At 44.7% G+C, this 68,850-nt stretch overlaps 7 protein-coding genes across 9 annotated transcripts; 3 read left to right on the top strand and 4 right to left on the bottom strand.

The window, feature by feature from the left end:
* Positions 1-9,135: 9,135 nt before the first annotated feature.
* Positions 9,136-13,362, bottom strand: LOC118795978 (cell adhesion molecule 3-like). Its single transcript, XM_036554800.1, has 5 exons — positions 13,071-13,362; positions 11,450-11,719; positions 10,810-11,145; positions 10,260-10,487; positions 9,136-9,856 (listed from the first exon to the last, which is right to left on the bottom strand). Exons 1-5 carry the CDS (start codon positions 13,117-13,119, stop codon positions 9,753-9,755), a joined length of 987 nt encoding a protein of 328 aa, XP_036410693.1. The 5' UTR covers positions 13,120-13,362; the 3' UTR covers positions 9,136-9,752.
* A 7,034-nt stretch (positions 13,363-20,396) lies between these two features.
* Positions 20,397-21,674, top strand: ccl20a.4 (chemokine (C-C motif) ligand 20a, duplicate 4). The gene is made up of 4 exons (XM_036553743.1): positions 20,397-20,522; positions 20,733-20,841; positions 21,253-21,330; positions 21,542-21,674. The coding sequence occupies exons 1-4, from the start codon at positions 20,450-20,452 to the stop codon at positions 21,558-21,560; spliced, it is 279 nt and encodes a 92-aa protein (XP_036409636.1). The 5' UTR covers positions 20,397-20,449; the 3' UTR covers positions 21,561-21,674.
* Positions 21,675-23,849: 2,175 nt separating this feature from the next.
* On the top strand, positions 23,850-33,276 carry capn10 (calpain 10). Of its 2 annotated transcripts, none has more exons than XM_036554481.1 (13): positions 23,850-23,927; positions 24,825-25,046; positions 25,195-25,326; positions 25,907-26,103; positions 26,575-26,795; positions 28,138-28,279; positions 28,746-28,912; positions 29,003-29,271; positions 29,574-29,776; positions 30,165-30,411; positions 30,722-30,915; positions 31,628-31,673; positions 32,888-33,276. In XM_036554481.1, exons 2-13 carry the CDS (start codon positions 24,906-24,908, stop codon positions 32,915-32,917), a joined length of 1,989 nt encoding a protein of 662 aa, XP_036410374.1. In that variant the 5' UTR covers positions 23,850-23,927; positions 24,825-24,905; the 3' UTR covers positions 32,918-33,276. The 2 variants fall into 2 exon arrangements, with proteins under 2 accessions (XP_036410374.1, XP_036410375.1); XM_036554482.1 differs by lacking the exon at positions 23,850-23,927 and adding an exon at positions 24,142-24,174.
* Positions 33,277-34,571: 1,295 nt separating this feature from the next.
* eif4e2 (eukaryotic translation initiation factor 4E family member 2) lies at positions 34,572-40,575 on the top strand. 2 transcript variants are annotated; one of them, XM_036554414.1, is made up of 8 exons: positions 34,572-34,674; positions 36,281-36,398; positions 36,599-36,733; positions 37,178-37,282; positions 37,807-37,959; positions 38,451-38,587; positions 38,842-38,901; positions 39,061-40,575. In XM_036554414.1, the coding sequence occupies exons 1-7, from the start codon at positions 34,655-34,657 to the stop codon at positions 38,888-38,890; spliced, it is 717 nt and encodes a 238-aa protein (XP_036410307.1). In that variant the 5' UTR covers positions 34,572-34,654; the 3' UTR covers positions 38,891-38,901; positions 39,061-40,575. The 2 variants fall into 2 exon arrangements, with proteins under 2 accessions (XP_036410307.1, XP_036410306.1); XM_036554413.1 differs by having other exon boundaries at positions 38,842-38,907.
* An 838-nt stretch (positions 40,576-41,413) lies between these two features.
* LOC118796088 (phospholipid scramblase family member 5) lies at positions 41,414-45,036 on the bottom strand. Its single transcript, XM_036554919.1, has 7 exons — positions 44,670-45,036; positions 44,177-44,251; positions 43,579-43,771; positions 42,887-42,998; positions 42,369-42,468; positions 42,224-42,282; positions 41,414-41,960 (listed from the first exon to the last, which is right to left on the bottom strand). The coding sequence occupies exons 1-7, from the start codon at positions 45,034-45,036 to the stop codon at positions 41,934-41,936; spliced, it is 933 nt and encodes a 310-aa protein (XP_036410812.1). The 3' UTR covers positions 41,414-41,933.
* Positions 45,037-48,848: 3,812 nt separating this feature from the next.
* Positions 48,849-55,590, bottom strand: chrng (cholinergic receptor, nicotinic, gamma). Its single transcript, XM_036554918.1, has 12 exons — positions 55,524-55,590; positions 54,109-54,254; positions 53,711-53,755; positions 53,249-53,361; positions 52,265-52,420; positions 52,055-52,152; positions 51,326-51,526; positions 50,522-50,636; positions 50,117-50,231; positions 49,610-49,826; positions 49,129-49,262; positions 48,849-49,016 (listed from the first exon to the last, which is right to left on the bottom strand). The coding sequence occupies exons 1-12, from the start codon at positions 55,588-55,590 to the stop codon at positions 48,849-48,851; spliced, it is 1,575 nt and encodes a 524-aa protein (XP_036410811.1).
* Positions 55,591-60,096: 4,506 nt separating this feature from the next.
* On the bottom strand, positions 60,097-67,789 carry LOC118795690 (acetylcholine receptor subunit delta-like). Its single transcript, XM_036554368.1, has 12 exons — positions 67,658-67,789; positions 66,929-67,074; positions 66,723-66,767; positions 66,032-66,141; positions 65,182-65,337; positions 64,742-64,857; positions 64,190-64,390; positions 63,820-63,931; positions 63,521-63,635; positions 62,859-63,075; positions 62,316-62,434; positions 60,097-61,059 (listed from the first exon to the last, which is right to left on the bottom strand). Exons 1-12 carry the CDS (start codon positions 67,713-67,715, stop codon positions 60,871-60,873), a joined length of 1,584 nt encoding a protein of 527 aa, XP_036410261.1. The 5' UTR covers positions 67,716-67,789; the 3' UTR covers positions 60,097-60,870.
* Between the last annotated feature and the right edge of the window lie 1,061 nt (positions 67,790-68,850).

Here is a 68,850-nt window from a genome sequence, read left to right as displayed (position 1 = left end):
TCCCAGTTAATAAATGCGCACCTGTGTGCGGTCTCTTTCTTGCCCCGTTTCTTGCTGTTTGTTGAGTCGCTACCTATTCTAACCATAAATCAACATTAATTTCTGATGTAACCAACGCCTGTTCGAACTTGTATTCTTGTTGTTCTCCCAAACGGATGCCAACCAAGACACTACACTGAAATGACGTTGAAGGCCTGCCAGGTAAACATTACAACTGAAGACTACACGTGTGCCCTACACTTAGATACACCGTGGCAATGTATCTGACTAGTCTACATTATTGCGAATGCTTACATTTAATGAACCAACCAAATTAATAAAACCAGGCCAGCTGGTTGAGACCAAAACCATACAAACCCAGTCCTGCGGGCAGTGTGTTTTGCGCCTGTTACAAAAGCGTTCTCTGCCTTGTTCCCGCTGAGTTATTTGGCCGTACCTCTATTGTCGGATCAGGAGAGATGCTAAAAACAGTTTTGGTTGCGTTGTGCAGCACGCAGCCCACGCTCACAGACGCAGCATTCCAAGCCGCCCACACCGCGGGGTTCGGAGGCGCTGCTGTTTTCCCAGCAAACTCAGACGCGAGGCCCGTCGCTCTCTCTCCATCAGCGGCGTGGGTGTTGGAAAGTGGAGCGCAGCAGCTGCCATTGAGAAAACATAATCTGCAAGCCCGTTTCGGGAGGTGCGAGCGAGGATGAAGTTGGCTGAGAGGTGGCTGTGGGAGATGAAGGCAGGCGGTTATTCTTTTTCGAGGTGTGCTTATGTACTGTGGAATTTTTTTTGCTCACTACACACAGACACACACGTCCATATGAAGTGACAAAAGTCTGCACAACACTCATTCTAACAGTATAGTCCTGTGATGATACACGTTCTGACAGATATTTTCTTTTATTTTGTAGTTCAAATATCTTTAAATTACTAATATCTAAGAATGGCTTTATTTATACTGGCATTTATTTTTGATACATTTAAAAGGTTTTTCTTGTCATGCAACCTATAAGCATACACGTATGATTGACAATTAACACTTAGAGAGTCTCATGATTATGAGCAAGTGACATGAAACTCATTGGATTGGGTTGTTGGTGACACAGGGCACTTTAGAGTTGTCCTGTAGGTAAAACAATCTCTTCCATTGTTTTTGTGGAATTAAATGACTGTTTATGCTATGACGCAAAGTGTATGTGACTGCCAATAATCTCATGTAGGCAATGCACAACAGCATATTAAATTACACTTTGAAGTTACCATTTTATGGGGAAAAGGCAAATGTACTGTCTTTCTACCCTTATGTTTAAGTACTGTGATAGCTCATACTGAATAGTATCTGTGGACAATGGATATTGTATTCAATTATGATCTCAGATTTGCAAATACAGTATGTTCATATGCTGCTTTTGCTGTTTGCAGTATAGCCAGACCATTAAAATGTAAAATTATCTTCACATCTGTTTCTGTGTGAATTTGTGGCTTGAAGAGAGAATTTTTTTGGCCTGTACCAGGCTTTGACAGTGTGAATTGCCAGAGAGACGAATAAAAGTGTGAAACAACACTGCATTTGTTGAAGGTGCAAGAGACACTTTTTTGTTTTATTTTGGTCTCTGGGGCGGCCATCTTGCTGCTTTGTGGGAGTATATTTGCCCCAACTGAACCATGTCACCCGCCACAATGACCCCCGATGTGGCATCTGGCGATTTGGGGTGGGGGATCTTCAAAACCGATTGTCCGTCGAACTGGTGGGACGAACAGCGGCCTCACAAAGCGACCAATTACCAGCCAAGGTGGGGGGGGGCGGGGTAGGTTCATCCAGCTGGGCCAATGGGAGCACAGAGCTGGATCGCAGCGGCGTCTTGGGCGCTGGCACCAGTGGGCGGTGATGCTGACATTGATGCTCGTTGTTTTTAGGCCTTTTGTGTCATGGCTGTTTTCTCTTTTTTTTTTTGATTGATGACCCTCGGGATCGTTTTCTGTTTGCTCACCAGGATTCAGAGCTACTCAGCTTCCCCTCAATGGCACCTGCTCCCATGGAATGTTTTTTTTTTTAAGAAATCCCAGATGGCATCTTCCTACACTTCTGTATTGTGGGACACTAACACAAGAGACCAGTGCCGTGTGACTGCTGAGATGTCCCATCCCCCTTGGGCCGTGGGCAGCCTTTAATTGCCAGCTTGTCCCCTCCCTCTATTCCTTACCCCGCAGGCCCTTCCCCCACCACCTCCAACCTCTCTGCTCGTTCTGGAACTCTCTGTCCTCAACATATCATTACATTACATCGCATTGCATTAAGTTTATTTAACAGACGCTCTTATCCAGAACGACTTCCAGCACAAAAGAGCATGAGAAAGCATGACAAAGAAGGATGACCATCACCAGACAATGAAAGACACTCATCTAATGTTAATGCCCGAAATAATGTCCAGGCCAAAGTTGAACCGCAACAGCTCACTTACCACAGCTGCAATTCTTCCACTCTGTGTCTGTCCCTGAACTGCATAACGTAAGTGAGTTCAGGGCCAGGCTCAGGGCTTGGCCCCGTAACATCTGAATGGATTTCTACCCAAGCAGGGTGCAAGTCAGTCAAGTGGCTTGGCAAGAATGAAACCAGGCTGGCTAGGAATGTAGCAAGGATGAAGTCATGGAACAGCATCAGGGACGACGTGGAAAACACCACTGACCACGCTGGAACGCCCACCTATAATCGCCCGCTGGCGCGGAAGTCCTGTTACCAATGCTGAAACTCTGTAGGCCCATCGTGAGAATGTTAAGTGTAGAATGAGCCTGAAACAGTAGAGCGAGACAATGCTGACGGAGACGTGTGACAGCAGGAGCCCCAGGGAGCCGGCGTGTGGGTGCTGGAAATGGAAGACTGAGGGGAGGGGGAAGCAGTTTGCTGCTGGTGGCCGATCTAATGTCACCTCTCCGCTCTGCGTAGTACCATGCGAACAGCTGGTGGTGTGTGCTTGAATTAGGAAAGAGAGCAGAGTCACGGTACGGTTAGAGTCGGTCAGGAGGCCACAGTGCCACCATCTGGGGAGCACGCTGCTCTCTCCAGCGCCCAGCCGATCCCACAAACCTGTTTCATTCAGAGTCATCCCTCCCATCAAACAGTTTTTTATTTCATCCACTAAAAAAAAAGTTGGTCACAATCAGCAAAATTCTGGCATTTAGCAGGTAAATCTTCCTGATTTTACTACTACGGATAGCTGGAGTCCTGGAGAAAACCCAGGAAGAGAGAGAGAAAAGGAATGTAATGGTTCCAGTGAGGATCTCATCCAAATCCATGATTGCCGTGGTAAGATATACAGGATATACGAGATATACAGCAACAGCTTCTCTAATGATTTAATGTTTCACTGCTGACCTTTGACCTTTGCGTACATGATCATGATTTGTTGAGGTGGAAAGTGAAGGATCGGGTTATGAATGACCCTGATCAAGGCTCCATCTGGTACCATTGTATAAATTGAATCAAATGGCTGCAATTTATTCTCCAGATTTCTTACTTTAAAGCTATTGCCCCTATTTAATGGTATTTTCATATGAGGCACACCCTGAAAAAACAGGATAAGTGTTGTTTTCTTTGGTGGAACATCATGGCAGTCATATTGCTCCACATATTACCCACACAGTTCCCTGTTGTCCTGTGTATCCACTGAGCCAAATACCTGTGGAAACACTGTTCTGGACTCCAAAATGCCTTCGCTTACATCGAGAGCCCATATTGATTTAAAACACACAGACTCCAAAGGCAGCAAATGGTGCCAATCCAACGTTAAGTGATTTCATCAACCAATCCCATCCTGTTGAGTCCGTCCAGCAGACACACAAGGGTCTCGCGAGTCTCCCACAGCTCGGTACAAAAGCTCTCCTGTTGCCTCAGTGGCATGGTAATGCTGTGAGAACATTAGCAGGGTGGTGCTTAATGCCATAACTGTAACATTTCAAAACATTTTGGCCGCAGAACAGAGGGAGAGGAGAATACTCCACTGTTCCCGTTTACGTGACCACATACGCGGCAGCTCCACATATGTGGAGGGCTGGCTTTCCTCATCCTCTCCTTTACATCTTAAATAAACGAGAGGTCTGAGCTGAGCGCCTGCCCCCAGCAGGTGTAAGGGTTAATGATGTGGCCAGAGCAAGTGAGGGGACAGCAGGTGTGTGATCCTGCAACATTAAACGGGAGTGAGGCAATCCAAGCATTGTGGAACGGCAGCGCATCCGACACCTTCCATACCCTGCCCTCAAACACACGCACCAATTCTTATTGCCACTGATCCCTGCTCGTTCTGCTGTTTTGGAGTGGCAGGATCAGCTGCCTCTAATATCCTACAAGCAGTGATAGCTGGCCCTCGATAAGCTAAAAGTGGAACCTGCGTGTGAATCTGCATAAATTTAGCGACAGCGCCGCTGTGAGACGGACACCTCCCCTCCCACTCTAACCTCTGCAGTCTTTCCCTCCTGAACCTCCAGGGGAAGGAATGCACTTTGAAGAGCACATGCGTAGAATTGCATGTGCCTGTGACTCTAGTCTAGGTCTAAGTAGCCCAAACATACTGCCTGTTAATTATGAGTGTTGCACGGTCTTTAGGATGGGGGGAGGGAGAGGATTTAGGGCCACTCTTATCAGCATCAATGTGTGCGGGGGTCACAGATTAGCCCGGAGGGATTTGTTTTGACATGTCCTTTTCCATTATACAACCCCCACCCTCCCAATCAGCCCTGACCCTTTCTTTGCTGCTGTGAGGGGCAGCAGTGACCGTCTCCACCCAATTCTCTTCCCCCAGGCCAGCAGTGGTTTGTATACCAGGGGAGTAGGTTTGCAAGCCCCTTATGTGCTGAAGGTGGCAGGGCAGAGGAGATGACTACCAGCTTTTAATGCATAAACTACAACGATCTGAACCCCTCAGACCCTCTCCCAGAACAGGGCAGGGGTGTGCTTAAAAACAGCTTTCCTGCTGCAGTTTGTCATGCTCTTCATTACAGTGAGAGAGAACTTGAAGCTGAGTCAGAGAACGCTCTGTGATTTTCCTTGCCTTTCAGCCGTAACGTGTTCTGTTCATATTTATCCCTTCAAATTGCATTTGCAGCCTAAAAGGCACAAATCCAACCTCTGGTGCACTTTTTCTGTATTTGGCTGTCACATGCCGGTGCTCGTCTGCCTCTGTATAAAATCGGTTGTGATACCAGCAGCCCAGCTCAGATGCTGTGTGTGATTACACCTTATTCCCTCTCGCTAGCAATTTATAACTGGCCAATGATCTTTTCTGTCACTTATTCATGGGCCGTGAGGAAAGTGATAATTGGAGGGGTAGTTCACAAGTTCTGATTACAGAACTTTATGATGAATAACTCTGTCTCTAGTGGCTGAATCAGACCAGCTCTATCTCTCTCTCTGACACACACAAACACACTTGCTCCCTCTCTCTCTCATACACACAGACACACACACACACTCACTCACTCACTCTGTGACACACGCACACACACACAAACACACACACACACACACACACACACACACACACACACACACACACACACACACACACACACACACACACACTCTCTCTCTCTCCCTCTCTCTCTCACACACATACACACACACACACTCTCGCTTGCTCCCTCTCTCATACACACAGACACACACACATACACACACACAAACACACACACATATACTCTCCCTCTTTCTCAAACATACACACACAAACACCCACCGCCCATGAGTGTTGTCTTTCCCTGTTCTTCTGCTCTGCCTTCATGCTGAACATGGCAGCTCTGGCTCCGCACTGACACCTCAGGGTGGAACTCGCAAGTCACAGTATGTAATACTATTAAGTTATGACCATGTCGAAATCCCTTTGAGATGCTCCCACTGTCTCTCTGTTTTAAGGATTTTTCTGCCACACCTCTGTGCCAGTAAAGTGAGGTGTGGGCGGGGAGCCTGCAGGGCCTCTCCCTCTGTAATTAATGCAGCAATTCAGGAGAGGACTCCGGTGTATAGGGCTCCAGCTGGGGGAGAGCCAGCTCCTTAAATTAGAGTGGATATAACCTTTCTGTGCCGCGTGCTGCCCAAACCACGCTCACCCCGGAGGTGGGAATTGGCGAAGAGCAGCGGGACATATGCAGGCCTGGGGCAGAGGGGGAGGGCAAAGCAACCGCACATCCTGCTGGCTTCGTAGTTTATTATGCAAAGTAGCTGTAGCTCTGTTCACAGCTCGGCCCCCTTTAAAGCCAATATCTTTAACCAAGCTGAGGGTGTGGCTACATTGTGATGTTTCTTGGCAGTAGTTTTGACACTATAGCTTTATAGCTTGGGCTCTTATAATGCCAGATTAATCACTCGAGTGATTAGCCATGACAGTTCCTGTTTTTAAGTGATCCACGAAAGGTGTCTTACCCACTTTGGCTTGGTTCATAATCAGATGGAGAAGAACAAGAGGAATGGGGGGGGACACTCGCAAGGCCAGTCTCATATACTGGCACTGGCTCATATTACCTCTGCTTGTGGTGCCACAGAAACGCAATGACCAAAGGACCTTTCAGAGTAATTCTGTGCAGGCCCTGGGGACATTCTCAGCTACACAATGATTAAATGACAGGAAGAGAGTTTTCAGGAACTTTGGACCGGAACAGAACTCTCAGGATCTTAAGAGCAACTCTTAAGACCATCATATCAGCTTCTTAAGCATGCCAGTTGTCTGCCTACTGTGAAGGAAAACTTAACCTATTCATTAGAGAGCAATATCTCTACAACAATAATGCTATTTCTGAAGTGGTCTTGTGGGATTTTATAATTGTCACAAGTGACCTAATTTCACAGGCAAGAGCACAGAATTCATATATGTAGACAGATGAAATAAAATGCACAGATGGCTTAGCGATAGTGGTGCTGAATGTAAAACTCCAGGAAAAGTATTATAAAACATTGCTTAAAGGCACGGGTGTTTCTGAATAAAAATTAGACATGTGAAGAAAGTATGTTTTATTTATGAGACTGCGAAATGTGTGAAATATCGCCCTGATGCAAAGAAGCAGGGTAATTTGGCAAAGTACAGAGACATGAAGCAGTGAAACGACAGATTTGTCCCTCCATACAGTAACCCTCCACCCGTCGTACCTCGTCATCTCAGTTAATTAAAAACACATCCTGTATGTTGGATTATTGTAAGAACACAACAAATTAGCCGGGTTTAGATTATAAAGCAGACCTGCTCTTATGAGTTTGGTATGCTGACTTACTTTGCTAAATCTAATTTTTCCTCATGAAGTCATGTTGATGGTACAGAGTACTTTTGCCTGTTATTTTCAGTGTTAACAACTAATTTCTTTTGTATACCTCAGACAGAGAAACTGACTGAAATATTTTAATTGCATACATAATTATTGGTGAACTTTTGAGGGCCTTTGAAAACAGATCCTGTCCTTTGTGAGATGATGCTTCTTCTTTAACTTCTTTAACGTTCAACAATATTCCATGTAATTTGTTCTAGCCTGCATGTGAATTATGTGCACTGACTCCCAGCAAACACATATGGTCTGTACTGTGCATTCTCCATGAGGGGCTTTTATTCTGTGCTTTTATGCTTTAATCAGATTCTAATCCAATGAATGGTAATGGCAGTCAGAGCATAAGAAGTGACTAAGAGCACCATCACCTGACTGTACTGGTCATGCGCAGTATGGCCTTTTAATTAAGCCTGTGAGCCATGCAATTGTGTAATTATCACCCTAAAAGAAAAGGGCACCGTGCTCCCTGTGGACAGGGGCACAGTGTTTCCTTCAGAACTCAGCCTCTCATCGGCCACTCTGGCCGAGCCGAAGCCACCTCATTAAGCCCAGCTCAGGACCTGGGAGCAGCCGTGACACGAGGTGAGGAATTTTGGGTAGAACGGTCTGTGATACCGCGCGGGAGAGATTAGCAGGTTTCCTTCGGTATCGTGCCAGTGTTGCGGCGACAGTGTCCTCGCGGCCTCCAAGCCCTTTTAGATCTGACAGTCGGAGATCGATTCAGTCGTTTCGCCCCGGCTTCAGCGGCGGTTATGAGTCATGATGTGCCATTCATGTTCCGTAGACAAGGTGGATTTGAACAAGGCTTTCATTCAGGATGGACCTTGCTGTCTGGGGGCCAGACGTTTCCTGACAATGCATCAATCAATCAAGCTCATTACCAGCTGGCTGTGCATTATAAGGAGCAGGTGGAAAGGTCAGATAAGGTATCAAGGTGCCTTTTTGTCTCACTTATCTTTCTCTCCTTTTGGGGGGGGGAGGAGGGGGTGTGTGGTGCAGGGAGATGATGTTTCCCTCTGACTCCTTGTGCACAGCCAAGGTCAGACCTAATCCATTCTCTGATTATCACAGAGTGATATTTGGGCCCAGCCATCAGGATTAGGGGTTGAAGTAACATATGCGTGAACACCAGAGATATTGGGATATTGGGAGATTGGCTCCAGGGGTTAATGAATGCCCCCTGTGGTGCTGTACCTTATCCCAGCTTTGAACTGCACACACACACATACACACACACACACACACACACACATACACACTCACACAACACACTCTCTCACACATACACACTCACACACATGCACTCTCACACACACACTCACACACACACACACACACGCACACACACGCACACGCACACACACACACACACACACACACACACACACACACACACACACACACACACACACACACACACACACACACACACAGGGCTAGTCAGCCCAGGGCCCCAGGGAATGAGGCCTTGAGTGGCACTTTGGAATAAACCTTCAGATCATCACCAACATAGTGCTACTGCCCTGAGCAAACCAGCAAATAGCACGCTAGAATTGTAGTTTTAGAGATGCTGGCCTGAGCACGTTTGAATTCAAAGAAATGTGTAGTACTTCCTCGTTAAGCATGAGCTTGTAAAGTGCTGATTTGTATGACACTCTCACTGTGGAGCGGGGTTCATTTTATTTACATTTACATTTATTCATGACAGGTTTAGACGCTTAAATGAATTTTGGCTGCTCACTCCTTGGGACCTTAAATAGTATTAGAACCAAGGAAAGTCCAAATCTGAGCTATAGTTTTAGTTTTAATCTCACTTAATCAATTAATGTTGGCAAAGGTGGGGAAGGGAAAATATTTAGGGGGTGATGTCTTGGGAAGATATTTTGTTACAGAAGCAGCTGAACTGCAGAAGCTGACATCAAACTCAGTGGTTCCAAAGGAGTGCACCAGCCTCCCCTTTTAAACTCAGTTGTGTGCTCGTTCATAATTTATTTTTAATAAAGCGCATCCCAGGTTACATACTGAACATTGTTTAAAATCAGGTGCAAGAAAGCTCTAAAGGGTGTGTACCACAGGCATGGAAAAACTAAAAATCTCAAAAACGATAAACTATGCATGGTTCTTCTTACTAAAGGGCATTTTTACTGCCTCTTTCAGCTACCATTCACAGGGGAGCAGAAGCAGGCTGTGTGCTGTTGGATGAAGCTGTGTGCTGTTGAATGAAGCTCTTGATATTACAACATTAGCATTTTAAGTCTATCTGCGGGTAAGTCCTCACAGCTCAGTAACATTCCTGAACAAAGCTCCCATTACTGGCCACATTCAGTCCTCATTCCAGCAGCTGGCTCCACCCACTCCGGTCATGGCTGCAGTGATCGGGCTTCAGGAGAACCTCCGCATTGCTCTAGGTGCCAGGGTGTGTCCTGTTGCTGATGAGGGGCGTCAGTGGGATTTGATTGGGATCAATTTTTACGCCACATATATAGGCCTATAATACAAAGGAATGATACAACCACCAGCAGGAACACCACTACCGATATGGTGATGACATTAACCTCACGAGACGCTGCAGGAGACAGGAGGACATCAATCAGCAAAATCCTCAAAGGGCACTATTCACCCCACACTGACATAGGCTGCATTTAGTGATGTCACAGATAGTGTGGTATGATGTCACAGGCTATTCACAGACTGCCATGGAGGGGGAAGTGGGGGGGGGGGGAATAGTGAGGGGGGTGCCACACCAGGTGCCACAGTGAGGGAATAACCTGCTGCGTTCCAAAGGGACAGGGGGATCTCACTGATAAACCTCCCTCTCAGTGCCCTGCAGTTCACATATGCTCCACCTTAGAGCCGGCAGTCAGAAATGGGAAGTTTTAGGGTTACTATGTTTATGGGGTGCAAGGTGAAAGATATGAGAAGTGATACCGGAGTATCACGGAGTATACAGTAAGAGATTATTTACTCACAGACAACTTTAATCTCCAGCGTGTGGTTGACTGTTCCATAGGTGTTGGTAGCTATGAGGGTGTACAGCCCTGCATCCTTCTTGCTCAGGTGTGGTGGGAGCTCCACCTTCTTCCCCTGCTTCATCCAGGTAACCTCAGGTACAGGGTGCCCCACAACTGTGCAGTTGAGGGTGTAATTCTGCTTCTCTGTCACCTCATAGCTGTAATCGCAAGTAAACTCAGGGGCATCTATAGAAACACAGAGGGTCTTGTGATTACAGGTAAACTTACAGCAATATACACAGCAAGGGTAGTGAGAGAGCTGCAGAATGGCAAAATCTCCCGAAAAGCCTCACAACGAAGGTCAAAGGTGGAGGTGTGATGAAATGCACACCCTACTATGAGGCTTTGTGATTGAGGGTTTATCTGCAAACATCTCAGTAAGGGGGCGCTACAGAAACTCAGAACTGTTACAGACAGTACTGATAGACTCACAGCGATGTTGGTGGTATAGACAGTACTGATAGACTCACAGTGATGGCGATGGTATAGACAGTACTGATCGACTCACAGTGCACAGTGATTTTGAGGGGCTCAGATGTCACTTCAGTGGGGGTTTGTGGTCCTTCAGGTCCCAGTTCCAGCTTTGCCACACAGCTGTACTGCACTCCATTGTCAGTTCTGCTGGGCGTGATTGTGAGGGTAGAGGCCACATTCGCAGGTGTCTTAGTGATGCTATCAAAGGACCTTTCACCCTTTGTACTCCCTTTCTCCCCTTGGTACCACTTCACAGTGACGTTCTGAACAGGAGCGATGTTCTGGACCTCACACCGGAGCTGGTACTGCCTCCCCTCCACCATCGGGCCGGTGTGGTCCACAGAGCTGATGGACACACTGTCTGGAGTCTCTGTGGAGGACACATGAATTATTTCCTTTGAATATCATTTATGATTAGACTTCTGTTTTTTATAATCAGGCCTGATGTCTGAGGTGTTGTTTGATGTTAGAGAAACTCAAGCTTTCCAAGCTTTTCCAGTGAGTTCTGTTTCTTCAGCAACATCAAAGACCACATCAGTCTTCACCATGACATCATACAGCTGGCGCAGCTGAGACCAAACACAGGACAGAGGCTGAAACCTCTTCAGTTTCCTGTTACAAAGAGAAGTGATGGAACCCTAGTTTAACTCCATCAGGAGGAAAGCAAAACTTACTGTAGAGAGTGACCTGGAGCGCTTCCACACACTGTTGATATTCTGCACCCTTCATGAAGTTCACAAAACAGTTTGGTTCAATATGCCAGTCTCTCAGGTTTTCCACTTTCCAGGTGACAAACTGGACATCTTGTACCATGTTTACAGATCCTTCTGAAGCCTCCCAGCCAATCCCCAGGTGACCTTCAGACACGGTGCAGTTTGCTGATGCTGAATCTCCATATCTCACCACCAGTGAAGAAGGGTGAAGCTGGACTGGGCATTCTCCATCTGAAACACAGAGACATCAGAAACCTCCAGTTAATATTCAATCTCCAAGGAAACACATGAAGTCCCAATTGTCAGAGGACACAAAGAGGAAATCACCACTCAGGGAGGGGTCAGACAGAGAGCGAGAATCTTCCCTCAGGGTGGGTGGGTGGGGGGGGGGGAGAGAGGTCATAAACATTCAGAAAGTATGGCCTATAGTTGGTCCTATAATAAAGAAAACCATATACCTATGGGAACCACAAAATATTGTATGGAGAATATGTTAATGAATGCATCAGAGCATTCACTCACAGCAGGTGTTAGAATCTGTTGTCACCTGTGTCCTGTCCCTGTTACTGAATGCAGTGCCATGGAGAGATAACTCAGACTGGCACTTTCAGGTTGCTGCAAGCAGGACGTACTGCATGAGTTAAAACAACATTTAACTCCACTGCTGGCTTCACAGACTTCACAGGCACTGACAATCTTTGCTCCTATCCTCCACCAACCCACATCACTCAAGGAATATGAGTACGGAAGCCAAGAGCAGACTCCGTGTGTGCAGCTGCAGCCGGTGTGAAACGTCATGGGGAGATGCCTCTTCATGTTTCTCTGTCAGGCAGCTGCTCATGTGCTCTTGCTGTATTCTGAGCAAAACCTGTTCACCTTCCTCAGGTTGGTCTCATGTCAAACAACACAGCAGATTATTGGCTAGCTTTGGCAGTTGGTATTTATGCTTTAGTACCAGGTAAAACAACCAGGTTAGTGATCTAGAACTGCATAAGTATACATGCTTTTATCTAGAAAAAGCAGTCCGGTGAGTCGCAGTGAAAGTTCATCTCCAGAGTGTATGAGGAATGTGTGGTTGTTCTTCTCTCTTGGTTCCTTTTCCTCTCCACAGAGCTTGTTACCATGCTGACTGTGACAGAGCCGCGGTGCTTTTAAAGGTCCTTTCCACCCACTCAAATACAGCCTGATCAGGCGCTAATATTTACACCCCCTGAAACCTCACAGCCCACCCCACCCAGAAATACAGGCCTTCCACACAAGAGCAGCTGAAGCTCAAGTTCATAAAAACCATCAACAGGAAAATGCACTCTACTCTAATAGAGGGTAGCAGGTTAAATGGTTTGACCATGTAGCAAGAGGTTTTGGCTTTTTATGAACTTTGAAGGAGCCTGAGCCTGAAGGACAAACAGCTTCCTGATTGTTTCTCCATCAACACATGACCTCATAGACGCCAATGCTGTACACAAACTCACTGACACAGTGATACTTTTCATACACTCAGAGACACAGTGATACTGTACATAAACTCACAGTGATACTGTAGGTAAACTCACAGACGCAGTGATACTGTAGGTAAACTCACAGACAGCGTGCAGCAGTTGCAGGAGGCAGAGCAGTTTCTCAGATCTCATCTCGTCTTTCTGGCCCCTGGCTGTGGAGGATTCTGGGAGGAGAGTGGAAATGTTGCAGCCGCTCCACTGGTCCAGTCCAAGGCTCAGTTCTGGGATACGCTGGGCTTCTGTTCAGCTGCTCACCTCTCCAGGTTGTGCTCTGCTGTCCGGGTTCAGACCTGTGGGCTGAGTCTCTGTGCTCTGTTCTGAGGAAGTTTTTGAGATATTTCCTGAAAGTTGACTCAGAAGAAAGGTCCAGAAGAAGGCTGATTGTGCAGTCGCTGTAGAGGAAGTCACAGAGCAGCAGAAGCTCAGATCAACTCACACTCAACAGTGTTCTCATCAAAATAATCAGTCCCACTTCCTGTTCTCACATATGTGTATAACTGTAAAAAAGCTCAGTCAGTGTCACGTCTCACCCAGTGCTATGAGAAATGCTGAAGTCTTGCATGCAAACTTTGCTAAAAAGCTTTTGGTGCACTGACCATGAGGACCATGAATCCAAGCTGGTCTCTTTGTTTCCGGTTGCTTATTTGTCTGGTTACTGTTAAGCTTACTAGCCTATTTGCTGACCAGCAAATGAAAGCGAAACTAAATTCTTAGTTCCACATTCCACATTCCAGAATGTGTAGCCCATGATGGTTTGTAGTGTTTGGTTAACAGTGTGATCTGCCCCTAAAAGGCTCACAGGAAAATGCACTCTACTCAACACAGGGTAGCAGGTTACATGTAACAAGAGGTTTTAGCTTTTTATGAACTTTCATCTGAGCCTGAATGACAAACAGTTTTGTTCCTCCATCAAGAAATGAGCTCACAGACACGCCAATGCTGTACATAAACTCACAGACACAATGATACTGTAGGTAAACTCACAGACACAGTGATACTTTTCATACACTCACAGACACAGTGATACTGTACATAAACTCACAGACACGCCAATGCTGTACATAAACTCACAGACACAGTGATACTTTTCATACACTCATAGACACAGTGATACTGTACATAAACTCACAGACACAGTGATACTGTACATAAACTCAAAGACGCAGTGATACTTTTCATACACTCACAGACACAGTATACGTCACCCAAAAGTGACTCGTGCTGCCATAACTATAGCAAATGCTCTCTCCCAGCAAGACTATTTTGTCACTCAAAATACAATGGACGAAAAAACAGAAACAACTTGAAGCATTGCAAAATGCATACATTATGTGTTGCCATATCCTCTGTTATTGCATAGATTAGTGCTGCATTGCAAAAAAAGTAAAGTTTACAGTATATATTGTAATACCAAACAAATAAATGGTGCAACATGCCTCATGACAGCTCTATGCTACAATTTCTGAGGTATGCTATAGTACAACAAAAAGTCTGCAGATGCTTTTCATTTCTAGTACAGTAGGTGAAACAACAACACATGATACTACCACTAGAAGTCTGCTGTAGCCCTAATGCTGATCCGTGGTGTCCTCTGTATTTTGGGTCAAATTTTTTTGAATTTCATATGTACTGCAACATTCTCCCTTGCCTTGAACCTTTAGAAAAAATCTTTCGCATATCTTATCCACTCCTACAATCCCCTACACCCCATAAATATTTGAAGCCAAGCAGCTACCATGACACCAAGATCAAACTTTTTGATCTGTTGTTTTGCCTGTCACAATATTGTAGATACCACTATTGAGTGTGGTAAATTTACTGTAGTTGCATTCTTGGGTCACTTTCTCTCACTGATAGCCCATGACTTACATATACAGCAGTAATAGTGGAAAAATCTCTTTAGTGACAACTACATCTATATTTTGCCTATATGCATGCACATTTCAATGCAAATATGATCACTTACAAAAGTGGTAACAAGGCTACAAACAAAAAAACTGAATAAACTTTCTGCTAAAATCAGAATAATCTGTCTTATTTCCAGCATATAGTTTCATTTGTCTGTCAAAATGCAGCATATTTCCATCTACAGTGATATAAATTTTGTTAGGTTTTGAACTGACAGTTAACTGTTTTGAACAGAGTATCTAAATGTCTGCAAAATTTGCTTTAGTTGTGCAGAATTTTGCTGGTGGTGAACATTGACTGAGAGAGGTATTCATGAATTTTGGAAGAAGTGGCGATTGAATGCATTTTGTATCAAAGCAATGCAAAAGTATACACAGTTTAGTTCACACAGTCTACTGATATGGTGAATGTGTTAAGTGTTTTGAAAATGATTGTAAAAAACTGTAAAAAAAAAAAAAAAAACACCAATTGGCTCGTCCCTTAGCTCTGATAGGGTGAAACCAGCAGAGATACAGCAGGTGGATTGCTCAATAAACAGAGAGAGACAGAGATGTAAATGTTTGATCTGAGTGTGTGTGCGTGTGTGTGTGTGCGTGCATGTGTGTGTGTGGGTGTGTAAGTGTGTGTGTGTGTGTGTGTGTGCGTGTGTGTGCGTGTGTGCGTGTGTGTGCGTGTGTGTGTGTGCGTGTGTGTGTGCGTGTGTGCGTGTGTGTGCGTGTGTGTGTGTGTGTGTGTGCGTGTGTGCGTGTGTGTGCGTGTGTGCGTGTGTGTGCGTGTGTGTGTGTGCGTGTGTGTGGGTGTGTAAGTGTGTGTGTGTGAGGGTCTGTGTGTACCAGAATAAGCGTCCTTGTCACCGTCCAGTGTGGTGAAGGCTTCGTTGTTGTGCCATGAGAGGGAGTCGCCAGCGTTGCCATGGTAACGACCGAGCCGCAGTCGGTACCAGTCGCTCTCAGGCTCCAGGTGGAAGCTGTTGTAGTCTGCAAACACCTGCCGGCCCTGCCAGTCCTCCAGCGCCACCCGCAGGCAGTACTGTGCCTGCGCGGTGAGCCAGTACAGGTGCTCCAAGCCCAGCCAGTACTCCCTGTCCAGGTTCCCAAAGCCCTGCTGAAGGGACACACAGGATCCAGTCAGCAGAGCTGCTCATCACACCCTGCAGCGCCCAGCGCCCACCCCGCCATACTGCAGCACCTTTCTCATCTGCAGATTGGCTGCGTGGTGGGGTGTGATTGGCTGTTGGGTGTGTGGCAGGGTGTGATTGGCTGCTGGCTGTGTGGTGGGGTGTGATTGGCTGCTCTCTGTATGGCGGGGTGTAACTGCCTGTTGTCCGTGTGGCAGGGTGTGATTGGTTGTTGGGTGTGTGGCCGGGTGTGATTGGCTGTTGGCCGTGTTGTGAGGTGTGATTGGCTGTTGGCTGCGTGGCAGGGCGTAGTTAGTCGGCCTACCTTGTATTGGGCCCAGGTTGTGAAGAAGTTGATGGAGCCGTCCTGCCTCCTGGATGACGGTCCAGCCGGCCTCACACCAGGCCTGCAGCAGGCGGTTGGCGTTGCGAGGCCACAGCAGGTAGATCCCGCTGGCAGCTACCAGCACAAAGGTTTGACTCACAGGTAGGAACCGTGTGTGTGTGGGTGTGCGTGTGTGTGTGTAGGTGGGTGATGCACTCATAATTTTTCTCATGCTAAATATGTGCTGTTACTCCTGTTCATTCACGTTCCCAATTGACATCGATTGCATACCTGAAGTATTTGTCATATTAAACTACAATTGTAACACACTCATCTTACATACAGCTGAGCCATGCAACTGTTATCAACAGTAAGTGGAGTATTTGGGCTGTGTCCTGGAGCAGAGGGCCTAGGTGATGCTCATTAGACCCCCTTCCTGCTCTCCCTAACGGACCTGCCCCCACCCATTTCCTCTGTTTCATACAGCAGGGACAGCTGCTGTTGTTTAAATGTTATTTAGACGTTTTTTAGCCATTGTTTAGACATTCCCTGTGAGCCAGAGCTCCTGATAGCAGGTCTGTGACATTCTATGTGTCTGTTTTTCATTTGTGAGGTGAGTTAATGCTCTCTGTGTCACACACAAGGTGACACAATGTTACACATACTTACACACTCACACAGACACACAGACACACAGACACACACACGCACACGCACACGCACACACACACACACACACACTCAGTATATTCTCTGAACGTTGCTTAGACAGTTACAGTATATGGCATAATATAGTGCAACACCCTAGTCCTTGGTATCAAAAGTAACATAATTTTTCAGAAATAGAAAGGTTTAGCCCTTGTATGGCCATCGCCCTGGATGATTTCACCTGCCAAGTGAATAAAAAAAGATCTAAAATAATGAAAATAACAAATGTTGCTCTAAATTCCCCAAGCTGACCTCTTCAATCACCTGTTGAAATACTCAGGGCAGCAAAATTCTCCCCCAGCTCTCTCTTTCCTACTAGACATTCTTTTTCCACTGCTTCCCAGACCTTGTTGTGATTGGCTGAGTCTAAGACATGTGACCATAATGATGTAGAGCAGGACAGTAAACCTGTTCCACCTCTTTATCTCCCCTGGCTAGACAAGGCTTACAGCAACAGCAGTCAGCAATAGATCAAGGAAAACTGTGAAACTGTGTCCAAACCCCAAAACAAACAGTGGTAATGCGGAAGAATGTGTTTTTCATCTGTGGTGAGACATATAACCCCAACAAAAATCATAACACTTTAGGGTGACATAATAATGACAATTAGTTAAAATACGTTATCAATATTTTATAAAATATTTTTTTCTCAGGGAAGCATTGTGAAGGCAATTGGCAAACACAAAAGGACAGTATGAGGGTGAGATGGAGAGTAATATTAGGAAATAATTTTGTGCCCTCTTGTGGTGATAAGCAGGACATGCTTTCTGCAAATGCAATGGAAAGCGAATCAGTACTTGAGTAACACTTGGTAGATAGCTTACCTCTGTCGCCCTTCATATATAACCGCTTGTTAAGGGGTATTTTTAACTGCTGAATCCTTCTTGGCACTATTTAGATTGGAGCTCCTTTGTGTCCTTGCTGGAAAGATATTGCACTGAGAACCAGTGGCTTGAGAGGAGATGGTAACTTAAATTTATATCTTATCTTATATCAAATCTAATCTTTGATCACCCTCAAGGGGTCCAGGTTCTTTTTTTCTCATGGTCATATCATTCCTGCTAATACAAGTTTTCTAAGGAATTTTATGCAGTTTAGGGCATTTCACGTGATACCTTAACATTCAATTATTGCATCAGGATAACTCCTCACAATCAGCATAGCTTGAACATATTCCATTGTTCTACTGTAAATACTGTCATGCCTGGCATTTGCAAATACATATTGTATTTTTGCTTTTTTGCTTCATGGTATATGTGTGTATGTGACTTGTTCTCTTGCTCTGAGATGATTTCTTAGTTAGGAGCACTCTATGAAAAAAAAAATGGATCAATTGATGTGGGTTCAAATGCCAGGGGCATGCAGACTAATCTTCATCAAAACCACATCAATGACTTGGGTCCATAAACTGTCAGGACAGTGAATGATATTTATATTAGATAATTTATTTACTTAGCAGACACAAATGGAGCAATGAACACGTGCTACAATATTACACTTGTGCTAAATGTTGGTTGCCTGGTACTGATGTCATAGCTTTTTTAGGTCAGAGGAACAGTGTGTGCGACGGTGGCATTTAGTTAAAAGGAAACATGTGCATTTTCTAACCTCTAAATGGGTCACGGTAAAGTGGAGGGGTTTTTCCTTTGTTCTTTAATGATATCGTAACTTTCCCCTTTTGACCCCCTTCCCTCATACTTATGTAATGTCAAATGATTCTAGGAATGGTCATATTTCCCCCTATGTCAGAAGAAGACAGTAGTATTTTACAGTACCCACTGCATAATAACAAAGCAACATGAAAGGGATATCGTACTCACTATATATATATATATATATATATATATATATATATACAACTGTTTTCCACAACCTGAGATTTTGACTAGTTAGACTTTTTATTTGTCTATCACTTAACTCTGCAACAGTGCAGCCCAAAAAGGAAATAAAAATAATAAAACATTTACAAATAAAAAATCAAGAACTGAAATGTCAGCAATTAATTGTTGGTATTTCAGGTATTTTGCTTATGAAGTAATTCAAAACCAGTGATCCACTAATTTCCTTCACAGGTGGAGACCATCAACAAATCGGATGAGTTTATGACACTATCTTGCACCTGAGAAAGGTTAGCCTTATAATTATGAAGGGTATGAATACTTTATAAATCTCATAGTTTTAGTTTTAGTTTTTTTTTCTATTTTTTTTAAGGTTTTGGATGTTTTTTTTTGATTGGTCGTGATGTACAATACTGTGCAGACCAACTGGAAAAAAAAAATACTTTAATATAATGTACAGCTCCTCAAATGGTTCATATAAACAATATGGTTGAAAGAAACTGTCATTAAGAGACACTGCAATAATCTGATGATTGTATGAAATTATATTACTGTAATTTTGCAGATACATTTATCCAGGTTACAAGTTTATCCATTTATATAACTGGATATTTAATGAGACAATTGTGGGTTAAGTACCTTTCCCAAGGATACAACAGCAGTGCCCCAGCAGGGAATCAAACCAGCAACCGTTTGGTCACAAACGCCTGCTCCTTACCACTACGGCACACTGCAGGTTATATGATTCAAACTGACCTGATTGTACTTTCATTGTAAATAATCTTAAAATAATAATTCCACAATTTGTGACTGGTTTGCTTTTAGCCTTTTCACATTTGATTTGAAACAAAAGTAGAAAAAATACTGTCTAATATGAGTAGGACCTGAATTTACATTTACATTTATTCATTTGGCAGACGCTTTTATCCAAAGCGACTTACATAGGTTACAGTTCTGTACAATGTTATCCATTTATACAGTTGGATATTTACTGAATTCCATAGACCAGAAGATTGAGGAGACTAATTTTGTAAACTCCAAACTGTGGTTCTAGTTAAAAATTGCATGAGTTCATGATTTTTTTAAAAATAATGAATTAAGTTTTCTTAATAACATATTATGAAAGTGTGATTAGTACTTTTTAAATGGAATGCATTATTTGGGGTGGTTGGTAAGCAGGGATCTCTAGCAGAATTCTGTATTTTACAGAATTTTATTTTTCATATTTTGCTTGATGAGTTCTTTTTTAGTTTTTAGTTTTATGGTTGATTTTTGTTAATTAATACTTCCACATACCAGAGTTACATAATGGCAGAGGGGATTTTGTGCCAGTGATGGTGAGGTAAATTTTGTGGTTCAAACGTGACCCATTTACATTTCCCTGCGGCCCAGAACTTCCCTCGACGTTCCGATAAGCCGGTGGTGATCCGGATGACATTCTGAAATTTCCAGACCTGATATGGGTATAAAACAGGAGCCAGGATTGTTCGAGGTATCAGAGAACCTCGAGCAAGAGGAGACAGCGATCATTTTTAGCTTCAGAAGCAGAAACTCCTCAGTGAAACGATGGTGAAAGTGGGCATGGCCGCTCCAGCTCTGCTGCTGCTCCTGGTGGCACTGGTGTCTGAGGGTGAAATGGGTAAGTAGGACGCTTGCTTTCATACCACCAGAGTAAAGTGACTAGACGACAGTGTAGCTACCAGCGGGGCTTAATCACACATTATGAAAGTGGTTAGTTTCAGCTTTGCTGGCAGAGTATCTTCCTAGCCATGGTCTGTTTGCATTCTTCAGAGATTTAAATTGCCATTTCCTTCTGCAATGACAGCTGAATGTCTAATGCTTAACACAGGTCCTGTCAGGTGCTGTTTATCCTACAATGAGAAGCCCTTCCCTGCCGACCTGTTACAACACTATTACCTCCAGGACATCAGAGGTCCTTGCAACATTGATGCTGTGGTGTAAGTAAATGTGTTCTTTTTTGGAGGGTTTTGATGCCATCTGTCAGGTATTATTCATAGTCTGGATACTGGGAAGAGGAGGCATGTTAGTGCCTAACACTTCAAATTTCAAGATTCCTAATTAACTATTAATTGCTAAACTATTAAAATAGCATTAATATTTGTTGCAGTGTTTGTCCTAAACAAAACATCTCTCTACCCTTCAAATGACGTCAGGACAGTTAGAGAGGAAGTCAGCTAATGCTGTGTAGTGTTACTGAGGTTTAGGTCTGCTTTAGGACAGGCACTGCAAACCAGTCAGCTTATGCTCAAAAACCATTCATTGTACATTACATTGTACATTTTCTATTGGTCTATATTACATCCTGATGTTGTACAAAGACTTCATGAAAATTGTTCTTATCCTCTCAGCTTCACCACTGTGAGGGGGAGGAAGATCTGTGCCAACCCTAATGACAAGTGGGTCGAGGACGCTATGGAGCACATAAAGTAAGCAGAAATCAGCACACGCTTTAAATATGAAATCCAGCTAGGACACAACATTCTCACAAGGCCGTGGTATTTTTACGATGTTGTAGAAACACTGTGAGAATGATATGCACTAGTTTGAGAACAGTATATAGTATATATCTGTGAGTCATTTCAGTACTTGCAGTGGAGTCATAATAAAGTGAAATGTTTATCCATTCTCGCTTTGAAGGGACAAGAGAAGGGCCTGAAGCGACCACTTATGTGATCTCAACGAGGCTCGACCAGACTTGGAACCAATTTTGTCTTCATTGAGCGCTGTGCCAAATTAGAACCATGGCTGTTATTATGTCACTGTTCTACTTTCAGAATGCCTGTTTATTTCTGTTTAATTTCATGAGAAATGTTTGTCAAAATCAAAAACTATGTATATATATATATAAATTGATTTTAAACTATTTAAAGTCATGTAAGAATCAAGCATTTAAAAAATAAATACATTCGTAAATCACATCATCTGTTTGTTTGGTGTGTGGTCTTACTGTAACAATGTATACATAATGTTCATGGTCTTTGTCATACTGAGTTGAGTGTTAAGGATGAAAGGTAGATTTATGACCATAATAATAATCATTTCACATTTGCATGTATTCAGTGATGTTCCAACATGAAAATAATAATAATAATAACTTTTTAACTACACAGCTTCAAATTACCACAATTAATGTTGTACTCAGTTTCTTAGCATATCCAAAGCCTCATGCACTTGAAATGTAACAGATTTTCATTGCATTGTGGGAAGTCACCACACACCACCTCGTCATTTTCTATATTTGTTGATCTGAAAACAAGCAAGCTGAACAGGTGTAACTTACCATGGCTTACTTAGTGTCTCTGTGTCAAGCTGCAATAAATTAGTGCAAACATTCAGCTTCAGCTTTGCAGCTCCCTAGCCTATATTTATAGACACTGCTTTGCTAAGGTTTAATGGCAGAACAAAGTGTAAGTCTGTCCCTCATATTTGTAAAATGATTCACTCAAATCCAAACGGCCTCAATATCACCTGCATGTAACATTATAGCAAGAAAAAAAAAAAATGACCGCACCAATACCATCTGAGGCCCAAACAGTTTCAGAACTGGTCCATTAGCAGAACCACATCAACTTACTGCTGTAACATTTTGTAACTGTACTTTTCTATTGTTAGAACACTATTTGATTTGAGCTTCCTTTTGTAAGAATTGTAAGAAACACAAGTTAGCTCTAAAGTTTTTAAAGATTATGTACACTGATAAAATGAGGGAAGTAGTATGCAACATATTGGCATATATGCAATAAATTATCATATATAAAAAAGGCTTTTGTTTTGTTTACTGTTTGTTTGGTGTTGCCTTTGCAATTGTGTTGCATTTCCACATTGTATGCAAAACTGAGTATAATATATACAGGAATACTTACACTGGTGTCAGTTACAGAGCATACAGAGTAATTAATCTGATCTCTTGCCATGTAAACATTCTGACATCATAAAGCTTGTGGGTTTAAAATCATCATGCCTCTTTATGTCAATTTGAGGAAGACAGATAATCTAAACTGTATGAGTTTAAGCAGCGCTAATGACACCAAACATAATGGTAGAGTTGTTTTAAACATGCAGACACATACACACACCTACACCCACACAGATGCACACGTACTCACTCTTTCACACACACACACACACACGCACACACATCCTAGCAGACCTCTGCTAGTCTGACTGACCTTGTCCCATCCTCCTCTTCGTGACGATAGGCCAGCTCACCACATGCTAATGAAAGCATGCTCTTCACGTTAGCGCAGCAGAAGGACAGGACAGCAGCAAGCAGCTGCGCATTATGTGAACAGTATGCCAAGCGTGCCACCCTCGTCAGGTGCCTGCAGTTTTATTGCTATTCATTTCACGTTACTACCGCTACTGGAAGCGAAACCGCTGGAGCAGTGGCAGGGGTCCATATTCTTAGCTTTTATTTAGACGCACTGACAAAGATGCAGATGAATGGGAAACGGTGACGTGTTGTGGAGTAACTTCAATGTGCTCAGTTTCATGTATCTTCCAGGGCAGGGTTGAATCTATGGCAATTAATCAATGAAAAGACATGCGCACATTTCAGAGAATACAAAGGTGCTATACAAACATCTGAATGGACTAAATCAGTGCTTTTAAATCAATGAATGATGGAATCTGAGCCTTTGGAAATAGTCAGGAAATTGCCAGTTGCATTTTATCATATCTATATTTCATGCATGCACTTCATCTTTGATGGTCTGACTATACATTATAAAAGATCAAATATCGATCCTGTCCTAAAATAGTTCTACAAGACCTTTTCTTCTTAAATCCTAAAGACTTATAACTCTCCGTCACCGCACTGTCATTCGACTTCTTAAAAAGGCGAAGACTTGTAATGCGATAAAGAACCATCGGGTGGCATAGAAACAGAGACGGAATAAAGGCGCTGTCTGAACCGGCTGACGTCATCAAAGGAGAGGGATGTGGGGGAAATGCATCTTGACATAACGGCTGTCCACGGAGTGCCGTCTTCCCGGAAGGAAACTGACAGAGGGAAATAAACTGGGTATTTTTCATACGGCTGGTTACGTTTGCATAATTAATTTTGGCAAGCAGTACATTCACACTTTAACATTGAGTGCCACGTTTTTTGGAACAAAATAAGAGTTTGATTTTCAATCTGGGTAGCCAGTTAGCTATGTCAACACATAGCTGGAACGTTAGCTACTAGTTAACACAGTTTGTTAGAAAATATTTTATTGATTTGATTCGTTCTATGACTGCACCAGGACATTCCCAGAATTACTGCCGCGGTTTGTGTTCATACTATTGCTTTCTGTCTCACTCGGTTACTTTTTCCTCCATTGTCTCTGGTTCTGTTTAGCAACCAGAGCTAGCTGGCTGTGTAGGTAGTAGTATAATCCTCTGCACCATAATATATTTAGCTGGCTTCTGTTCGTCGGCTGTTAGCTTGCGATATTCGATTTTCATTCAAAAAAGGAGCAAAACGTGGCATTTTATCGTAGATTGTTAGCTACATTCGAACTTGCCACGTGATTATCATTCATACCGTATTGCGATCAAATCAGACCCTCCTGTGTTGCTGTCAGGTTATGTGACATTCTTTAGTAAATTGGAACATTGAACATGTTTTCTTTATATTTGCAACGAGGTATAAACTGTAAACTTGTAAACCACAACGGCAGATGCAGCACTACGTAGCTACATAAGTAATGCCAGGCGTTCGGTCAGACTAGCAATCCAGATGTTGACACAATAAATGCCTAGATCACTGACCACGGTCATTTATTCTATTTGAGTCATATTCGTCAAACCATGTGTGTATGATTTTTTTTTTTCCATATCAAGAAATTTGTCTTACATGAAGTTCGAAGGTGATGCATAAAATAGAAGGGGAAATCGTCAAATATCATTAATAAAAGTTTGTCTAATGTATTTTCAGAGATGATGGAGATATGAGACAAAGGGCAGTGGCGGTTTGGAGGAGAGGAGAAGCAGGGCATTGTGGGTTTTTGGGACCGTCATGGAGGAGATGGAGGAGGATGCGAAGCATAAGAAACTGTTTGAGGATGCTGACTTTCCACCGCGGGACTGCTCCTTGTTCTCCGACTACACCTCCCCCATCTCGAAGTTCCAAGGGGATATCACCTGGATGCGGCCGCAGGTAAGGACTGGTGATGACGATATGCATTTTTGACAAACGCAAAGGTAGGAGCTCTCTCTCATTGCTGTGTAGAATGTGTATACTTCAGTTGACTCTGTGTCCTGTGAGATCATATATTTAGAAACTGACCTGTTTCTTGCTCATCCAGGAAATCTGCCAATCACCTAAGATGTTCCCAGAGAATCCCATGGAGGGCTATGCAAAACAAGGGCTGCTGGGAGACTGCTGGTTTCTGTGTGCATGTACCATGCTGCTGAAGAACAACCACTTGATGAATAAGGTAGCCACTGACATAACTACAGACATTTAAAGCATTAACCATATGCATTAACTTGACAATGTGCTACGGTTATATACTTCACTCTGAAAACTCTTGTGCTACCAGTGTAGACTCAAATTCTCCTGCACTGGAACTCCTTAACACCAAAATGCTAACTCCTAAACATCTTAAGCCGTAATGAGAATTCCTTAACTAAATTAGTAACACTAAAGAAACTAAAGAGTGGGTAATCTGCAAGTGGATTAACTCTACACATGCACGTGCATGGTATTGACTGCATACCGAAGTATGTTTAGGATTATAACAGCCTGTTAGGAGGTGACAACACAGACTTTGAATAGTGCTTTTATATCATTAATACTCGGTCAAAGTATAACTTGTACTCCTTCATTTTGAGTGAATCAACCTGTGAGCTTATTTCTTTGCTCTTGATATAAACTGCAGTGAATCAGACCCCCTTTTACAAGCATTGAATGCGAAAAAGAAAAGAACATCCAAAATGAAGATGGTCATATATGATTCTGCATGGAAACTTGAGTGCGGGCTTCTCGGTCCGTGTTCAGCAAAGCGTGCATTCCAGGTCCTGCCCGCGGGACAGCCGCAGTGGAGCGAACCCGGGTATGAGGGCCGCTTCGCCTTCCGCTTCTGGCAGCTGGGGTGCTGGGTGGACGTGGAGGTGGATGACCAGCTGCCCTGCATCGGCTCCAAGCTCTGCTTCTCCCACTGCCAGTCCCCGAGTGCCTTCTGGGTGCCGCTCCTCGAGAAGGCGTACGCCAAGTGAGTGGGCAATGCAAACGAGAGGCTTCCTTTAAATCGATCACCGTGAAATTTCACAGGGTCAGTTTTGCGACCTCGTAACTTAAGACTTGTGTCCAACTTACATAACTTTACATTTAGAACACTTACATAAGATCATCAATATGAATGTTCTTAAGACAGTGTTGGGTATTGTCCCGTGACAGAAATGAGAGCATTTATATCCATAAGGCCAGCACAACTTAGAACTCTTAATTTCCCTGTGCAGATACTGGGTCTAAAATGTAAGGCCCATTCTACCCGGGTTTTGCCCTTAACACAAGTTCATAAAAGCATAACAAATACAAACTCATTGTTTGCTGAAATGCATCTGATTTTTGGACGAGGATTCTCTAGTACTTGAGACAGGCTAGAGAACAGAGATTTTTGTGTCACTGTATCATGTGAAACCTTTTCAAGTACATTCAGTGGTCCCTACTGTGCCCCCATTAGGCTTCATGGCTCCTACGAGCACCTGTGGGCAGGGCAGGTGTCAGAAGCCTTGGTCGATCTCACTGGTGGCCTAGCTGAACGTTGGAGCTTGAAGGATTCTGGGAAGGAGGAGGACCAGTATGGAGAGAATGGCAAGCCCAAGAGAAAGCTTGACCTGAGCAGCCTACAGGAAGTGAGAGACAGGGGTACAGTGAGCTGCTCCATGCACAGCTCCTCCGGAGGTGAGACAGAGAAGTCCGCTGTGGTATGTTACAGGACCTGTTCAGTCCTTGCAATGTGTGGTTATTCCTGAGCTTTAAGTATCAAATTTCTCTGAGTTACATAACAATTAGTTCAGCTCATGCGTTTAAATATCTTGTAATATCTTGCAATATCTTGTAACAAAAACTGCAATGTTTGGCTCCCGAGTGATTCAGTAGGTAAAAGTGCTTGATGTTCAATTGCAAGGCTGAGCCCTATGACCCAGGTCAGACTCCCAGCCATGTCAGTAGCCGGCAGTGACCGGGAGCCTATAGTGGCATAAAAAAGCATTGGGCATTCCAAATTTATTTTGATTCATTTTGATCTTCATTTTGTTTATTAATGATAAAGAGTCAAATGAAGCTCTGCGCTTTAGGTTAGAATGCATGGGTTGGTTTGAATCTGTCAGTCTGTAATCATGCAATTAGCGGAGACAGCCCATTCGTGAAGCCCTGTTTTCCCATCATGCTTTTCCTGTAGCTATGCATCATAATCGTGAGTAAATGACACAGAGCAGCAGTTTCATGTAATGGGCATGAACATTCAGACTGTATTATCCTGTTGCAAAGCATAATCAGTCTGCTCTAAATTTAGCCTCGAAATGTTTTTATTCTTTCTAATTTGTGAACATTCTGTCCTACATCAAAGTTAAAGGGAGGTGGGTGGTTCTTGCATTGGCAGGCGACCGCATTTGCAAATGACGGTCATGATTCGATTCAAATCTCTAGACTCAGCTGGGTCGTGGTTAAGGCACAGAGACTTCGCTGTAGCACGGTATGTGAAAAGCTGCAGAAAGACGAGATTTAATATGCATTAAACACTCGCTTTGACATGCACTGTTTGAGCCGCACGTAAGAACCTCTGTTGATGGATCACCCAAAGTAGGGTATATTAAAGCTGAAGTTTCTTGAAACACATTTCATTATAGCACTGGAACTTAAAGAAGCTTACTGTAAGGCCTTCCATGCATTTATGCTAAGCGAGTCTCATGACTGCTTTGTGACCATTGGTACATGTATGTGTGCAGTACGTCAAAAACAGCACGCCAAATTAGATCCCTACGTGAAAGGCAGCAATGTGACTGGTGACTACCGTGTTAGGACTTTATTTAATAATTCACTGTTTTTGTGGTTAACTAATGCTTAGGCTAAGCAGGATCACTGCTTTAATGGAGCACAGGGTGGGAACAGAAGGGGTTTAGCCGAACAGCCACATGAGCTGACAAGCTCCTGTTATGGCCATGTGTGGAGTGCAGTGGGCAGGTGAATCTGGTTTTGTGGTTGTCACGGGAACCGTGTTTTGGCTCCGCCCCTCCCCTCTCAGGTGCCCAGGAGTTGGGGCAGTACCACGCCCTGAGCGTGATGGAGTGGACGGACGTGAGGAGGGAGAGAGGCGGGAACGTGCGTCTGCTGAGGATACGGAACCCCTGGGGGCGGCGCTGCTGGGAGGGGGACTGGAGAGAAAGGTGCGCGGGGAGAGGGCTCTGATTGGTGGGGGAGAGGGCGGGGTGCCGTTGATCACTGGGTCTAAGCCTGCAGCCCAGCATTATGCCATTCCATGAAGAGAGGAATAAAAAAGAATTTCTGTTGTCAGGATTGTGTCAAGATTGTTGATGGCACATTGTTGAGAACAAACCTTGAGCCAGAGCACAGCTCTGATATTGCTGAGTAGGGAGAGGGTGGTGAAGGGAAATTATATTGCTTCTGCTGAGGTGCTTTAATGAAATTTCCAGCTGGATAAATTGATAAAATGTAAGGGAGACCAGCATGGCCTCTACAGGTAAAAGAGTAGAGAACCACTGCGTTAGAGGAAGGTGACCAGAAGATTGTGGGTAGAGAACCCCTGCATTCGAGAAACAAGACCAAAGGGCTATGGTTAGAGAACCACTGCATTAGAGAACAGTGACAGTGAGTTTTTGTCTGTCCTGACAGTGGAGATGGCTGGAGTCAGCTGGAGTCTGGCTGCTCTCAGAACCTGCTAGGCCGTACCCAGGAAGGGGAGTTCTGGGTGGAGGAGGCGGAACTCCTGAAGGAGTTTGACGAGGTCACTGTGGGATATCCAGTCAGCGATCAGGGATTTCTTAAAAGCATTTATACAGGTAGCCTGTGGGATTGTTTTTAAACTAAATCTTGCCTTGTTGTGTTGGCTAACTCTGTGGGGTTTAACACATGTCCTTTCTGTCCAATAGGCAAAGAGTTACCTCACAGCCAGCAGATACGTGGGTGTTGGGTCAGAAGTCATTCTGCTGGTGGTTGTCGTAACAACAGTAGTTTTGGTAGCAACCCCAAGTTTTGGCTGCGAATGTTTGAGCCGGGGGAGGTTCTGGTGTCCCTGCTTCAGCACAGAGGATGGAGACAGACCGCCAGCTCCCAACGATGCGGAGGCACGGAGAATCCCCTAGAGGGCAGCTCTGAGCCACACCTTCGCTACCAAGCCATTGGACTCCACATGTGGAAGGTTAGCCATGGGGATAGGTACTGTCATTAAGCCCACTGCATCAAATGCACCATAAGAGTGTCTAAAGCAAGGGCGTAACTTTGGGTTGAACATTGGGGGGGATGAGGTCTCCATGAATATGATTATTTGGGGGGGTTGTATTGGCCGGTTTTGATTATTGGGGAGGTTACAACCCCCCCCATCCCCCCCGTAATTTATGCCCATGGTGTAAAGGGTCAGTAATTACTGTATAAATACACCGGAGTCGTTTCAGTTTTGACTCAGTGGTGTGTGTGTGTGTGTGCGCGCGCGCTTGTATCTAGGTGGAGAAGAAGCACTTTAACCTGGCACAGACGCTGAACAGATCACCCTGTGCCTCCACCCACTGCCACGCCTACGAGCGAGAGGTCACGCTGCACACTCACCTCAGCGAGGGCTACCACCTGCTCATCCCCAACACCTTCCTCCAGGGGGCGGAAGCGAGCTTCCTGCTGCGGGTCTTCTCCTCAGCACCAGTGTCTCTCAGGTGGGTGCAGGTGTATTTCTGAATGATGTCAGAGATGACATCTCACTGTAGTACTGTAGGCCCAGGCCAGCACTGGTGGAAAGTATATTCAACAACCCACTAAAGAAAAATAAAGCAGACTCAAAGAAGACTTAGCTGTATCTCATGGGACTGAAGTAAATGTTTTACTCACCATCATTTTGTGCACTGTGGTTTTTCTTATATAAGAAAAATATACAAAAATGTAAGAATAATACAAGAAATATAAGTAATATATTTTTGGCAAAGCATAATCTGCAGACAATTATAAACAAAGTCATTGAAATTAAGTTTGACTGTATATGGTGTGTGTTACATGTGGAGAAAAACTGCACTGTGGACATCTCATGGTGTTTGTGTTTCATTGCAGTGCCCTGAAGGCCCCTGTGCCCCCAGAGATGGCAATCCCAGGGGGCGAATGGGAGACCAGCCACTCCCAGGGGAAGTGGATACCCGGGAGATCGGCGGGGGGCAGCAGGAACTTCCCATCCCACCCTACGAACCCGCACATCCCTCTCACTGTAAGCTACGAGTCTGGCGAGCCCAACGTGAGGATCGCCCTGCGCCAGCACTGCCCCGCCAAAGCCCTCCAGCCAATCGGCTTCCACGTCTACCAGGTGAGGGCCTTTGTAGGGCGGAGCCAGGGGCAGTTGACCAACAGTGACCAAGAGCAGGGCGTTTAGGGCCTTCGAATAGAGCAACATGTGGCTCTATTTACATGTGGTTTATGAAGCATTTGTAAAGGGTTTTGCCTTTTGTTTTGTCTAATAGAACAAATGCACAATGTCACCTCACATTTTAATATGGTGTGCATCTAATCATACCTGTGGTTCTCTGCATTGATAATTGTCTTCATTTGCCTGCATTTGGGTACACATATATGTGTGCGTGGACGCATGTCTGTGTGTGCGTGTGCATGTGACGCAGGTCCCTAAGGGGCTGGCACATCCCCAGATCACCCAGGATCAGGAGCCTCGGGTGAGCTGCGTGCCACACTGCTATGCCCCGGAGGTCACCCTGCACTGCAGCCTGCCGCCAGGGGCCTACGTCATCGTCCCCTCCACCTACCAGCCCGACTGCAAGGGCCACTTCTCCCTCACGGTGGCTCGGAAGATCCACAGGTAAACTCACTGTGTTTGCACGGCCAGTGGTTCCGGCAGGTTTCGTGATATCGCGTTTAGAACCACGGTAATGAACAACCACAGAGAGGCCTTGCAAAATTAAAGTGAACATATTTAAATTGAGTATAAGGACGTGGTAATAAGCACATCAAAAAGGTAATAAGCACTGAGTTAAATTCAAAGTTTAATCAGTGCTAATAGGGTCTTGATAGTTCCCCTTTGATCAGAACAGCATTGGAGAGTTCAGTCAGAGGGTTGCTCTTCTGCCTCCTCCTTGTAAAATTGATTTCTTAGACAGAGCTCACTGCTTGTGGGCAGATTTGGCAGGTTTGAGAGCCCCGACTCTAACCCACGCATCACCTCACTGGTTGCCATTTTTCCTCTTCAAAGGCTTTTTCTGAAGCTTTAAGCTGTCAGTCCCAGTGGAGCAAACCGTCAGAGTGGGTGCTGTGCATAGATGGCAGGCTTGCAGGACTCAACTTCCCACGATGCCCCTGTGAGACCCTGTGAAGATCCTAAAGATTAACTGTCGCACACCACATCAGTCAGCGTACCGCAGCATCTGAACAAGGGCCAGGGCAGATTAAGTGCTGCAGTACAGACTTTAACATCAGCCATCGCTGCATATGGGGGGCTCAGTTGGTCATTGAAAACGATGACCACGATGTCAGCAGTGCCAACCAAGAGATGTTCTTTGTTGTTTCTGCTTTAGGAAAGTCATGAAGAGCCAGGAAGCCTTAGGAACGGTCATTCAGGAGGTGAGTGTCTCTCTCTGGGTCTGCTTTCAGAGTTTTGGTGAATTCCATTTCAGTTCATTCAGTTCTGGGGCTGTTCTGAAATTCAGGTAATGAATTGAAAATTCCCCATTATTTTCTTAAAGGATTTTCCTATTAACAAATTGAAATTCATTTCTTGGACTGACTGAATTGAAGTGCAGTTGACCCCAGCTGTGAGGCATGGGTCCTGCATTTATCTTTGAGTAATCTGCGTGAATGGACATTATTTCCAATAATAATAATTAGTGTGTTTTATATAGCCCCCACTTCAGGGGTCTCTTTACTTGACAGTGAGTGCCACCTGCTTGCATTGTATGGCAGCCATGTTGCCCCAGACCACTCATCACGCTTCAGCTGGATGGAGAGACAGTTTAATATTCAGCATTGATACAGAAATCACATATTGGGAATTCGGCCAGCACTCTGGGGAACACCCTACTCTTTGTCATAAGTGACATAAGACCTTTAGTAACCACAGTGAATTGGGACTTTTACTTAACGTCTCATCCAGATGGAAACTTCTGGGTCATGCTCGCTTAGCGCTACTCAAGGCCTGATTCTGTTGCAGTGTCCCGTATATCCAGATTGAGATCCAGGTCAATTGTGGACATGGATTAAATGGCTTTCTAGTTGATGTGAAAATGTATCTGTTTTTTTCTGATTAAGGGTCAACAGGTGGCACTGTTTAGCTGTGATTATGAGGAGACAGGGAAATATCAAACGCAGGGTGTTGCTAATTGATCGACTGGGTTAGTTCAGTAAACTGGATTTTCTTTGGACCTCAGATTCTTTTACACTGTTTCTTTCTTTAACACCCCACTGTATCTACCTCTGTTTATATTAGCTAAGGTTGTTTTATTTTGAATACCTGGGTTTTGTGTGGATTTAATTAATTTCTAGCTTTTTTGTAACGCTGAGTATCAATTCACATGAATTTCATAACGTGTATTTTCACTGAGGTATATTATTGTTGCTGAGGTGTGTTATTATTAAACTTGATTTGTCTAGCAAACGTTGCAGATGAACACGTGTGTATAACACACAGTAAACTAAACTAAACAAAATGAACCCGTCCATCGCCACCTTTCTCTGCATGAGCACCCTGACAGGCAGGAATGGACCATTACAAGTGTGACAGGACTTTCTGCCCTTCTGCCCCTGACCCTTTCTCTCTCTGCCTCACTCTTTTGTGGCAGGTTTCAAACATCTCTGTGATGCAGAGATAGCCCTGGGACACCCCCCTCCCCTTCTCCCCTCCTGGATGCTGACGTGGGTTCGGGCCCTGGCCCGAGATGAAAGTGACCCCCCCTCCAATTCCCCAGGGGCAGAGGAGGCCGGGGAGCCTTTATTGGCCCGCAGAGGGCAGGCTGTAGCGATTAGGACATCACAGCGCGTCCGCCGCATCAGTGCTAATGAGAGGCGACGCGGCTCAGCGGTGTAAACAAACAGGCCCGATTGAAGGGGCCCACTCCCTGCCCGCCCGTCCGCCGCCCAAACAAAGACGCCACTCATGGACCCCTCTGGGGGGGGGGCGGGGGCTGGAAATGGGAGCGAGAAGCGCCGCGCACGGGGCTCCCTCGCCCGAACACCCCCTACCCTCACTCCCTCCCTCCCTCCCTCCCTGGCCCAGCCCGCACCAGAACCAGAGAGATGGACCGCCTTCTGAAAGGAGTGTGGGGGGAGATAGAGAGGGATGGGGGCGGGGGGGCGGGCTGGGGGGACTCCAAAGGTGCCGCGCCGCTCAGATGTGGCCGCGCGCTTTGTCCCCGCACGCATCGGCTTGCACCGGTGGCAGCTCTCCGTGCGTGACGGGGTACGATCCGTGCTGGGCGCTATCCTGCCAGGAGGAGGAGGAAAATAAACCCCGGGGGCGAGCCGCACGGTTGGATGCACTGTTCCGTGCTTTCATCGGTCCGCTTTGTGTGGGACGTTGACTTTCTGTGCGCGTGCGGTTGTGTCCAACTGAAAACTTTCCATGGGGTTCGGTTTCAGGTACATTTTGTCTTTTTCCATGTTGGAAAACTTGAAGTGGACTTCAGATAAAAGGTGTGTTGAATGCCCATACGTAGTGTAACAGCCTAAGGTTGATGAGACCTTGCAGTGCTGGCTTTCCCTGTTAAGGCTCTTCAACACTGCAACTCCCAGCCTCTTCCTCATTCGTAGGTCATACTGTGTTTTAGTCATATATTGATATGTGTTATTGCCTTCTTACTCATTTCAAAGAACTTTATCAGGAACAGACTGGTGCAATGTTCTTTCATGTTTTTTAGTCCTTCGTCAGACCATTTAGTCTGTAATGCCGGTGCAAGGTTATTTTATTTGCCTTTAATTTTTTCCACAGCAGTATTTTAAACACATTTTCCTCACTGCAGCTCAAAACTGAACTGAAGATCAAAACCAAGCAAGCTATATATATGTGCAATGGAGACTGTGACTTAAAGTTTTTTGTCATACACTATTTGGTGTATGAATTTTGAAAAGCTAAGTATTTAAAAAGGAGTTAATTTAAATAAAACAAGAAAAAAACCTTACTGGAACATTCTGGGCACGTTTATTTAACTGTTCACTCATGACTTGAATGAACTTTGTGTTGTGTTTGTGTTAATGTAACAAGTCTAAACGGGGAACTGCCAATTCTGAATTCTGCACATAGAGGAGTGTTGTGCATAATAAAAATGCAATAGAAACCTCATCGTGTGTGTAGTGGTTTTATTTTGGTATATAAAGCGTTTGTTTTAGGCACAGAGATGCAACTCGACTTACAAAGTTTAAGTATGAGACGATGGTTAGGCGGCAAAACAATGAAATGGGTAAGAAGACATTTCAAGAATGTGTGACCCATACGCTCCCAATGCACGCTGACACCGCGCGAGGCGCGCCCCCGTCACTGTGCACGCCGCTGTTCCTGCGGAATTCAGGGGGCTGTTGTCAGACTCCGGAGACAGACACCCATCTAGAAAATAATGAACAACAAATTTGACGCGTGAGTAAAAGAGCCCCCGTTCCCAAGAGCTGCAGAGTAGTCGCTTTGCACGGTGGTCGCAAATTTGTTGCAGTGCAATTAGCTTGTTAGCTAGATAACTAGCTGCGTTCTTCTCGTAAAGAAAGAGGCGTGTCTCCGCGAGTCTTGCATAGGCAGAGGTCACACAAGAGTGCCTGTCATGCGTCCCGCACTTAGCGATGTCCTGTATCGCGGAGGAGCCCGAAACGACATGCGATCGCCCTTGCTCATAATGCCGTCTTAATGTGGAGATAAGTGCTTGCGCTGGACAAGCAAGGCCCGTCAGGCCATAGCCGGATCCCCGGGTTGTAAGTCAGTGAAAGGCAGGGGCAGGTGCGCTGGGACCCGGCTGGAAACTCCCTTCTGCTCTGGCCGCGAGTAGTGGAAGCCTTTCGAAGGCGGGGACACATCGGTCAGCGTTAAAAAAAACAAAGTGTGAAAGTGTTAAGCTCTCAGGAAAACATGCTGTCAGAACAATTTGACGGAGGTTCGTCTCTTGCAATTGAACGAGTCCACGTAAATCGAATTGATTACTATGCAACGCTAGCTAACTAGCGAGCAACCGACTGATAAAGTTTGCACTCACGTTGCTAACATTAGTTAGCGTTCTCAGATAAGTCAGCTTGCCTGAGATGAAAAAATGTTGCTGGCTAACTAGCAATAGCTAACGTGTGTCGTATGTAATGGCCATTACCATTAGCCACCTTAGTCAGCTAGCTTGGTCAGCAAAATAATAGCAATTCGTGCTCTAAACCGACCTCTTCAGATAACAGTGCACTAATGACCACTTGGCTAATTTTACACTGGCTCGTATTTGTATTCATTTAACTGGCTCGGAGTGCTGATAATAGATAACATTAGATTGCCAAAATAGATATCTTGGCAGCTAGTTATTGGTGCTGGTTTTTCAAATCCTAAAATTATGTAACCGGTTGAGCTGATCTGGTTCTACTGGTTTTGCACCCTCCATAAACAACTCTGGATAGCACTGGATTTACTTACAAAATCGTGTGGCCTACTGTATAAATTGAGAATTGAATTATCAACTAATATAGTTCCAGCTATATTTTAACATTTATATAAGTGTTTTTTTTTTCCTTTTTAGTTAAAGCTGTGCCTACCAGTTGTTGGTGTTTTCTATATATTTTCATGCATAAGGTAAAAATAGTTCCCTGGATTTGTGACAATATTGCATGTGTTTCTAATGTGCAAAGCATTTTAATGTAATTGGAAATATATTGCTTTAATTTGGTTCATACACTCTGACACGTTGCACACAGTCTAGCGGCAGGAATGCGTTTCCCAGTGTCCCTGACTGGTTGCAGGGCAGGATCTGACATATGACAACAGTGGGGGAAGGAGAAGCCGTGTGTGTGTGTGTGTGTGTGTGTGTGTGTGTGTGTGTGCTTTTCTGTGTGTGTGTCTGCTTGGCGTGTATTAATGTGCGTGTCTGTGTGTGCACATTGGGTGTGTATCTCTGAGTGTGACTGCATCTCTGTTTGTGGTTATGTGTGTGTGTGTGTGTGTGGGGGCTTGTGTGCTTGTCTCTGTGTGTGAGAGAGTGATAAGGGGATTCTGTCTCCTGCAGTCTGAAAGATGACGATAGCGGGGACCACGATCAGAATGACGACAGCGGCTCACCGAAAGAGTGTGAAAAGGAAAAAAACGAGGAGGAGGAGAGGGAACAGAACACTGCCAAGAAGAAGGTGTGTGTGTGTGTGCACGCGCGCATGCATTCGTACATGGGCGCGCACGTGTGCGTGCATATGCCTGTGTGTATGTACCTGAGTGTGCATATGTGGATTATCACAGTAATGTAGCTGCTAGATTAATGTGACACACCAGCTTGGTACCTTTTGACCAGACTGAAGGCACCGTGTCATTGACATGTTGTCTCCATCTCCAGACAGTGGTGCCTGGAGCAGGGGAGCACCCCCTGCAGTACAATTACACCTTCTGGTACTCTCGTCGCACCCCGGGCCGACCCGCCAGCTCCCAGAGCTACGAGCAGAACATCAAACAGATCGGGAGCTTCGCCTCTGTGAGTCATCGTTCCCCTCCTCTCTCCTTCTTTTTCAAAATATCTAGTGTTCTGGATGGTCTACACTTGACACAATTGTGAATGAAAGGGCAATCAAATCCAAGTGCTATAATGGTGGGACAAATTATTTATGCGTTCTGAACCGTCACCTGTTTCCGCCACTGGGTGGCACCATTGTATAACTTTAGAAGTGAAGTCATTTCATTCTGTGGTAAGGTGTTACATTATATCTCCAAAGGATGTCCCCACATTGCGTAAGTTACAGGTAACACATTAGGTTGACAAAGTTTTACAGTAGCAGAGGACTATAGGAAATGATAACTTTGTAGTACGTACCTGGTGGAGAGGGGGTGTGGGGAGATAGGGAACAGGTTTGCCCGCTCAATTCACCTTGTGAATTGCTGATGTAAACACCTGCTACCGTGGCTGTCTCCGTTCCACTAGGTGGAGCAGTTCTGGCGCTTCTACAGTCACATGACCCGGCCTGGTGACCTCACTGGCCACAGTGACTTCCACCTCTTCAAAGAAGGCATTAAGCCCATGTGGGAAGTGAGTATAGCGTTGTGGTGCAGCTAGTGGCACAAAACCAGTTTGGGGAACAGCTTCTGTCAGGGATGTCATACTCAGTTCCTGGAGACCCATGTGTAACCTACTTTTGCTGTGAGCTGTGCTCTGTATTGCTTAATTAGGCTTATCATTACTCAGTCCTGTTTTGAGCGGTCAGATCCTTTTTTTTACATTTTTGTGTAAGATAGATCACGTCTTAAGAGTGGATTAAAGTCTAAAACTGAAGAAAAACGTAGTATCGCTTCCATTGGCAAATGTGTACAGCTAATAGCTGACTAATTGGTCTAACAGAGACAGGGGGTGGAGCAAAAACCAGCCTAGACAAATATGCAAATATGGCTTTTCAGGAATTGAGAGAGTCGCTTCTGGTTTAAATCAACATAGTGAGTGGAGTGGACATGAAGCTCTGGAAGGAGATGTGTCTGTCTGCGGTTGAAACAAATGGCCAGGTTATTCTCCTGTGACAAGAGGCCCTTGTCCTCCCCAACCCCCCCACCCCCAAACAGGACGACGCCAACAAGAGCGGGGGGAAGTGGATTATCCGCCTGCGGAAGGGCCTGGCGTCGCGTTGCTGGGAGAACCTGATCCTGGCCATGCTGGGCGAGCAGTTCATGGTGGGGGAGGAGATCTGCGGTGCCGTGGTCTCTGTGCGTTTCCAGGTACGCATGCGCACACAAGCCCCACCCGCACACCTCCCGCAGCCCCGCCCCACCCACGCCGACACTCCCCCACACGCTAACCCTACATCCAGTCCAGTGAAGCCCTGTCATTCAGAGGCGTTGGACCAAGAAAGCGGGGTAAGCCGAAATGGAATTCTCAGCAGAGCCAGCTGGGTCCTTTTCCCATCCATTGCATCTCAGTCCACATAACCCTATCAGAACTGTGTCAGCGCAGCTACCTCTCAAAGCCTCTGCAGTGCCAGCAAAGGATAGCAGTGTAGCAGAGGCACATTTGAACCCCACCATGGCTGTTGTACTCTTGACTGGGGTGCTTTACCCACTGTTCAAATTAGTTAGAAAAGGCATTGAAAGATGTTTTTGTCAAGGACAACTGGAATGCACATGTGCAACTGGAATGCACATGAAACATTCGTGTCAGTGCCTGGGGCTTCTCTGCTTCTCCAAGTGGTGTGTTTGTCTGTGTGTCTTAGGAGGACATCATCTCCATCTGGAACAAAACAGCCAGTGACCAGGCCACCACTGCCCGCATCAGAGACACTCTGAGGAGAGTCCTCAACCTGCCACCCAACACCATCATGGAGTACAAGACTCATACCGATAGCATCAAGTACGCTTCCTCGCATGTGCAAGCATACGTGTGCATGTACACACACTCACACACTCAGTACAGTACTGGATGTGCACACAGCAAGACGTGTTTGTATTTACATACACTCACAAATACAGTACTCTGGGCAAGCACACATGCAGTGCACACATACATACACCCCCATTAGCATGATGACCTGAGAGGTCATTGTTAACAAATTCTTGGTTGTAGCTTCTCAGCCTCTCTGTGGTTACTTGTCTTTGATTGGCCAGGGCCTGGGAGGATTTCCACGGTCTGGTGAATGCCAGTGGGGGGCGCTAACTTCAGATCCTGTAAGGGTAGGAACTACGTTTTTCCCCTGTTGATTTACGTCAATCTAATACACTCATTTTTGTATATGTCTATGTACTGTATATTGCCAAAATAATTTCTATTCATCTGCCATTTTCTTATTACGTGAGTGTGCTGTCTGTCTTTCTTTCCCCAACCAGATTTGTACTTGTGGTCTTGTGGACGAAGAGGAGTGTCCAGAGGAGAATGTCTACATATTGATCATCACTGTTTCAGAGAGAGAGAGAGAGAGAGAGAGAGGAAGAGAGAGAGAGAACGAGCAGGGAGACCATTTTTTTGTGATGACTTGTGGAATCCCCTTTAACATAACCCATAATTTTTGAGAGCCGCCTCCAGGGATCAGCTAAATGAAAAGAGGAACCACGGCAGCAGTGGCACAACAAACAAACAAGCGAACAAAAACTATCCCTTGGTGGGTCTCTCGGCCCGTTAATACAAGATGGCCGACAAGAAGGCTGCCAGTATGGCGTCGCCAAGGACGGACGACCACGGTCTCTCTCTCGCTTTCTCCGCCGCAAAAGGGAGTCTGCGTAGTGAAATTCTCAGCTGCTGTGATATGGGCAATGACTGTTCTAGAGCCTTCAAGAAAAACACGAAACCAAAACCCAAACCTTTAAATGTGTAACGTGCGTCATCGCATTACATGTTGAGAGCTCCCTACATTAGTATTGTAATGGTACACTGCAGGAAAAGGGTCCCCCTAACAGCATAGATCTATTCTTTTAAAACATGAAGGGAGAGGCCTGCAAGTGGAGACTGTTTTTGCTGTAGTGCAGTATTTTTAATTGCAGTATTAGTGTCATTTGACTTAGAATTATTTTACAAGGAAAAAAAAGAGGAAATATTTCTAAGTGGACTTACTGAGGGATCACTGGAGGATTCTGTCTTGAGTCTTACCTTTTGACCTGAGAGTTGGAAACACCCCCCAAAGGACGACTGCCACCCTAAAGGTGGGGCTTGCCGTCATCAGAGCGTCTCATTCGAATGGACTGCCAAGCTGCCTATATCACTGTGCCTGGACTTCAGCCTGTCTCCTCCAAATTTTAAAGCTGAAGGTTTTTATTAGTTTTAGTATTTCAATTGATACAATATTTTAGGGTTCCAACGTGAAAAAAACCAACCGTGGCGCCGTCTCTGAGATGCAGAGGGGCGGGGCTGCTGTGCTGTTAACGCTCCAGTTAGATAGTGCCCCCTAAAGCACTGATCCAGGATCAGATAACTCAGCCCTAATATCAACCTCTACCATCAAGTGAAACCAATCCAGGGTCAGTGATAGGAACACTATCTGTTAATTACCTGTAACTACTGCCTGGGAGTCAGTAGGTGGTGCCGTTGCGCAGGAAGCTCTGTCATTCAAGAAGAGAAATGTGTTGCCTGATTTCACCTGATTGATTATAGCAATAAATGTCAATTATGCATCTGCTGCTATTGAAGTTCTGTAGTGTCATACTCTGTGATGTTACCAATGTTGTCTTTTTTTGAAATTCCATCCTTCCTCCCTTAAGGAGTCCTGAGTTGACAGCAAGTGATCTCAATGGCATAACTAGTAACTGCTTTTTTGTAGCAGTGTTATATAAGGCCCATACCAAGTGCTGGAGAATGCTTTTATTTTTTTAATGCTTTCAGACCATTGTGCTTAAAATACCTTTGTCAATATCCTGACCAAAAGTGACGACTGTGTGTGTTAAAAGTTTGTACATAAAGATTTGAAGATTGTTTTCTGGTTTGTGTTGGTAAGCCATTATGGACTTATACAGCAAGCAAATACCTGTTGGTCCTATGTCAACTAATTGGCATGCAGATAGTGGGAAACCTGAAAAAGACTATAGCAGGAGATCCACTGGTGTGATGGCAGACCCGACTGTGGCTTGCCAACTCAAAAGCTTGTTGACACTAGACCAGCAGGAGTTGCCAGTACTGGCTTGCTGAAAGCAATATTGGCCCTCTGATTTTTTTAACTTCATCAACAAAATGTCACCAGTTTTGGTATACTACTCGGGGGGCTGGGTGTAAGATGCAGAATAAATGGCGTTGATATGACCTGGTGTACCAGCCACCTAAGGATTATTGGGAGGGAAAAGAAGCTAACCAACTGGATGAGGATGGCTTGTCGGCTGCAGTAGCACTGTAACGATGGACTGACCTAGGGCCAAGTTACCTTCCTACCTGCTGTAAGCAAATGGCTGATGGGCCAACAACAGCAGTCTACAGTGAGGCAATGACTTTACCCCTAGTGGGCCAATGTAGCACCACTGTTGGCTTTCTGGATAAATACTAATTTTGATACACAAATATGATGTTACAGATGGTCCAATATGCCTTCCATAATGTATTCCCAGAGTAATCTTTGGGTCAGTCTAACTTGCATTGAGTGTCACAGCCTGGTAAATGTCCCACAGCTAGAGAAATAAAACCGTGTTTAGCACTGAGAACACAGTCCTGTATGTTCAAAATCAACAAGATGTGAGCTGTAGTTGGGTTGAAATTGGGTCTGTTTATTCAAGAGCATACGTCTGGAAAAAAATATTACCAATGGAATGATAATGTGCAACATTTGATCCCTGTACGATATGAAAAAAACATAACGTGAAATATAGACCTGTTAGCTGAGGTTAGGTTTTAATGTTTTGTTTGACTTGCTGTCTCCAGAAAGCCAGAGAAGAATATTTCCGCTGGTGTTTTAGAGAGGTGTGACCATATATGCGAAGTGTCAGCCCGAGAGCAGGTTACACAGGAAATGAGTCCATTTTTTTGCATGCAGGCATAGAGGTTGAGTGCACAGCGTTGAACCATGGCCCACAGTTCTGTCCAGTGCTGTTTATAATCCCACTGAGAGGGGGGTTTCATGCTTTGTCCCCTTCATCACAAGAATGTGCCATTCTGTGGTGTCCGAGAGTGGAGTGAAGCGTGGCCACGATGGACTCCTCACTCCTTTTGATCCCATCGGCGTCGACGACCTCGCCACCTTTCAGAGTGATTGCTCAATCTCCCTGCCCGACCTTTTCCGCCCAGGTTAACTCATCTCAAAGAACATGTGATTCTTAAAAGAGAGATTTGAAATGCACATTTAAAAATGTGAAACTTAAGGACTGCCCTTGTTATTGTAATTGCTCATCCTATGTCTTTGCATTTAAGACAAGCAGTCAAATGTAATGTACATGTCATGTGATGCACAGCAATCTACAGCGTTCTGTAGATGCAATGTAGTCGTTTATTTTTTCTAGCCATTTCCTGTTCTTAATCAAGTTGGATGCGATCGTCTCTCAATCTCTCACTTCACTTTTGCGGTTTTGATGGACTTACCAGCAAGAATGTGGCTGCCAGCAGAAGCACTTTAGTCTTTGTGCTCATTTCTTGAGTGACTGCCGAGAGAAGAACAGGAGCTCACAGACTGAGGCATGCTGGGAAAACATAGGCCCGCTCTCCACTCACAATGCATAGAACTCACCATCCAGGCCAAAATATTCATGGTCCATGTTGCATTCTTCATTGAAACCAGGCCATTTCTTCCATATCCGACCCAAACTCTCCCCAATGGACGAAACCACCTGATCATTTCACAAAAAAAAAATGCGCTCCAAATGTGGCCCCAGATCAAAAAGCTAACTGTTGCTTTATTGCCTCAAGCAAGATTGCTGTATTTCTAAAACTGAAGTAGTCTTATGATAATGAATGCTCAAGGGTTTTGTAGCTATGAGCCTATGAGGGAACCTTAAATTTGAGTAAAAAGGAGACATGGGGCCAGAGGGTGTTATCTCTACACTCAGAAACAGTGGTAACTGTATTTTCTCATCTACAGTAGTTAAAAGTTCAGATGCATCAGAATGGGTAAGATGTCCCTAGAATGAGGACACACATGCACTGAGCATTTAAACACTGTGAAACTGTTGTAATAATAAAAGGAAATACGCAGGCTTGTTTAAATAAAAGTGCAGGCAGTGTGGTACGCGTGAGGGGGGCGCCTACCTGGAACTCCTGGTTGGAATAGAAGCGGCAGGGGCAGCAGGACCCCTGGATTCTCACGGTGGACGTCCCGTCAGAGTCGCAGATCTCCAGGAGGGGGGTGAAAACACTCCACCTGCCAGCATTAGCAAGAATCACATTCAAGCCACAGAAAGTCAACCAGGGAGCCCTCAAGTCCGGGTGTAATCAGTGCAGATAGAGCGGGGAGTAGTGGTCAAACAATATTGCCTGTCTGTGATTAAGTGAGTACATTTTCTTGTATTATTAAACTGGTGCAATTCGATTGCATTTTGGAGCAATAGCACTGCCTGAGGGAGATGTCCCAAAAGACTTGTTTAAAAAATACACAAATAAAACGAAGGAGACCTCACTTGAACCTTGGATATAGAAAGGGATAAAGAAAGAGGGTATTTGGTACAAAACGATTGTCTTTCTGAGATTATGGAAATGATTATAAATGGAATGGAAAGGATGACGTAACTCGCAAAAGATGGCGAGGGACTAAGGCGTGCTCCTCGGTTTAAATCTACACTCCTACATTCCAACTCAGGTTTGCAAAGCCCCATATAGACAGCTATGCTCCGTGTCTGACCCCGTCTAAGTTTAGCATTAACGGGCAGCGTGTGTGTGTGTGTTTGAGAGCTTGGCTCCCCTTTAACTGTTTGTACAAACGCCCCACCCCCCCCGCCGCATACCTCTGGTGCACGGTCCCGATCAGCTGGCGGTCGGCGTTGAAAGCCCTCATTTCCATCAGGCAGCAACCCAGGCAGCACGCGTCCGCCCTCAGGGGCCTCTCGAACAGGAAGACCTGCCGCGCCTGCCGGTCGAACCCCCGCAGGGAGCAGGAGCGCGCCGGGCCACAGCACTGCAGGCATAGGCATGAGCTTTCTGAGCGGGGGGGCACAAAGAGAACGCCGCTCTCTCAAACTGTAATATCATACACACATGTGTCTTCACACAAAAAAACTACAAGCTGATCACAACAGAGCCAAAAAGTAAATAAAACATGCAACAAGTCACATATTCAAATCTTATGTTCTATTGTGATGGAAGTCGCTCTGGATAAGAGCGTCTGCTAAATGCATATAATGTAATGGTCCATGCAAAATTCAGGTCAATGAAATAAAGAATTTACTGGTCAGAACAGCTGAACTTAAATCTTATTAAGGTCTTAGGTCTTATTTGATCAAGCCAGGCTATATACAGCAGGAGAGACCTCTAGCACACAGGGCAAACATCAAGGGTTCAGCTCTGGTGAGATGTGGCTGAGGGCCAGAGGAGGGTGGGTCTCACCTTCAACAGCTACATACAGCTGGTCCCTGTTTCCTGTAGCAATGCTGTATGTCCGGCGTGGTACACAGTGCGGACCTGGAAAATAGAGCCAGCCACAGAACAGAATGAAGAAGGAGAACTTCCTTTTTAACACATTTCTCTTATTTGCTAAAAAGCTTTTATTTCTTAATGCTTGAATGGCGTGTTTCAACAATACAAACTGTTACAATACACAGCAGTACAGTCTTCCATCTTGCAAACGTCCCATTCTGTTCTTCAAGAATCAAAATCCAGCTAACATTTTTGCCTCTGTCTTAGCTACTTATACTCTCAGTAGATCAGAATGGCTTTTGATCAGACATGCTGGATCTCGCTATTGGCATATTTTCACAAATAATTAAAAACTGGACTTGTGAGCATTTCATCGGTCCCTGATCTAAGGGAGCTACCTGTCAAGCTGTTTTTTACATAAACATGCAGAGATACCACTGGGGGTGAGAGGTTGACCTCTGACCTTGTAGCTCCGGTTTGGCTGTGATGTGCAGCTGGCTGGCTCCATCCAGCAGGGCCAGGCCCTCTGTCGGTGCTGTGCCGGGACACCGATTACCCCCCTGCATGCTCATCTCCACCCCTCCGGCTCCTCTCCTGAGTCCCGCACGGCCCTCCTCTTCGCCCTCCCAGCCCAGCCTGGGTGACTGGTCCTCTACTCCCCGGGAACGGGGCAAACCCGCCTCCCTCAAAGAGCAAGATGCCGCAGAAGAGCCTGGGAGGACCTCTGTGGAGCACCTTCGCTTGCCTTGGAAAGCCCGGAAAAGCGTCTCGATGTGCTTCTCCCTCTCCAGGCAGCCGAACGGCAGGGGCTGAGCCGTCACGGCTGACATGCTCTGAAACAGGAGGCAGGACAGTGTGATGATGTAACAGGAAATGGATGGACACGGTCTGAAACAGGAGGCAGGACAGTGTGATGATGTAACAGGAAATGGATGGACACGGTCTGAAACAGGAGGCAGGACAGTGTGATGATGTAACAGGAAATGGATGGACACAGTCTGAAACAGGAGGCAGGACAGTGTGATGATGTAACAGGAAATGGATGGACACAGTCTGAAACAGGAAGCAGGACAGTGTGATGATATAACAGGAAATGGATGGACACAGTCTGAAACAGGAAGCAGGACAGTGTGATGATATAACAGGAAATGGATGGACACAGTCTGAAACAGGAAGCAGGACAGTGTGATGATATAACAGGAAATGGATGGACACAGTCTGAAACAGGAAGCAGGACAGTGTGATGATGTAACAGGAAATGGATGGACACAGTCTGAAACAGGAAGCAGGACAGTGTGATGATGTAACAGGAAATGCATCAACATGGTCTGAAACAGGAAGTGGGACAGTGTGACAACATAACAAGAGACGGAGGGACAAGGTGTGAAAGAGGAAGTGGGAAGGGTGGAAAAGAAGGGTGGCGGTGTGGCAAAGTGTCACAGGGCCCATAGCCTTCTTTAGGACTTTGAGAGACAGATGCCAGGCTGAATTATAGTGGCAGTGTAGCATAGTGGTAAGGAGCAGGCCTTGTAACTGAAAGGTTTCTGGTTCAATTCCCCACTGGGGGCATTGCTGCTAAACTCTTGGCAAAGGTACCTAACCTAGAATTTCCTTAGTTAATATCCAGCTGTATAAACATATAGCATGTAAAAATTGCAACCTAAATAAGTTGCTCTGGATAAGAGTGTCTGCTAAATGACAATAACGTAATGTAAAATAAACAAGGCTTTGGACAGAATAAATCAATGTTGTGGATTGCCCTCACAGTCAGAATCCAGCATCTCTGTGAGGACAAAGATGTTATGTCACACGCAACTGCACTGCTTTTGTATTTATTTGTACAGCATTTGCATTTCAAACTGTGACAGATCCTGATCCGAGTGTAACTGCGGCTGCTGCTTTGGACAGTTAAATCCCTCTCCTCTCAGTGTGTTTGGAGAGTGCGGTGGGCGGCCAGCCTCGGCAAGCCTCAGCTGTGAGGAACACGCTGGGCATTTAAAAGAAGCTGGTATTGTGCTCTCGGACGGAACACGCGGATCCTTTCTCGGCACATCTCCAGGACAGCGCTTTCTTCGCCACCGTCTCCTTGGCGCTGCAACAATCGCGACCGTCGCTAAGTGGAGAGGGACTCCGACGCTCGGGCCAGTGGCGGCGTCGTTTCCATTCAGGTCACAGCCTGTCCGTGTCATCGTATTCACGCCACTAACAATCCCTCCTAGCGCTGCACTGCTGATACAATCCCATGACAACAGGTTGCCTTTGTTCAAAAAGCTACAAATAACAAACAAGTGACCAAGCTGCTAGCACACAACTATCCAAGGGTAATTTTACTCAATTTTAAACACATCCCTTTGTGTAATAATTCCAGTATAAGTTATAATCATAATCACTAGTTGTCACCTATCAGTACAACTAACAATCAGTGGTGTAATGATGTCCTGTGATCTGCATAAATGACAACTGTGCATTGAGATTCCTTGCATACAACCTCTGACAAAGAGCTGAGGTCACATTAAAATCAGCCAAATGTATTTACATAATGCTCTCAAAAAATAAGTGAGTACAAAATGATGAGTAATGTTATACAAGATACAAAGGACACTTAGGGAAAAGTTCAATGAACAGTTCAAGACAGTACTGCCAAAAAAGTGCAAAAAATAAAAATGTATGGTTTGGGGAAAGGTTAGGTATAAGATCAGTTTGAGTTATGCAACAACAAAGACAAAGAATACAGTAAGAACAAAGAATGCAGTATCTGAAAGGGTCATTTACCATTTGAAAAACGAGAAAAAAAACCCTGGCATGAAGAAAAAGTGAAAACTTTATCGGCAAATTCAAAGGCACAACATGTGAGTGCTCGATCTCATTTGGCTGTGTTCAACAGTCAACAAACCCTCAGCTTTGGCCCATTACCTCCATTATCCAACAGCAGAGCGTGACACATTATACACAATAAAATAAACAAATTCAGGACCTCTGAAATGGAAAGTAATTCATAGCCTTTTCTTATTAGCAAATTAAAGATCTAGTATACAACGGGTGAACCGATACGCACGTACTGTTGTCGACCACCATAATAATCAGGCGCTCACACCTCACATCCAGCTAGTAATATCAGAGGTCTTACCATTGCTCGAGTGCTCAAAGCCGTCCTGAGAATCACTTGTCGCAAAAGTTGAAGTTAGGGGCACATGAGGACTCTGGGGCTTTAGTGAGGGGCGGGTCTAGCTGGAGCCGCTCTGGGTCTTTTTGATGAGGGGGGGGGGGGGGGGTGACTGCATCCTCTTCCACGTCCTCTTTGGGGACGGCCACCTCTCCTGCTCTCGCCCCTTCTGTCCCTCCCCTTTTGGTTTCCATCCCAACCACCCGGATCTTCCCATTGTCGGAGAAGAATGGCCTCGTTCACCCATGAAATTGAGAATCTTCTCTTAGAGGGAGAGAGGGGGGAGGGGAACGGAGTGGGTTGCAACACGGCCCCCCTGCATACCCAAAAGTGTCTTGCCGGTCCCCCTGGTCAGAATTCACGGGGGGACCGTGGGCATGGTCCAGACGCCCTTGTCGCTGGATGGCAATCAAGATGGCTTTGGCTTGAACCTTACACACACCGACGAGTCCTACCAATGGGTGTGCAATCAATGTTGAAACTACATTAGCAACAAAATGTGGTTTTTGTCACCGCTGGTTGTTCTGCAATGCATTTCATGTGCAGAATGAAGCTTTACACAGTTTCTCTCATGAAAATGATACCGTTACCAAAATACATATTCGACGAAATCCGTTTTGTATCTGACGCCAGGCACCAGCCTTTATCTAAAAACAGCAGCATGTATTTACTTAGCCAACAGACCCCCTCAGCTCTGTGGGAGGGGCATTGCTAGGAAGAAAGCCATCTTCCCACCAGCCTCATCAAATTAAATTGTAATTTACATTTGAAATGTACAACCAACAGCCTTCTTGGAATAATGACGTTATTTTGTCTCAGTTTATTGTGAAAACCATGTTTTTATTTACAATTTCATTCACTCCCGATACCAAGTTGAGCCTTATAATCTTGGGAGATTAAGGGTTGCTCTGACACAAACGGTAGAATCAGCGAGTAAATAATTACACCATTGCTCTTTAATCCAACATAATCAAGCAAATAAGAAAATATTCAAAATTAATTCTTTCATTTCATGTCATTGTAATCAGCTTCAAAAACAATCCTCTCTGCTCTGTCAAATACAAATTCCCACTGAATTCACAGTTGCCCAATAATCGCTGATCACAAATCCAGTGCTTCAAATTCCTTTAAAAGGGACACTTAATTCTAAAACACTGAATGAATTGTTGAATTTCGGCAGATTGAATCACAGCGGTCAATGAAAGATGGAGCATCATAGTGGTTACACCACGTTAACTCTGTTTATGTACCAGATACTCAACTCCTTGTGCCTAACATGAAAAAAATCTGTCTCTGAAATGGAACCGTGGGATGGGAACCATTTTCCCATTCACTGGCTTGTTATGAATATTCACAGATGCGAAACAGCCATAGGTCATGTTTCATTGGAATACCTGGAGCTCCAAGACACCGTACCACAGAGGACAGAGGCAACGCAGAAATGACAGTGGCAGTCTCCCTTTGTAAACCTCTCTGGCTTTACTCTGGTAAATACTTTTTTGGGTCTCCTGGAAAGGGCATGGAGGGGGCTTGGTTGATGTGACCCATGAGGAAGATGTCAAGCGTGCCCAGAATGAACGCCAGCGCCATGACGATGAAGCAGACCCGGTCGATGACACGCGCCACCAAGAACCACTCTTCGTTTTCCTGAACAAAAAAAACAAGATAAACTCAGGTCTGAACCATAACAGAGCCGCATGACCAAAGCAAGGGGTGGGTGAAAATTATTTCAGAACATTTCAAACATTTCAGAACTCACGCTCTGGAAGGCGTTCTGCTGCCGTGCGCTTTCAGCAATGTGCCTGCAGGAGGCGACACACTGTTGCACCTCCACCGAGGCCTGGGCCAGGCTGATGCTTATGTCGTGCGCCGTGTCCCCATCCAGGCCATTATCTGAGGGTAAAAGGGAGCCCCAAATGAAGACAGCAGGATCATGTACGAAAAAGACACTGTTAAGCCTGAGCTAAAAATATACTCTCTAAAATATATTCTGAGTATATAGTTTTTTGTATAGGGAGGGAGAGAGGGCATACTAATGGGAGCGATATATGGGAAGGAGAGAGGGCAAAAGGAGAAAGAGGTCCAGATAGAAAGATAAGCCGTAACAGGGAGATAGGAAGAGAGTGAGAGAGGGAAATGAGAGAGAGAGAGAGGGAGGGAGAGAGAGAGAGAGAGAGAGAGAGAGAGAGAGAGAGAGAGAGAGAGAGAGAGAGGGAGATGTACAGAGAGGCAGGACTCACGGATCTTCTGCAGCGCGGCGCTAATCAGCCCGTCCCTCTCCCTCAGCCTGCTGAACATGAGCTCGGTGCGGGCCGTCTTCAGGAAGTACTCGTCCGCCTTGGCTATGAGGCCCAGGGAGCTGCGGCGCCGCCTGGCGGGCGGGTCTCCGCCCCCCTCCGCCGGGCTCCAGGGTCGCATCTGCATGTGGAGCGCCCGGGGAAGGAGGTTCAGGAACACCTGGGGCAGAGGGCACAGAGTGTCCATCGGTCACCTGAGCACTCCGGCCCAATCCACTCAGTGAAGAGCAAAGACGCAGTGGATAGGCTTAGGAAAGAGTCGCCTGGGGACTGAACTCATAAACTTCATTACTGTCAAATCGGTGCTCTTCTCTCCTCCAGTTCAAGTTGTAATTGGGTCATAAAGTCAGTCATAATTCCGCACTGCTTCTCAGTAATGAGGAATGAAGTGCTCTGCGGAAAAGGCACTTGTTAGGAGCTCTGTATTGGGTAGAATATCAGTGGCAGTACCTTCCGGACTTTGTCTGTCAGGAGGTGGGTGTTGGGAGTTCGCAGAGACACGTTCAGTACAACAACGCAATTCATCACCACGACGGTGGTCACAGACATGACAAACATCAAGTACCTGGAACGAAGTGTAAGAATCGCGCATTAATCTAGAGTAATCACATCTTCTCTGCAGATTTATATACAAGTGAATTACAGAAATAAAATGTTTTGATGGTAAATCCTACAGATTTTCAATTTTCTTTAACGCCAGATATTGATATTACAGAGTCAAATGCAAAATATTACACAGAGAGGTTCAACAGAGGTTCGGCTGTTACTATGGGGGATCAGTGAGTTAGTGAGAAACATTGTGATGTTTACGGTTGCTTTGCTACAATCAGAGACAGAAGAGACAGAAGACCTTACTTTCCAATGAGCGGCACGGCCTGCGATGTCTCTGGAACTTTCTTTGCGATAAGGAAGAGGAAGACAGTCTGGGCCAGGAGGATGGCGATGGACATGGTGCACTTCTGCCCTCCAGCTGACAAAAAAAAGCCACCGCAAAAGGCCATAAGCAAAGATCCATGAGCAAAGTGACGCTTTGGAGGGCATTCAGCCTAACTGCTATGGCTTTTTCTGCTTAAAGCTGATTAACAAATTAAAGCAAGCTTAATGAATAGCACCGTGTCAGGAATGGGATCTAAAAAAATGTAATAATTGCAAGAGATAGACTGAATCCTTCCCTATATGCTTCTTGTTGCTTGCAACATTACCATGCATTTGCTGTTAAAGGAAGGTGCCGCAAGTCTGCCTGGATACAGGGGTTTCGACATGTATCTTTAAAAGATGGCGCCAACAAAAGACGGAGGAGACACTTGTACCCCCCAGCACACAATAGAGCGTAGACAGCAATTATTAGTTCATTCTACATGAGCCCCAGTACCTGAAAGCACATTCATTAAAACTGTATGTAATGAAACTCATTTGCTGCCAGACCAGGGACAGGGTCATATTTATCTGAGTACTCAGTTTAAAATGGATGCCCTGTGGCCACTCCCATAAAAACAGCATGGTTAAAGCTGAAGGAATGAGTGGATGAAGAGGGTGGGATTTAACTTTAGCTTCTTTATTCCCTCAGCCAACAAGGTCGACCACAGATGGTCCTGTTTTGTCGGAGTGAGCCCAGCCAACAGGAGAGGAGGAGGAGGAGGAGGAGGAGGAGGGCCAAACCTTTCGCAGGCAGAAAGTAAACAAGCAGCCCCAGGGAGGAGATGAGCACGCAGGGCACAATGATGTTGATAACGTAGAAGAGAGGCTTCCTCTGGATGATGAGGAAGAACACCACCTCCTGGTACTCTAGCTCATCCTTGCTGTAGCGATCGTTGATTATCTTTTTGGCAGGTCTGTGCTTGATGGCCCACTCGCCGTTTTCTATGTTTACAGAAAATACAAGGAAACAGGGCAGGGGTTGGCCGTGTCAGCAGTTTTGCAGTGATCTTGTGTAACCCACATGTTGGGCATTTCTGCAGCCGCTTCAGGTAGGTCTCAGATTATCTTGCTTTCTGAACATGTCCTGCTGCCTTCAATTTCCGCACAGCCCACCAGCAATCTGCCGGTATTAGCCCTTTAGCGTCATTAAATCAAATCTCACACTGAATACAAATTACCTGCAGACTAAGCTAAATATCTAAAAAAGACTGTTGTGTTCAGGACCATACCTGACGATAGGGCTCCGTGTTATAGAATGACGTAGAGGACATTACCTACCTACCTACCTACACTACTGTTATTTCCTGCTTTTTGGGAATTATTATCAAACTTCACCTTATTCTTAAAACGAGAGTAACATGACAAAACACTGTGGGATAGCAATCACAAAGTGACCATTGCTATTAGCCCCAGACATGCCTGGTCCTTACATTACACACAAGTGCAAGAGTTAACTTGCAAATGACATACCTGTGAACGCCTCTGGGTCGATCACGATCCACTCTATCGTCTCTCCCTCCTCCTCTGTGAGGACGAGGTCGATCTCGTTGGCACTGTACGTCTGGGATCTTAGGGAATGCATACGTGCGAGGAAAGTAGGATTTGCGGGTCCAATCAGTGTCAAACCACACGTTAGTAAAATCGTAATATGAAAACTTGTAAGTCAGCCGACTCACTCACCTAAATACCATTGAACAGTTTTGCCAGTCGAAGGGGAAGTAGTTGACCTTGATGGAGCAGACGCTGCGATAAATAGCGGGGGGCAGCCAGTAGACACATCCATTGGGCTGGACAAGCGCGTTGGTGTACAGAGTGATTTCAAATTTTCCGTCCATACTACAGATACAAAAAGTGGCATGTGTAAACGATGGTTGTGTAACCTAAATAAAAATCTAAGTAGGTGCAGCCGATTCAGGTGCAAGAATCTAAACGAGGCTGTAAATATTCGAAACGGAATTCGGTATCGCATTCGGTGTCGGCCTGAGTGCTTTTTGGTGTAGTTGTTATCTGTATCTTCCAACCTACATATGGGACGGCAGTGCGGGCTGTCAAAGGTGGCATGTTGTATAAAATTTTGCCCACATATATCAGCAAACTTGCTAAATTTCTTTACCTTCGTTCCATTACACGTTAAAGCTTAGGGAGAAGCGTCACTTCCGCCCGTGACCAAAAAATGGATTTGCACTTGACTCTAAGCAAAATCAAAACTTTGTCGACATGTATTGCCAGTCAACGGTGAAGATATTTGGTTAATAAAAAGACGTGAAGGACTTCTAGTCGGCCCATGTTACAAGGTTTTGTGCAGTATTATGTACAATCACGCTGTGAACATCTTGGCCGTACAGCCTGAACCAGAAAGGTCATTCGTAACGCTACTACTATTAAAAAGATGAATGAATCTTCAGAAGAGATAATGAAGAAAATATCTATTACATGTATGAAAGTTTTAATGTGACGTATACTGCACATACATTACCGATCCACATTCATAAACCTAACCTGAAATCAATTTGAAAGACCGTTGTCATCCTTAACAGGTGTACAAAGCTAGCCAGTGTCTTTGGCAACGTGATAGAATAATGCCTGTTGAAGATAGGTAGAGGTGATATCCTCCTTTGGAGCACACTATTATAACCTCTTACAAACGGTGCCATTTTCACTCACTTGTTTTCCAATATGATGTCAGGCAGCCAGATGCTTTTTGAAGGAACACGCATGCAGGTAACGTTCTCGTACACTGGCATATGGTCCCACCTCAGGCGATGGTCACACCATTGCTACAAAACAAAATCGGAAATTTGCTGTATACACGCCTGCATTGGAGCATTAGTGGCATTTCATTTGGGGGGTTTTACACATCAAGTGCAAAATCTTGTAAAGATTCTCTGAATGCATGATGAATATCTAATTTTGTGTGTTTTACAGGTCTTAGTTCAGTGTAAATGGTATTTACGTTTCCAATATCAGACATCTCACTCATTGTCATGGCCTCCTGTCTGAATGTCACATCTCTTCTTGACATCATGTCCCTTTACTTCCATTGTAATGCCCGGGAGCCTTCAACAGGATATTGTCAGCCAGTCACCTCATGTTCTGAAACCCAGTGTCCCATCACCCAGCTCTCACCATTTCAACCCACACGCTGGTCGTAAGGGCCTCCTCCTTTTCACTCTACAGAGGAAGACAAGAGAACGGACTTTTACGCACACTCTCCACAGAGACGGGAAAAGGTGCTTGGTCTTTCATTCGCACCACATCGATCTGTCACTTTAAATGCAAAAGCTAAGACTTTCAACAGTTAGGCAGACTACTACAGCATATGCCCTATATGACTACTTTATGTCCAACAACTGAAAATGCATTTGCTCAAGCATCAGAATGGGTCTTTTTTGTTAAATTACCATACAATACTAAACAGTTAAGTATCAGTTTGCTGATACTTAACCTCCTCATGTATGTTGTGCATGTACACACATATGCATGTTAACACACTCACATGTACACACACACACACACAGTCTCACCAGAGAGATGAGGTTGGTCAGGGTCAGTTTGAGCTTGACCTGCGTGACGTTCCCGCCCCTCTCCACTGGACGGATGTTCTTGTTGTAGCCTTTCATGAGGTCCTTCAGCAGAGGACCTTCCAGGTTCAGACTCTCTGCCCCTCGCTCTGAGAGAGAGAAAGACAGATAGAGGAGTGACAGGGGAACAGAAAGAGAGAGGGAGACATGGGACTTTAGCAGCTTCTCTCGGTTTATCCAGTGTTACCTAAGCCCGGCCCTGGGAGCACACAGGCTTGTAGCCTACGGGTTTTTAGTCCAGTTGTTTCTTGTTTAATGTGTTTTGATCTAGCTGTTGATTTAATACTGATCTGGGTTTGACATAATGACAGTTACCTCTTTTAAGCCCTTAAGGAGAGAAATTTGTTGCCATAAGGGTGCTTTTTATACTTTCAAGAAGATACACTTAAAGATATTTATTCAGTCTGTTCTTGTTAATATCTTGCCCTTTGTTCACATGCAGTCAGTTAGCGGAGCATCTATCTACATGCATGAAATGCATGAAATCTGTCATAGATGTATTCTCACTATAACCGGGTCAAACAGAACATAATCATGTCAATTTAACTAGCATCAAAATGTCAGCAAGATTACTGGAATTTTTTCAAAACATCTGGTATCTAATGCATACCTGAGACAGTTAGTGTCTAGGAGAGTTCAAACATTGCTAGTAATTCACTTATAATTCCTTGCTGATAATACTTCATACTTCATACAAAACGACAACCATATTCATAAACACATATTATACCCCCCATGTATTATTAAAGTGAGGTAAGTTTTGAAAACTTGGGCCAACCAAACTGAAGGCTTACAGATACTTCCCTAGTGTCAGCTAAGTTGCTGAAAACATTTGTAACGCTTTTGAAATATCATTCTAATAGTACATTCCAGGCTGTAAGAACTAAGCAACATTGTTTACAGCTGCCATCTGTCTACAAAGGTCAGCTGTTAGGGAGCAGCAAGAGTTCACCACACAAATAGTGAGAAATGATCTCCAAAGAACCAGTGAATGGCCGAGCGACGTGCACTGTGTTTGCACTTTGGCAGATTCACACCCTGTGAATTAACAGCCGTTCGGCGGCTAAACTGCAGCTAATTCCTACAACAATGAGTCAGAAGCCCAAGCCTCTTGGAACATGTGGCAGAGTCCCAGCTTTGAATACCACAGTCTTCCTTTTCCCTTTTTACACATAGCTTTCAGTACTGTTTTGAAGAACAATAAAATCACCGTGTATCTTATTACGAGGAATTCAAAGTAAGTCACAAACATTTACAAACACACACACACACACACATACACAATCACACATATCCTCCATAACTCTAAATTAATTTGTCCATTCATACTAAAGAACACAAACATTAAAGGCGTCTACCTGTAGTGGAGAGGACGATAAATGCCAAGATGGAGAGGGGTGATAAGAAGGATGACGGCGAGCTCATCTCTGTGTTGTCTGTGAATCCTGTGGTCTCCCAGTTCACCCTCTTTCTGCGTTCTGCCAGACTGGGGGCATCTGTGCACCTGGTCAGGAGTGGTCAGGGTCTTGATGTGAGGGCGCAGGGAGGGGGAGGTGGGGCCTTTGTCCAGCACTCAAGAGGTTATTTCAGGAGTCCAGACCACAGATTTTTGTGCCTAACCCGGCTGTCTTCCATCACATTGTCAGCTGTCACAACTTACACAAATGAAACAGACTGACACAGAGGGAGTACTCTGGGGAGGTGGTGTTGGGGGGGGAATTTACAGTATTTTTGTTACTGTTTCCCGCTATTTCAGATTGCGAGCGGTAAAGACATGGATTATGTTACAGGCTGCTGGCTGACTTCACATGGCGCAAAGTGGACGTTTTGTGGAGGGACGGCTCTAGGCAGCTGGCTCCTCGTCGCCTGTTTCTAACTATAACGACCATTACTGAACCACAGGGGAGGGAGAGGAGGGAGAAAGCGAGTCACGACACGAACTGACTGCAGAAAACAACCTCGCCTCGCCAGCAGGAACAATAGCCCGTCATTCTCAGCCAGGATCAGCTTTCTCAACCTCTGACATTCAACAACAAAACACACCTTTTCCAGCAATAATTAGCTCACTTTTCATTCACCTGTATGAAGACTTCCTTCGGTGACTTTGATTTTGGTTTACTTCTTCCCCTTACTTACTAGGATGCAAAGGGGGGAACTAGATAGACTGTTTGTGAATGCAGACAAGCACTCAATCTGTAACTCACTGAAGCAAAGTCAATCAAGAGCTCAAACAAAAATATTCACATGCAGCGGTGCTCATGATCCAGACTGTGAAACAGTTACTATATAGAGAAATGAAGTTGGTTAATGTGTTCTCAGAGTAGCATTGTTTCGCTCACTCTGACTCCATGCAGAACAAAAAAGGCTGCACAACTGGCTGGTGGATGCCGTTGGTGAAAACTTAAAGCCTTTTTTTGTTGAAATTCAGATTTGAGCAAAATCTAAAACAAAGCTAAAATAAATCTAAAATCTAAAATAACAGACAGTGGCTGGTACCACACTTGAATGATTTGAATGGTATTTTCCCATATGAGCAGCCAACAAAACCGCATGAGCTCTGCCTTCATGGGTGTGTGTGTGTGTGTGTGAGATTACAACTCTGCTGCTCTTTCTGTGGTTGAATAATTCCCAGAAAAACTCGAACTCCCAAATTAGTTATTAAAACACTGTGTTGCTATTAAAGACATACATTTCCTCGATGGTTTTGGAGTTATATCACACTGCTGCCAGAATACACAGAAGGCTGCTCAACTGCAGACAGTCTAAACTAATTTTGTTTACACGGACAGTGTCATAGCTTCTGAAGGCTTTATTACTTCAGCCAAACTTGTGGAAACTTGAACGGCAAATTCTGCAGGATAAATGGGCATTTTAGTATCATCCAAACTGTCAGAATAGGTCTTCCCACTTTGTCTCTGCCTGGAGAATACGAATATAACTCCAGAACAGCTGGATTGATCTCTTGAATCAATCAAGTAAATGGCTGCTTCTGTACTTTTAGTGAAGAGACAGATATATTACCAAATCTAAGGCATTCTTCATCTCACCAAACAATGAACTTTGCAGTTCTGTTCAAATGACTGTTTTTGTGTAGGTGGTTGACTACCAGCTCCTCCTTATTCTTATGTTCTCATTCATCATTTGCCCCCCCCCCCCCTCCCCCCACCCCCACCCCCACCCCCACCCCTACTTTGACACACACAGAGAATCAAAGTAGGGACCTGCAGACAATGTCTACATGACTACATCACTGACATGAGTTCGGCTTCAATGTACGTCTTAGTCTCAAAGAATGACACCCCTGATTTCGGGCATATATGGTATTTATATCCCCACATATTCTTTGAATCTGGCCCAGGGTTTCCCAGCAAACGTGATTGCCCACGCATAATATTGTCCAAACTTTTTTCTCTTACATTTCAATCTGAGTGTATTGTTAAATTGGTTGGTGGGTAGTGGGGTGCACATATATGATATACGATATGGCAGAATATGTCTGTGGGGTTTTCTTGAATTTCATGTCTTGAAATATGTATTTCTCCTAACACAGCGGCTCCCCAAATATAAGGCTAACTTTGTGGCTGTCATTACATTCCTGGCAAGACACATAATACTACTGAGGTGGAAGTCTCCAGCTCCTCCGACTTACTATTTATGGATTAGTGATATTTTTCATTTTATTAAACTGTAAAAGCGCTCCTCAGACAAATATTCCAAGACTTGGGGGTCTTTCTTTGCATTTGCAGAAAAGTTGCACCTCCCTGAATAAAGTCATAAATCTTGGCTCCCATCCATCAATCCCAGAATAAAGTTATAATTCTAAATCCAATATACATCAGGAATTAACCAATGGCGCATATTCTTATTAAGTTATATAGGGAAGGGTAATGGATGACCAACCTGTATGAATACTTTTTATGTCTGTGGAATTTTGTCTTTGTTTTGCTCCCTTTTTGGTGTTGTGGTATATTGCCTGTCTGTTTGTGGTATTGCACTGTATTGTTTTAATCTGCTGTCTCATCAAGGCTGGGGAAATTCAATGCTATTTCAGAGTGCTTTTATAATTGCAATTGACCTTTTTGTGTGAAACAAACTTATTTAAAAAGTGGGGAAATGTGTATGACAAGCACATTTTGCTTTTTTGTTGCACCACAATTGTTCTGCATGTCACACTAGATGGCAGTAGTGTGACATGAGAGTGTTCATGTAGATCCTCTGAGCCAGATTCGTTAGTGCAGAGAAGCACTAATGTACATGAAAACATCAAGCACTGTAACAGCGTGGCTCTGTTGAGACAGTGCTTTACTCTGAGGGTTGTGGATTCAGGTCCTTGGAGGGACATTACTTTTGTACATTTCTGAAACTCACTTTCCTTTAATTGTTCCAGTGTGTGGCACAGAAGACATCACTGCATATAAACAATGGTAAATGTTGTGAGTGCAATACTGATGTAATAGTCTATAATCTCCTACTGTAATATATTTCTCACTTTGCCCTCTTTTTGTGCATGTCTGGGAACAGCGTGAAGCTATGCTGTGTACTGAAGGATTCACAGTGACTTCAGAAAGTTTTCAGACCCCTTCACTTTTTGCACACTTTATTGTGTTATAGACTTAATCTAAAATGGATGGATGTGTGTTCTTTTGGCTGTTAATCTACACACAATCATAATGACAAAACAAAAACATTTTAGAAATTTTTGCTAAATTATTAAAAATCAGAAACTGAAATCTCTCATTTACATACAGTACGTATTCATACCCTTTATTCAGTACTTTGTGGAAGCGCCTTTGGCAATAATCACAGATTTGAGCTTTCTAGGGTAAGTCTCTACAAGCTTTGCACCCCTGGATTTAGGCAGTTTCTTCCATTCTTCCTGGTAGATCCTCTCAAATTCAGATTAGATGGGGAGGGTCTGTGAACTGCCATCTTCAGGTCTCTCCACAGATGTTCTATGGGGTTCAAGTCTGGACTTTGACTGAGCCACTCAAGGACATTCAGAGACTTCTCTTGAAGGCACTCTGCAATTGTCTTGGATGTATGATTCAGATCGTTGTCATGCTGAAAGGTGAACCTTCACCCCAGTCTGAGGTTGTATGCACTCTGGAGCAGGTTTTCTTCAAGGACCTCTCTGTATTTGACTGCATTCATACTTCTGAAGCTCTGTTAGAGTGACTATTGGGTTCTTGGTCACCTCCCTGACCAAGGTCCTTCTTGCCCAGTTACTGAGTTTGGCCAGACGGCCAGCTCTAGGAAGAGTCCTAGTTCCAAACTTCTTCCATTTGACAACGATGGAGTCCACTGTGCTTATTTCTCCCTGCTATTGTTTCTGTTCAGTTTTCAATAGTGTGGTCCTCCATGGGCAACTTCATTTGTGTTTGGTTGATGTTTTGTATAGTGCCACCTGGTGGTAGTCAAAAGTATTTCAGATGGTATGTAGTAAAAAGACAGGAAACCAATGCTACACTTTGGTTTTGACAGACCTACTGGATACAGCCTCAACACCCCTGGCTGTATCGCAGTACCCCATCATATTACCTGTTCTCATCTGTGTGAGCCGTTCAATTTAGTTTATGTAAAGAGGCCACAGTGAAAATGTAGGCAGCAGTTTTTGGAATATTACCAACATTACAGCTGTAGGGTGTGTCACTTGAGTGAGTCCTTCAGTTGTCATTCTCATCTAGACTTTGATCAAATTTCTGACAAATTGTTATTGATACTGCTCTGAGAAAGCAGCTGTCATTCCATGATCAGGTCACCGAGGACGGAATAACATCAATGCTGTAGTAGCAAAGAGGAACCCACCCAGTCATTCACTCTAGTAGTACAATGAACAAGATGTGATTAAATCATGCTTGAACTGAGGCAAGATGCCCTAATGGAACAAGAAACTTGCACTTGCAGTTATTTAAATGTTGTTTATTTCTGCAGCTGGATGTCTATAAAAGCAATGTAGGCCATTGACTTTTCTCTCAGGTTTCTCAATGGTCTCACCTGAGATTAAAATCTGAGATATCCTGGTCTCAATCCAGGTTCACTAGTTGTAAAATCTACGTTGTGGCAATCCAGTGAGGCCTGTTGAGAGCAATTGTGATGGCAGTATCCTCTGGGTGGCAGTGTAGGGTGAGATTTGAGCGAGTGGGTCTGCTTTTGCTTAGACTGGTGATGCAGTACCTTGCATGCAACGATGACTTACATAACAGGTCTCTTCAACAAGAAACAATAACTATAATTGACCCTACTTATTATCCAAAACCATCCAAATTCCGTAAGGTGCAAAATATATGAAATCAGACAACAGACTTTATTGTTATAACTGTCACTTCTTCCTCACACTTGCTATGCAAGTGAATGTTTGTCCCCTTGGATTAGTTTCAAGACAAATGGTAGAATTAACTTCTATTCAGACAAGAACATACTCACTTTTGTAATTGTAAAGGAGTAGGTTATTTGAGACTATCGTATCTGTATCACACAGACATACAAGCAGATTCAAGCACATTAGAATTAAATTGCCTTACTATTGCAATTGAACAAAGACTATAGATTCATTTGGAGACTGAAGTTTGCTTCCTTTGGAGAAGCCAATGCAACAGTTTGAAAGTGAGCACCCTGGGAAATTGTTCGGTCAGACACAAACGGAAGAAATGGCCAGGCGATCGGTGTTGAGTTACGTCTGAGCGCGGTCTCTATTTCGGGAGTAACTCAGGAAGGGAGGAAACGCTTGTTCGCCTCCAAGTAGCTGTAAGGGTCTCCCTCAAAGGGCAGCACAGGCGGCTGGTTGTAGATGCCCATCATGAATATGAAGAACGTCCCCAAGAGCATGACCACCGTTACCACGTAGAAGCAGAGCCAGTCGACCGTCCGGGCGATCCCGCTCCAGTTGTCTTTTTCCTGCCGGGGGGGGGGGGGGGGTAAAGGGGTGAAAGGGGACGCGGGCAGGGGAGACACAACAGGTGGGGTTACGATTAGCCTCCAAAACGGGAAGTGACAAGCTATCAAATGCCAGACATTGAGCCACCACAAAGACAGCAAGGTTATATACACCAATGGAAACTTGTGCTCAGTGTTTTCAGTTCAGCCACACCATGGGGAATTGGAGGGAAAAAATACTAACAGAAAGAAGTGCAATAGATGAATCCATGATAAGGTGTATGTTTGCAGAATGAAAAGCAATATGAAAAATACTCTTTTGCTTGAACTCCATAGAAGAGATAAAGAAAAATGCAACCATGTGTTTTGTAATGTTATTTTATATATGCAAAATGTATAAAAACAATTTTATATGTTGCAGGCTTCAATTTCCAATGTGAAATAACAAGCCCATGAATATTGGCCCAGCTTACACAAAGTAAGTCAGCAGCCAATCACACCTACTCGTCATCATCTACAAGATTTTGAATGAGGAATGACCTGAATGATGATTATTAAACAACATCCTAGTCCCACCTCTTCTTTCAGAAAGTTACATCACAATTCAAAGCTATTTATTTATCAGAGGTGCACAATGTATCGATCAGACCAAAGGACTGGTTCCAATAAAGAAGTAAAATGTGCAATGGGACAGTGCTATTTTTATTTCCAATATAGCAGACCCTTGTGTTCATGTATATAGTGTAATTCAAACATAAATGCAACTTAGTATATGACAATAAATGCAGAATGTGGTAAAACCATTGTAAATGTATCACCTGCAGGGTATGTTCTATGGCACCCAATTTTAAGAACTAGCTAGCTAAGCATGTCAGTCGTCTGGAAGCTTCAGTTTGAATATCTGCTCTGCTTAACTCTATGGTGGTGTTTCCGTTTCTGAAAGAGAACACTCAGTCCCTGTTCACACAAAAAAAATGCAACACAGCTAACTATGAAGCAAAAATTGTGCTGCACCTTCTGAAGGTAATTGTCATTTCTGATAAACTGATTTCAGTAACAGAATCAGAAGATATGGTTAAGTACAAATTGTCTATTAATATTTGCTCTGAAAAACTGTGTGGGTACACCCCTGTTATTTATACCAAATATACACTATTTTATTGTCATGCTACAGTTTTCAAAAAAAAAAACAAAATAACAAAAATAGAAATCAAAATTCACCGATTTGCAAAGGATTTGTGACCCTTGACCCTGATGTGGGTTGGCAGAGCACCTACCTCATTGTAGTCATTCTTATCACGCATGTTCTTGACAATGTAATTGGCACCATCCACACCAGGCTTCATCTCAGAATACAACTGATCAGTATGGTCGGTGTCCTCACTTGGTTTAAGCTCTACAAGGAAATAATGACGTTTAGACAATACACAGAATTCAGAAACAGCTGCAGAAAGACATCTGGAGAATTACCAGTCACTTGAATTTTTTCTGCTTTGCTGCAACACAAAGACAATGGCAATTTTGACAATGGTTGTCAAAAAATTACATGTTTTACAGATACCCACCCTGTGAAAAAATGTATATTTCAACATTGCTAGCATTCAGTAGAGGCTATAGGAATTTATGTAGCCAAACAGCGTCAGTATTTTGTTCAGTCTTTGACAATGAACAAACTTCATCGTAAGTTGTCTGTTCTCTCACCAAAGATATTGTGTCTTAACACTGCTTAGTTTTGCCTCCTCCTGTTACGTGACAGTGAGGTGCGTGGAGTGTTTGCACACTGTCCTCACACGCTTCCTCTGTATACGTTACGTGCTGACCTGCAGCAGGGGCGGCACGGGTGGCGAAGCCGTGCCTCTCGGACTGCTTCTCGAACATCAGCTCGCTGCGGGACTTGACGCTGTGGTACTCCTCGGCCTTGGCGATGTAGCCGGCGGAGCTGGAGCGTCGCGGGAGAGCCCCCTCCCAGCCGGGCTCGGCCGGCGCTGCCGCCGGCTGCGGCATGTGCAGGAGCTGTGGCAGCTTCACCAGGAAGACCTGATGCATTGTGGGCCACGGGGGAACAGTGGGGGAGATGTGGGGCATGTATCTGGAGTCCTACAGCCAAGAACAGCCCTTGTGCAACCTTTTCTCACAACTGTTATCCAGAGCGTCTTACATAGGTTACAGTTTTTTATATGTTACACATTTATACAGTTGGATATTTTACTGAGGCATTTCTTGGCTAAATACCTTGACCAAGGGTACAACAGCAGTGCCCCAGTGGGGAATCGAATCAGCAACCTTTCAGTTACAAGTCCACTATGCTACACTGCCGCCCTAACCAATAGTGCATGAGATGCCTTCAGATGTAGTGATAAGTCCAGTTAATGAAAATGGAAAGTTTTAAACTATTAGGTTAGAAAGGAGCTTGAGGCTGCACTGTTGTCAAAGGCATACCTTGAGGAGGCTGAAACAGATGGCCTTGTGTGGGTGCACTAACCTCTTTGGTCCACTCTGACATGACGTGGGTACTCGGGGTCCGGAAGTGGAGGTTCAGCACAATAACGCAGTTCAGAACCACCACCGTGACCAGCACCATGATGAACATGAGGTACCTTTGGCAGCAGAGAAATTTAAGCCAGATCATTGCTTTACCTCACATCCAACACACCAAACATCAAACGTTAAAAATGACCCATGGGTCAAAGCTACTCTGCCTCATGGAATGCTCTTTAAAGTGACGACCCATCCCCCAAAACTACCCCATTTCCTGGCCACAAGAGAGTGGCCCTCACTCACTTCACGATGAGCGGGATGGCCATGGAGGTCTCGGGCAGCCGCTGGGAGATCAGCAGTAGGAAGACGGACTGCGCCAGGAGCACAGAGATGGAGAGGGTCATCTTCTCCCCACCTGGATGGGGCAAACACCGTAAGACAGCGCCGAAGAGCGTGCTGAGACCCAGCCAACAGAGATCCAGCCAAATCCTACCGGTCAACCATGCAATTAAAGAAGATTGGCCAGAGCAGTCTTGTTTCACTGAGGCTGGCCCATGTGTCCCAGGACACATGGGAATCTCTTGTATGCGAGTGTGGATTGCATCCGGTGTGCAGTGCTCGCTAGTGGAACCCATGGGGCTTGTAACTCACAGGCGGAGCCCTGGCCACTCACTGTCAGCTGGGAGGTAGTAGACGAGGGAGGCCATGAAGGAGATGAGCATGCAGGGGATGATGATGTTGACGATGTAGAAGAGCGGCTTGCGCTTGATGATCAGGTAGAAGGTGATGTCCTGGTGCTTGTTGCTGTCCTTGGGGATGCTCTTGTACACGTTCCTCCTGGCCGGCTTGTGGACAATCTCCCACTCTCCATTCTCTGGAGACAGGGGAGACACAAGGGAAGGGGAGGGGAATGAATTACATTACATTACATTATTGGCATTTAGCAGACCCTCTTATCCAGAGCAACCTACATAGGTTACATTTTTTTTCATTTTACCCATTTATGCTGGATGTTTACTGAGACAAACCTAGGTTCGGTACCTTACCCAAGGGTACAGTGGCAGTGCCCCAGTGGGGAATCGAACCAGCAGCCTTTTGGTTATGAGCCCTGCTCCTAACCACTATGCAACACTGCTGCCCCAAATTAATCTCAGGGATACAATGAGTTCTGCAGCACCCTGGAAAACCACCCAAAAACCGAAAAGTCGCAACAATTCGGAGTTACCTGTGAAGCCGGCAGGGTCAATGATGATCCACTCCACGTTGTAGCTTTTCCCTGTCTCAGCGTCAACGTCTTCTTTCAAGTGCATGCTGATCTCTTTGGCATTGTATGTCAGGGAGCTGGAGGAAGAAAGGAAGGATGCTCAGAGAGACAGCACAGGTCTTAAAATGGATTGTGAAAAGTGATAGGCAAATACTGACTTGCTGCTATGGTATTTTTACAAGTCAGCGGGGGACCCTACAATGATGCCAACACAAGTATTGTCTGGGGCTTTGATTTGTAAGTATCCCCAGTTCAGTTGAATTCTGTCAGTTATCTACATGTTTAGCTGACAAGCATGGTCTAACCTCCGCTCAGTATCACCTTACAAACATCCTTCATAGTAGCTTCCAAACTTTTACTTGGCAGTTATTGGCTTTCACGTTTTCCCTGCAGTGCATTACCTGAACTTCAGGGAGCAGTTCTGCCAGTCAAAGGGGAAATAGTTGACATTGATGGCACAGGAGCTGCGGAAAATAGCGGGTGGCAGCCAATACACATACCCGCTGGGATAGACTAACACATTGCAGTAGTAGGCCACCTGGAATTGGGCGTCATTGCTGTGAGGTGAAACAAAGTTTGTTACTAGACCACAAAATACCACAGATATGCTTAGCAACAGCCAAAAAATCGTGTAAACTGGCTCACGAGGTATTGATGATTGGGAGCTGTTTGGGAATGTCCTCTCAACCTTTCAGAAAATTGAGAAAACCAATACTGAGGCTAAATGTGTAGAAACAATTAGGTCAGATTTTCATAACTTAGTTGTGTACAGTAAATTGTCAGATAAGAGCGATGTGCACTTTGCATAATTTGATACTCAAATATTCTGTGGCCCTCAAGATTAAATATTAAATGTTCAAAACCGCGCTTTTTCCCTCTTTTTTTTTTACCACAGAGACACCTACATGTTCTCCGGTTTTCAGTCAGGAAGAGAGTATAAATTATTTAATGCTGTGTTATTAGGAATCCCTGGAAAAATACTGACGTGAAAGAAATCTATTTTCTTCACTTTGTTAATGAGCAATTATTTGAATAATGGTACAGATAATCGATTAGTGATCTCATGATTATGTATTTAAACAACAGAATATTCCATCTCACTTCTGACTGACAGTTTTTTGGTTGGATAGGGACAGTACTCAGTCTGTCCATTTCAGCTGTGAGAAGTAAACATATAGTTCAGTATCTTTCGAAGGTATGACCGTTTAAACGTGAATGTGTGGCTCGTTTTGGGGAGCCTCAGGGTCTTACTTGTTCTCCAGGACGATCTCGGGGAGCCACACCATGTGGGGAGGCAGTCGCAGCTCCGTCACGCTGTCATACTCCGAGGTGTTCCATGAAAGCCTTGTGTCATACCAGCCCTGAACCAGCACACATGGGGAATAGTTACTCACATAATGGGGAGAGCATAGAGGAGAAGTAGCCGAGCAGGTTCTCTATTCAAAGCCTGCAGCTGCTTATCTGCCTCCGGTTTTATGCACATGTTTGACTTTTTCAAGCTCCTTGTTGAGGAGGGGTTGGGGGGGGACCTGTGGCCTATCAGAGCTTCATGAGTGTTGTCTAAGTGGGTGTATGTGGAAAAAAAAACATCTATAAGTATGACTGATGCTATAGCAGGGTCCTTTGAAATGCACAAATATGAGGGTGTTTTTGAGCAAAGAGTGTTCAGATTTTCCTTCTAATCTCACCAGAGGTACAAATCCAATTGAACGGCAATGTACATTCGACAGAATAGCCATTTCTGCACTTCCTCCTCTTTTCAAATGTGCAAGAAAAAGATTTTTGTATAAAAATGAATGCATCAATGGGTCTTAAAAACAGTTGACAGTTCTCAGTTTAACAAATGAGTTGGATATTCAAATTCTGAGACCATTTCTACAGTGGCCTTTTGACAAAGATCTGCGTCTCCTAGCAATTGCAGGGAAAAAACCCCCATACTTACATGTTCCATCCATACGTTTGTGAGCAGCGTTTCGTCGACCTCTTTCTGCAAAATCAGAAAACAAGCCATGGTCACAAGAGCGCAGGCCGGTGAGAGTCAGATCGGCAAGAGATGAGCAAGAGCCAGAGCCGACGAGACCCGAGCGCCAAAGCCGCTGAGAGGCGGGGGCGCGCGTACACGTAGCAGAGGCGGACAGTGTTACGCACAAGCGAGATGAGGTTAGAGAGCGTGAGGGCCAGGTAGACGGGCACCGCGTCCTCCTTGTTCTCCACCGGCCGCAGCTCCTTGTTGTAGCCGCGCTCCTTGAACAGGTGGTTGATGAGCTGCTCCTCTTCGTTTCTGCCCCAGCACCCTGCGGCGCACACAGAGAGGGAGTGACAGTGCTAGCTGTTAGCTGTTAGCTGTTAGCTCCCCCGGAGCTAACAAAGAACAGGGCCCCTGCAGGGTTTTAGCACTGTGCGTGCTATCAGCCGTTCACAATGGATGACCTGCTAGCTCTGGTATATGGAAAGACTGTGAAGCAATAACCATTTGGAAGGGCAAATGCACTGAGTTAACCTTCACCACTTGGTTCACTTCAGAGACTATAGCTTGGCACTGTGGAATACAATCATGAGTATAAATATATGACTAATAGATGCTGATGACATGCTGGATTAATATGACTCATTCAGTACCATAACATGGTAAATTATGGACATTAGATGCATGCAATAAACAAATAGTCAAGCATCAAAAGTCTGAAAACAAGAAAACCTGCCTGAATATTTAGTTTTGGGCAATCATCTTTGATTAACAACATTCACTAACAGTGCAGGTGAATCTTTGAAAATGGAGTTAGCCGATGCATTCCTGTAGGAGAAAAAAATCCATTGTCATATATTAAGTATGGAAATCACTTGGAAGAGTCATTGCTTTCCCAGAGCTTGACTTACCTGATACAAAGAGACTCAGGAGAGTCAACACAGGGAGATGCGTGCAGAGGGGCTTCATGTTAGGTTCTCCGGGAGTCCAGAGTGGTGCTTCATCACAGACACGATCAAATCCATTCAGCCCTGATGGATGACAGCAGGTGACAGAAGAAGGCGGAATGCAGACATGTGATCTCCCACATCCTGTCACAACAGCCAATGTATGGCGCGAAAGTGTGTGTGCGTATCTGTGTGTACGTGTGTGTGTTGGTCTTTTTTCTTTCCATCCGATTTGCACTCCCTTCACATGACCTGACGACAGATTGACACCATGAAACTCCAGATGACCGAGATTACCCCAGCAACCTTGCTATATTACCGCTTCTATTTTTAACACACCGTGGGACTTTGGGCCGAGACGGAAAACCTTTCGGGGACCCCACAGAATAATTATCCCCTCCAGAGTGTCACGTGATGATGTAATAACCTTGGAAGCGGATTTGCATGAGGTGTCAAGCCTCCATCAGGCCTTGAATGGGGATAACGTACTGATGATGTCAGCGTCATTTTGGTCATACTTTAATTTCATGGTAGCGATAGGACAGACGCCTGGATATCCACCCACACCTCTCTTTGCGGCCCTTCAGAATGTGCAAAACATGAGGGCTGATGGCTGTTCTGGGGTCACTACAGTTCACTTTGCACCAAGTGTTCTTTATACGTGTTTCTTTTTTTAATTTATAGGTGGGTTGTGGGATCATATGGAGCCTGGGGGTTTACAAGCAAGCAGGTGCTACAGTTATTCCCATGACATTTACATACTGACACAAACTTTCCCTGCACCCCATGTGTTTAAAATCACAGTGATCTATGGGCTCCCTTTTCTGACCATGACCAAATCGAAATCCTTGCGTCTGTTTCGGTGAACTATTGACACTAAAGGCAAGGAGAAGCAGCTTCTGAATGATGGACTGATTTTGATGGAATGATTTTTTTGTGTGATGACACTTTTTGTTTTGTGATTCAGACTAGATTGGGCTAAAACTCCCTTGAAACATTAAAGCACGACAAAAGGTTGGCTCAATACCCTCAGCTCAACAGGACATTCTGTTGCACCACCCAACAAGGGCAGGATCATCAGACATTAGTACATCTGTCCTTCCAATATACCACTAACATCACAAAGGAAAAAATATTATAATAATACTTTTATTACT

Source organism: Megalops cyprinoides, chromosome 20 (genome assembly GCF_013368585.1).
Source record: "Megalops cyprinoides isolate fMegCyp1 chromosome 20, fMegCyp1.pri, whole genome shotgun sequence".
Classification (NCBI taxonomy): Eukaryota; Metazoa; Chordata; class Actinopteri; order Elopiformes; family Megalopidae; genus Megalops; species Megalops cyprinoides.
The sequence above is the reverse complement of the archived record's forward strand: the minus strand, read 5'-3'. Positions and strand labels throughout refer to the sequence as shown.

Coding starts and splice junctions, on each gene's coding strand:
- LOC118795978 (XM_036554800.1), bottom strand. CDS start 13,119: ATGAGATCTGAGAAACTGCTCTGCCTCCTGCAACTGCTGCACGCTGTC. Junction 11,720..13,070: donor GCAACTGCTGCACGCTGTCT/GTGAGTTTACCT, acceptor TCTGTGTTTCAG/ATGGAGAATGCCCAGTCCAG. Junction 10,488..10,809: donor CCTCAAAATCACTGTGCACT/GTGAGTCGATCA, acceptor GTGTTTCTATAG/ATGCCCCTGAGTTTACTTGC.
- ccl20a.4 (XM_036553743.1), top strand. CDS start 20,450: ATGGTGAAAGTGGGCATGGCCGCTCCAGCTCTGCTGCTGCTCCTGGTG. Junction 20,523..20,732: donor GGTGTCTGAGGGTGAAATGG/GTAAGTAGGACG, acceptor TGCTTAACACAG/GTCCTGTCAGGTGCTGTTTA. Junction 20,842..21,252: donor TGCAACATTGATGCTGTGGT/GTAAGTAAATGT, acceptor TTATCCTCTCAG/CTTCACCACTGTGAGGGGGA.
- capn10 (XM_036554481.1), top strand. CDS start 24,906: ATGGAGGAGATGGAGGAGGATGCGAAGCATAAGAAACTGTTTGAGGAT. Junction 26,796..28,137: donor CATGCACAGCTCCTCCGGAG/GTGAGACAGAGA, acceptor CTCCCCTCTCAG/GTGCCCAGGAGTTGGGGCAG. Junction 29,272..29,573: donor TTGGACTCCACATGTGGAAG/GTTAGCCATGGG, acceptor GCTTGTATCTAG/GTGGAGAAGAAGCACTTTAA.
- eif4e2 (XM_036554414.1), top strand. CDS start 34,655: ATGAACAACAAATTTGACGC. Junction 36,734..37,177: donor AGATCGGGAGCTTCGCCTCT/GTGAGTCATCGT, acceptor CCGTTCCACTAG/GTGGAGCAGTTCTGGCGCTT. Junction 37,960..38,450: donor TGGTCTCTGTGCGTTTCCAG/GTACGCATGCGC, acceptor TGTGTGTCTTAG/GAGGACATCATCTCCATCTG.
- LOC118796088 (XM_036554919.1), bottom strand. CDS start 45,036: ATGTCAGCCGTGACGGCTCAGCCCCTGCCGTTCGGCTGCCTGGAGAGG. Junction 43,772..44,176: donor GCTGTATGTAGCTGTTGAAG/GTGAGACCCACC, acceptor CCCCCCGCTCAG/AAAGCTCATGCCTATGCCTG. Junction 42,469..42,886: donor ATTCCAACCAGGAGTTCCAG/GTAGGCGCCCCC, acceptor TGAAATGATCAG/GTGGTTTCGTCCATTGGGGA.
- chrng (XM_036554918.1), bottom strand. CDS start 55,590: ATGAGCTCGCCGTCATCCTTCTTATCACCCCTCTCCATCTTGGCATTT. Junction 54,255..55,523: donor TATCGTCCTCTCCACTACAG/GTAGACGCCTTT, acceptor TCTCTCTCTCAG/AGCGAGGGGCAGAGAGTCTG. Junction 49,827..50,116: donor TGACAGACAAAGTCCGGAAG/GTACTGCCACTG, acceptor CCTCTGCCCCAG/GTGTTCCTGAACCTCCTTCC.
- LOC118795690 (XM_036554368.1), bottom strand. CDS start 67,715: ATGAAGCCCCTCTGCACGCATCTCCCTGTGTTGACTCTCCTGAGTCTC. Junction 66,142..66,722: donor CAAACGTATGGATGGAACAT/GTAAGTATGGGG, acceptor GTGCTGGTTCAG/GGCTGGTATGACACAAGGCT. Junction 64,858..65,181: donor AACTGCTCCCTGAAGTTCAG/GTAATGCACTGC, acceptor TTCTTCCTCCAG/CTCCCTGACATACAATGCCA.